Source organism: Balaenoptera ricei, chromosome 3 (assembly GCF_028023285.1).
Source record: "Balaenoptera ricei isolate mBalRic1 chromosome 3, mBalRic1.hap2, whole genome shotgun sequence".
Taxonomy (NCBI): Eukaryota; Metazoa; Chordata; class Mammalia; order Artiodactyla; family Balaenopteridae; genus Balaenoptera; species Balaenoptera ricei.
The window spans coordinates 129,559,891-129,631,979 of record NC_082641.1 but is presented as its reverse complement, the minus strand read 5'-3'; the positions used below and the strand labels follow the sequence as shown (position 1 = coordinate 129,631,979).

At 37.9% G+C, this 72,089-nt stretch overlaps 1 pseudogene; it reads left to right on the top strand.

Moving 5' to 3' along the window:
- Nucleotides 1–11,458: 11,458 nt before the first annotated feature.
- On the top strand, nt 11,459–71,497 carry LOC132363411 (large ribosomal subunit protein eL42-like; annotated as a pseudogene).
- The last annotated feature ends 592 nt before the right edge of the window (nt 71,498–72,089 follow it).

Sequence of the window (72,089 nt, the reverse complement as noted above, 5' to 3'; positions counted from 1 at the left end):
AAAGGAATGAAACTGGGTCATTTGTAGAGACGTGGATGAATCTAGGTACTATCATACAGAGTGAAGTAAGTCAGAAAGAGAAAAACAAATATCGTATATTATTGCATATATGTGGAAACTAGAAACATGGTACAGATGAACCAGTTTGCAGGGCAGAAATAGAGACACAGATGTAGAGAACAGATGTATGGACACCTAGGGGGGAAAGTGGTGGGGGTGGAATGAATTGGGAGATTGGGTTTGAGATGTATACACTGATGTGTATAAAATGGATGACTAATAAGAACCTGCTGTATAAAAAAATAAATAAAATAAAATTCAAAAAAACACAAACTAACAAAAAACAAACAAAAAAAGATATGGAAACAGTATCAATGTCTATCGACAGATGAATGGAGAAAGAGGTGAGATATTTAGGTATAATTCAGGCATAAAAAGCAATGAAATCTTGCCATTTGCAACAGTATGGATGGACCTAAAGGGTACTGACATTTAAATAATATATTGTACTGCTGAATGTTAAAATTATAGTCTAATGACGTTTTCAGTGAATGTATAGGTAATATGAAAGGAAACTGCAAAATAATGGGGGTAGGAAAAATAAACCTACATGGTTTGAACTTTTAATTTGAAGTGGTAAAATATTGATCCCACAGGAATCACTTGTAATCCCAAGAGAATTCACTACCAAAATTATAGGATGAGGTAAAGTTTAAAAACACAGTAGATAAAGTAGAGTTTTTAAAAAAAATATTCAAATAACACCAGAGAAAACAGGGAAGAGAGAACACAAAGAAACCAAAAACAGAGAAAACAGAAAACAATAAAATAATAGTCCTAAATCCAAACATGTCAGTAATTACACTAAATTTAAATGGCCTAACCCAAGAAATTGAAAATCAGATTTTCATAATGTATGTAAGTGAACCAACTATATCTCTGAGAAACTTTCTTCTAATGTAATAATACAGGTAGGTTAAAAACCAAATGATTGAAAAGAAATATATCATATACATATTAACCAAAATAGGTTTTAGTAGCTATATTAATGTAAGAGAAATTAGACATTGGAGCAAAGAAAATTAACAAGGAAAATAAAAGAGCAATAATGATAACAAGATCAAAACATCCATAAAGAATAAAAATAATAATCTTAATTGCATGAACGTCTAATAGTAGAGCTTAAAAACTGAAGAAAAAATGACAGCTAGACATACAAATCCACAATTATAGGTGGAGACTTCAACACTCCTTTCTCAGTAATAGACAAAACTAAGAGACAATAAATCATTAAGATGTAGAATAACTGGACTATATCATTAAGCAATTGGATCTAACTGACAATTTTAGAACACTTGACCCAACAACAGAATACACATTCTTTCCAAGTGCACATAGAATACTCAGCAAGATAGACCATATCTCTGTTTATAAAACAAACCTTAGGAAATTTTAAAGTTAAATCATTCAAGGAAATTTCTATGCCCATAATGAAAGTAAACTAGAACTAAATTACAGGACAGTAATAAAATCTCCAAACACTTGAAAATTGTTTACATATTTCTAAATAATCCACAGATCAAACAGAAAATCTCCAAGAAAATTAGAAAATATTGTGAACTAAACAAAAATGAGAATACAACATTGCAAAAGTTGTGGAATTCAGCTAAATTACTGCTAGCAGCTAAATGCTTATATTAGAAAAAGAAAATGATCTCAAGTAAGTAATCCAAACTTTCATCTTAAGAAACTAGAAAAATAACAGCAAGCATAAGGAAGGAAATAACAAAGTAAGATAAGTCAATAAAATATAAAGCATATGTAACAGAGAAAATCAATGACACCAAAAGCTAGTGCTTTGGAAAGATCTTCAAATTTGATAAACCTCTGACAAAACTGAAGACAAAAGAAGAGAGACAGATGTGTGAGACAGTATACAGATACTGTGTTTCTGTATATTCACAATGAACAGAAAACTTTTAAAACAGAATTTTAAAAAAATGTCTAAGAGTTCAAAAATAATGAAATACTTAAATATAAACCTAACAAAACATGCATAGTATCTGTATACTGACCAGTACAAAATGTTGATGACATAAATCAAAAAAGACTTAGATAAATGGCAAGAGATAGGATACTCATGGATTGGAAGACTGATCCTATAAAAATGTTAATCCTCTCCAAACTGATCTATAGATTTAACACAATTCCAAACAAAATCCCAGCAGGATTTTTTTGTAGATATAGACAGATTTATTCTAAAATTTATGTGGAAAGGTATAGTAACAAGACTAGCCAAAAGAAACTTGAATCAGAAAAATAAAGTTGAGAAACAACACTGCTAGATGTCAAGCTTACTATAGAGCTGCAGTAATCAAGCCAGTGTGGTACTGGTAAAAGTACAGACCAGTGGAGCAGAAGAGAGTCCTGAAATACACCAGCACAAATATGGCTAAATGATTCTTGACAAAGGTACGAAGGCAAATCAAAAGAGGAAGGATAGTCCTTTCAACAAATTGTGTTGGAACAACTAGGCAGCCAACTAACAATAACAGCAAAAATAATTACCTCAACTTCAAGTTTACACCTTATACAGAAATTATACAGAAATTAACCCAAAATGGTAAATTATAGATATTAACCCAAAATGGACTATTGCTATAGATATATATTACAAAACTATATATATTTTAGAAGAAAACATAGGAGATTTTTTATGACCTCAGGTTAGACAAAGAGTTATTTTTAAGACAGTGTTAATTTAATCAATTTAATGAATTGATTTATTTTAATTTAATCAAGTACAGCATATTATTGATACAATAATTATTTATTATAAATTAATTCAATTAATTTAAATAGCATTTTTGAGATGCAATGAGATACAAGATACAAATTTATGACATAATTTACATAACATAAAATACACCCAAGGTGTACAGTTCAATGGTTCTTAATACATTCACCGAGTTGTGAGAATATCACTATAAATTAATTTTAGGACATTTTCATCACCCTAAAACGAAATTTTGTACCTACTCACAGACCCCATCCTTCTCCAATTTCCAGTCCTAGGCATTCACTAATGTACTTTCTTAGACAAAAAATTCTTACATGACTCTAAAAGCATAATCCATAAGAGAAAATATAGACAAATTGGACTTCATCAAAATTAAAAACTACCATTCTGCATAAGATACTATGAGAAAAATGAAAAGATTAGGAAAAAATAGTTGCAAATTACATCTCTAACAAAGAACTTCAATACAGGATATACAGAGAGCCCCCAAACTCAACAGTAAGAAAACAACACAGTTTTTAAAATGGGCAAAAGACTTGAATAGATACTTCACCAAAAAGGATGTATGGATCGAAAATATTCACATAAAAAGATAATTAGTCATTAGAGAAATGCAAATTAAAGCTACAATAGATACCACTTCCTACATATTAGAATGGATAAAATAAAAAATACTGACAACACCAAGTACTGGTGAGGATGCATAACAACTGCAACTCTCCAATATCACTGGTGTGATGCAAAATGATATGGCTACTCTGGAAATCAATTTTGCAGTTTCTTATTAAGTTAAGCTTATACTTACTATCTGCCCCAGACATCCAAGTTCTGAGTACTTACCCTAGAGAAATGAAAACTAACATTCACAGGGACTTCCCTGGTGGTCCAGTGGTAAAGAATCCATCTTCTAATGCAGGAAACACGGGTTCGATCCTTGGCTAGGGAACTAGGACCCCACGTGCCGCGGGGCAACTAAGCCCACGCGCCGCACTATTGAGCTTGCACACCTCAACTAGAGAGCCTGTTTGCTGCAAACTACAGAGCCCACACACCCTGGAGCCTGAGTGCCACAACTAGAGAAGAGAAAAAACCTGCATGCCACAACGAGAGAGAAGCCTGCGCCCCGCAACAAAAGATCCCGCACGCCTCAACAAAGATCCCGCATGCCGCAGCTAAGACCCGATGCAACCAATAAATAAATAAATAAATAAATAAATAAATAAATAAATAATCTTTAAAAAAATAAAATTAAATTTAAAAAAAGAAAACTAACATTCACACAAGAATCTGTATACAAATGTTTATAGCAGCTCTGTTCATAATCATGTAAGAACAGAAGCAACCTCAATATCCTTCAGTAACTGAATGGATAAATTGTGGTTTATGCATAAAAAGGACAACTACTCAACCAAAAATAAAACAAAACAAAATGCCAATATAAAACAAACAACAAAACTGTTGATATACTGAACAACTTGGAAAAATCTCAAAATGCATTATGCTGAGGGCAAGAGGCCTGTCTCAAAAATGTACATTCTGTTTAATTCCATTTGTACTATGGCATTCTCCTAAAGACAAACTATAGTGACAGAGAACAGATCAATGGTTGCCAGGGATTAGGGGTGTAGGAAGGGTACAAATACAAAGGGGTAATATGAGGGAGTTTTATGGGGCAAAAGAATTGTTCTATATCCTGACTTTGGCAGCAGTTATATGAATATATAGATTCACAGAACTATACACATACAAAAAGTCAATTTTACTGTAAGTTAAAGATTAAAATAAAACACAAAGATAGAAAATAAAGTTAAGCAAATATAGAAACCTACCACTAGCTTTTTCCACTTATCTGTGAACCTCCCCCTCACCAGAAAAACAAAAACAAAAACAAAACCCACACATTATTCCCTCCACAATGCAAGACTTATATTTGTTCATTTAATGAATACCTATGTAGCACTTACTATGTGAAGATGAAGCAGTTAGGGGAAAGGTTAGAAGGAAAAATTCTATGGAAAAAGTGACATATTACTGAACACTGAGAAACATAATTTTAGTGAGAAGAGATGGAGGGAATAACTTAAACATCTCCCTGTTTGAAGGCAGAAAACAACCTGTCTTATTTGAGGAAGTTCCAGTTTGTTTGGAACCTTGGATAGAGATAATTTGGAGATGGGGCAAAAATTTAGATTGGGGACTGATCATGAAAACCTTGAATCTCAGGCAAAGGAGTTTGTCCATAGTTTATATCTTACGTACCTAACAATAAAGATAATCTCATATCCTAACCCTTGGCCTTATCAACTGGATCTTATTTAAAGGAGAGTTTGTATCACTAAAGCCAACACTAAGAGTTAGAAGATGGATTCCAGTACTTACTTCATCCCTGATTTACCATATGAATAACACTGGCAAATTAACTTCAGCATCTGCTTCTTCTATGCATAACGTAAAAGGACTTATGCCAGCCTTTCCTATTTTGTGAAGCTTAATGACAAATAAACCTCATGATAATGTGAAACAAATTTTTTTAAGAATAATGTACAGCATTTTCTCTAAGTGTGGTCCTTGGGTAAGCAACATTAGGACAACCTGGGAACTTATTAGAAATGCAAGTTCTTACACCCCACCCCAGACTTGCTGAATCAGAAATACTGGAGAGGATGGCCAGCAATACTCATTTAACAAGGCTTCTTGTTTATTCTGGTGCGTGCTCAAGCTTGAGAACCACTGACATAAAACATTATACAAATATACTCAAGTGCTATAAAACTCAAACTACGCATGCCTCAGTCCACTCTGAACATCACAATCTCATGAAGGGACAGTGTCTTATTTGAAGCCAGAAAATCAGATATTTTTCACCGACATTTTGCTTTTCACAACTCATGAAGCTATCAAAGGCTGATTTTCCTAGAGGAATAATTACTTTCAGAAATATTCAACACTCTGTATCAGAAAGTCCAGGAATGATTTCTTCGATAGAAAGAAAATAGATAAGGATTTTTTCTTCACTGATTTGTATTTTGATAAAGCAATTTTGCTTGAGAGAATTGATGTCAGCACACTGACCTGCAATCACAATAAATTTGTGTCAATTTAGTCAATGAATCATCTCTCTAATGCCAACATTTTCCCCCATACCCAAGTGCTCTTAAGCATTATAAATCCCTGCTGCAAAAAGGATAAACAATGAAGACATTACTAGTCAGAGGACAGAGCATAAATGACAAGGAGATAGTAAGGACACTTTTCTCTCTCAGTTAGTACAAAATAATAAAAAAATATATATTTCTGTGTAATATATTTCAATGAGATATCATCAGAATAAATAATTGAAATAAATTGCCTAGTGCCTCACTCAACTGAACAATTAGGAAAGAGTGAAATTTTAATGTCTTTTCATCTGTATCCTCTCTTTCACTGATTCAGATCCTATTTTCCCGTGGTGTGCTTGGTCCAAGTTATCACCATCATCATCACCATGAATATCAATTCTGTCCCTGAATCTGAGATGTCCCTGTAGGCCAATACTGTCAGGATTAGTTGTACAAAATATTTAAAATTAGAAAGCACTGGTCTTTGAACTCAGGTACTATGAGGGTATAAGAAAAACAACAGGTAGAGAGTCTATTGACCAAGGTCCAAATTTATCCATGGGCTGACTATGTACCTCTAATTACATCCCTGAGCTTCAGCTTTCTATCTATGTAATAAAAAAGTGCTAACAACTTTTTTAGAAAGAGCTCCCATAATTTCCTTTCTATAACTTTTGCTTTCTTTTAATGCCCCTTCACTATTTTCCCCAAAATGTTCAATTCCCCATTCTGCCCACATTAACCCTGTCTCCAGAAGAAATAAATCTGATACACTTACTGCTATTTAAGCCAAAGGTCACAAATCCAAATGCTTGCAGGTTAATAAAGTTATCATAATGCTTGCTGGGTATATAAAAACGTGTACTAAGCAATTCATCCTGTAACCAGAGCAAAACACTATCTAGTTACGTTGCCTTTGAAAACCTGTATAAGGATATATGTAACAAAATGCTCTGACAAAATACCTGCACTTGTAAAACTTTGAAGCGACCAGTTGAAATTCCTTGGTTTCGTCCTTGGGTACTTCATACTCTAGCCCCTATCAAATTAAGCCCCTCTCTTCTCTTTTACAATTGAAATAGAAGATTATTAGTTAGGTAAAATGATGTGTGGCCATGACTCATTACTAATTATTTAAACATGATCTTCTTGTCAAAGACCCTCTCAAATGCCATCTTCTACAGCTAGTCTTTTTTTTTTTCCTACCATAATATATGATCTCTTTGGTTTATTTTTCTATTATACTTTCTGTACCTCTGGGTAAAGGGTTTAGCTTCTTCCACCTCGTAGTGAAGGTGTATTAAGTAATAGGGCACTTGTTACACCTTATATCATTTTATATTCTGACATCAGGGATTGTGCATTTTTGCACTTTAGCTCCAACATAATTTAGAATTGTTCCTGGAATATTTCTAAATCTGCCCCAAATAAGAGACTGCTAAAATTGTACTTTTATTCATTGAATTAAAATAAACATGCATACATGACTGTCTATTCTTGCCCTAGCATAAACACTAACCATAGTCACCTCCACTGCAATAGACTCCTACTCACACGTCTATGAAGTAAACATCCTTGTGCCCTACAGATTCTAGTATTCTTTATCCTTTGAATTTTACTATGAAAAAGGCAGACATTGGATAGTAAAAAGGCTGCCTAGGTTGGGAGACTAAAGAGGAAGTAAAGCACAAAACTTTTTCAACACCATAGCACACTGATTCATTTCTAAAATATTTTTCCTTTCTTAAAACCTTATTTACTAGAAGTTGTCGTCAGGCTATGATTAAATACACTGATCACTAACTCCTCCCTGTTAATAAGACTAGCAGTCAGTCCTCGTAGAGGAAGTCTGCCTCCATTGTGAAGGCCTAAATGTTCCAGATGGCTTTGTACAGATTCTTGGGTTTTGTCCAGTGCCATGGACAGCTCCACTTATTCATCCACAATAGCTTGTTTACAAGTCCTCTCCAGAAGTGTTATTATGCATCCTTTGTCTAGCAGTTGTCACAATCCTAAGTATATATTTCTCTCTTCCACTGAGAGATACAGTGGCATTTTAAGATGCAGCATCCAACATTTCATGTGCATTAGTCTTCTCTCTGAGCCATCACCAAGGTTTACAGCAAGTTCTTTGATGAAGCACATAAACTGATAACAAAAAAATAATTTCTGCCAAATCTCAAGAGAAACTTAAACCTGCCATCTTTATTTTGTTTAGTGACTGAGAGTTTTTATGAGTCATTATTACTGTTTTTTTTTTTTTTTTTCTTTAAGTATCATCACCATTATTAGGGTGTCATTGCAGAGGAAAAGAAAAGAAAGAATAAAACAAAAATCTTAAAACTATCATTGGTGAGGCATAAGATTTTAGATGAGGAAAAACTGTTAGAGTTTTAGTGAAAATAAGTGTTCTGCTGATGACTGATTTATTTCAATAGGGGGAAAAGAAATCCCAGAAACCATAGTTACAGATAGAATGTTGGCATCCCATTGTCAGATCCCAAAGGTTTAGCACTCCAGTCACTCCCAAGAAACTCAGACTCAGTAAGGTCAATGAGACTCTATCCCCCTCTAGTGTCTCTAGTTTCAGGAGGGAATCCGTGTCCCTTCTGGCCTCTACAAATCAATTTTTTCAAGTATCCTTGCAAAAGAATCCATTTGCATTGTACTTCTCATTCAAAGTGTTAATAAAGAATCCTGATAAATACTCAAATATCTTCCTATAATACAATCTAAAGTTGCTCACAGTGAAAATAATATTAAAGATTTCCTTCAGTAACCAATCAACTGCCATATTTGCATACAATCAAGGAGTTAAGATGAATTAGAAGATCTGTTAGTCATTCTAAAACTGTGTGCATCAATTAATATCACATGATGTGTAACTATAAATAATGCCCCTTACCTAGTCAATTTGTTCATAAATGTGATTAAAAGATAGTATATTTTATCCCTGATGCTATTACTAGTGCAATATATAACAATGAATAAATGATGCCTTCTCCCTGCAAAAATCTCCTCTTGAAAATGACAGTTTAAACAGGATGAGCTCAAGAATTCTAGAACTCTGTGAAATAGCACAGTTCCTTGTCAAATAATTTTAAACCTCTAATCCTCAGTTTCTTCACTTATGAAGATAATAAAATATATCTTCTCTACCTCACAGATCAAAGGCAGATTACTAACAAAATTTTAGAATTATTTCAGCTAGACAACTCTGTTATATTTTCTTTTGACAGAGTTCCGTGTCATCAATAGCCAATACCTCATGTGTTTGTTGGCAATCTGTATATCTTCTTTGGAGAAATGTCTATTTAGGTCTTTGGCCCATTTTTGGATTGGGTTGTTTGTTTTTTTGATATTGAGCTGCATGAGCTGCTTGTAAATTTTGGAGATTAATCCTTTGTCAGTTGCTTCATTTGCAAATATTTTCTCCCATTCTGAGGGTTGTCTTTTCATCTTGTTTATGGTTTCTTTTGCTGTGCAAAAGCTTTTAAGTTTCATTAGGTCCCATTTGTTTATTTTTGTTTTTATTTTCATTTCTCTAGGAGGTGGGTCAAAAAGGATCTTGCTGTGATTTATGTCATAGAGGGTTCTGCCTATGTTTTCCTCTAAGAGTTTGATAGTGTCTGGCCTTACATTTAGGTCTTTAATCCATTCTGAGTTTAATTTTGTGTATGGTGTTAGAGAGTGTTCTAATTTCATTCTTTTACATGTAGCTGTCCAGTTTTCCCAGCACCACTTACTGAAGAGGCTGTCTTTTCTCCATTGTATATTCTCACCTCCTTTATCAAAAATAATGTGACCATAGGTGTGTGGGTTTATCTCTGGGCTTTCTATCCTGTTCCATTGATCTATATTTCTGTTTTTGTGCCAGTACCATACTGTTGCTTTGGGTAGTAGAGTCATTTTCACAATGTTGATTCTTCCAATCCAAGAACATGGTATATCTCTCCATCTGTTTGTATCATCTTTAATTTCTTTCATCAGTGTCTTATATTTTTCTGCATACAGGTCTTTTGTCTCCTTAGGTAGGTTTATTCCTAGGTATTTTATTCTTTTTGTTGCAATGGTAAATGGGAGTGTTTCCTTAATGTCACTTTCAGATTTTTCATCATTAGTGTATAGGAATGCAAGAGATTTCTGTGCATTAATTTTGTATCCTGCTACTTTACCAAATTCATTGATTAGCTCTAGTTGCTTTCTGGTAGCATCTTTAGGATTCTTTACGTAGAGTATCATGTCATCTGAGTACACGGACAGCTCAGTGTCTTCTGAGTCCTTCCCCTGCCAAAGTATATCCTGGCCAAGGAGTTATTTTATTCATCAAATGCCAGAGGGTTGAATTTTATGTAAGCTTAGGATTGGGATGGCTGGCCAGAAGAAGGCAACTAAAAATTGCATGAAATTTGGAGTAGGCTGGGGGTGGGTGGCAGGAGTCTTCCTGCTGACTTGGCCTTTGCTGCATGAAAGAGAAAGCTGAACCTCAGCAAGCCTTATGTGCATCTTGGAAAAACTCATTTGACAAATATCTAAACCTTCAATATGAAGGGAAATTCATGAGGCTGCAAAGGCTGGAGAAGCTGACCATCCATATGTTTAGAAGGAAATGTGAAAAATGGCAACTCTCTTTTTTGTTTTCGTTCATTTAAGATATATTTAATGTCCACTTTGTATCTAGACTTATGCTAGGCACTGGAAAGCCAATATAAGATACATCATATCCTTATGCTCAAATAATTAAATATATTAAAGACCAATGTTGGCTATGAGGAATAGAAAGAGAAGGACCCAGCCTCAAGGAGCTCACATCTAATAAGAAAGCAGATGCTAATAACAAACTACAGTACTACCAGTACTACAGTGCTAGTACTAACACAGAAATGGTTATACACCATGAGAGGAAAAAGGTAGGAGAGAGAAACTCTGATGAAGTAGTCATGGAAGGCTTCACAAAGGAGATGATATTTTAGGTAGATTAGTGATAATATTTGAGTATCAGTATTTCAAGAAAAAATAAGACTCAGAGAAATGCTGAGGCATTCCAGGAAGGCTGAAGAGTGGAGGCATTCCTCCCACTGTAGAAACATACACTTTTCTTCAAGATAACATCTTAATGGAAGCTAACAGAAGCAGTAGAGTGGGAAGAAAGTGATTATTGCTGATGTGATACAGCAAAAGCAGAACACCAAAGCATTTAAGAGCTGGAACTAGCAGTCAAGTACTCCCAACTTCAAATATCAGCACTACCATTTTTGAAATTTGGGACCTTGATTAATTCAATGAAAGTCTCTGAACCTCTGTTTCCTCAACTGTAAGAGGATGTAACATGACTAACTTAGGGTTGATGTGAACATATTAGTAAGCTTGTTAATAATATTTAAAGTGTGAAAACACATAGTATTTAGAGGAAGAGAAGGTAGAGTTCTGACTGATATCCAGGAATTGTGCCAGGATATAGTGGATGATTAGGTTTATGGGAATAAAAAGTGGGCAAGAAAAAGAGAAATAATTCAATCACAGTTGAATTATTTTACTTGATATTCAACCTTTTTGGGAAATGTCCCTTCCTTGTGGGCACAGGTTGTACATCATTACAGCTAAAGACGAAGTAGAGAAGAACAATGGTCAAAGGTAAGCATTATCCCCTGCTTATTTTTAATGGATGATTTTGCCATTGGAACAAAAGCGATCAGTCACTGTCCAAAAACATTTGCATAAGGAGACATGAATTTTAACTGACCTTTGCCACTTGGAGAAGTATATTATATGAGGGTGCTCTACGGAAGAAGCCCTGCATATAGGGAAAGTATGAAAGACTTAACAACGATGAAAATTTCAGTAAATTGAAGCTTTATTATCCCTCATGCTCTTCCCATTCCTGAAAAGCTTGGAATTATCCTTGACTCTTTACTTTCTCTCTTAACACCATCTGCTGTACTTTTACAATCTGACCTCTAAAGCTATCCCTTTAGTCCAAGCCACTATCATCTCTCAGTGGACCATGACAGTGGTCTCTCAACTAGTCTCCCTTTTCTACTCTTTTCCCCCCTTCAATCTCTTTTCCATATAAAAGCTAGACAGATGGTTCAAAATCAAATAAGATCATGTCACTCCTTTGCTCAGATTCCCCCAAAGTCTTCCCATTCACTCAGAGTTTTTTTTAAAAGCCTGTATGACCTGACCCCATACCTAAGTTCTCTCCTTCTTGCTCAGCCTTTTGCAGCTATTCTGGCTTCTTTGCTCTTCCACAAACATACCAAGCACCCATCTCAAGACTTTTGCACCTTTCTGTCTTGCTGGGTTGCTTTTCTCCTAAGTAACATCATGGCTTGCTAGTTCACCTTATTCAGGTTCTAATAAAATAGCAATGTACTAAGATTAACACGTCCCAGATTAATACCTCTGAAAGAGTAACCAGTCCCTACTATCACTCTCTTCCCATCTTGCTTTTTATTTCATTGCATTTATCACCATTTGATAGAGTAAATAAATTATTTTCAATTACCTGTTTCTCCCTACCAGCCTGAAGCTTCATAAACACTAACACTGTGCTTTGTTCTCCGCTGTATCTTCAATTCCCATTATATATACTCAGTACAGTTTTGTTGAATAAATACCACCAGAGTCAGCATTAGGAAATGAAATGTAATACACCCACCAACCATGTAATATAAAAATCCATTTTAAGATATTGCTGTTCATTGACTTAACACTAAAATGAGATGCTAAAAACTGAAATGTTTATTAATGCACACATCAATATGGAACGAAAGCCAAGATATTACACACATCCTAAGTTGTTGGATCTTACAGACTCTATGTTGCTTTTTATTAAAGATAGAAGAAGAATTACAAACCCCAAGTTAAAAGGAAAAAAATGAAACCAAGCTCTCCTAGTTTAAACAGCTACTTCATAAATACGAAATTTATTTTTTCCTCATTAAAAGTAATGGTCAAAATTTACTGTAGAGTTATGTTGGAGCTATTAAACCCACTAATCTATTTTATTTAATTGTATTTTATAACAAATGTATTAGTCTTATGAAAGCCCCGACGATTGTAAAAATATAAAGTGGCACAAAGCCAAACTCTTTTAAAATTGTTTCATATTTAATTTATCATATGATTGGGGGAGAACCTGTGACTTAAACTCATGTTTCTACAGATATTATTGCTTTAACTAAGAGCAATGTAGATACCTTAGATTTTTAAAAAATGAGCCAAAAGAAAAATTTTTAGTAAATAATAGTAGAGGTGTTACTTGGATGTGGCAAAAATTGTGAAAGTTGTTCGTGAATTACTCAAGTTTGGAAAATGCTGACACACAGTATTTCACTTTTGACTTACAGAAATTCTGTGAAGAAGTTACCATTAATCTCATCTCTCCTTTCAGATAAAATATTGATACTCAGAGAGATGAGGCAAACAACTCAAGGTCTCATAGCTAATGAACTGCAGAACTGAAACTAAAACCATGTCTCCCTGACCATGAAGTTGGTATCATTTCCCTTAATCTACCAGAATCAAAGTCCTCTTCCATCTCAAAACCAACAATACCTGTCAAGGACTAGACCAGGATTGCAGACTGGAAACCCATTATCTGGATCTGGCCCACAGAGGGGTTTTGTTCATCCCACATCATATTTCTGATAAATCTGAACTCAAAGGAAGTATTTTTAACAAACCAAGATATTCCACAGTAAAAAAATGTGTACCTTTCTGGCTTCATTTGAAAACTCCAGACAGACAACAGACAACGAATGTTTGTACAAGCCAAAAGTCAGCTGGAATTTAGTCCCATGGATGTGCACATATTCTCTAGAGAGAGGTAATATCCCCAGATAGCCAGTACAGTTTTGGTACCTGGCTGGCTGTTATTGCAGGCATTTTTGAGCTTTGAGACCACTGGATTATAGAAGAGTTATTTCATAATCAGTGGGGTTCTAGTTCTTCTCCTGAAAGTTGAACAGAGAGACACTGGATGAAATTCAATCAAGTTCAATAACAAGACCACACACACTTAGCTCAGTACCTGAGGCAGAACCAGTACTAAATAATTACTGGTGTACTTCTGCCCAGTCTACTATTTTTATTCCCCTGCCTTATTGAAAGGGATGTTCTAGGAAAGACAATATTTCCCAAAGAGTGGTCCATTGATCACTTGCTTCAAAATGATCTGGAATACTTGTTAAAATGAGTATTTTCTGGGACCCAGTTTTAGATACATTTGGTTAGATCTTGCAAGATAATAAGGCCTCATCTCTGGACCATCACTGGAATCGAGTTACTTCTAGCTGGAACAGTGCTTCAAGGGATGGCACTTACACAGGAGGCAATATGAATGAAATTAAACGATATGCCAGCCCTAATTCCCAAAATGATTGGGTTTCCAGGCTACCGGAAAAAGACTGGAACAAAAGTAAAAACATTTTCAGAACAGTAAGAAAAATTAGGAAACACAGAGAGATTTCTACAGAGACAGGGCAGATAAGTCAAACTAAGTAGGCTCCAGCAGCCAGAGATAGCAATTCATCATATACACTAGCAACCGTAAGCAAAGTCTTGCTCCATCAGGTCTAATGATCTCATCCGGAGGCTAATATTTAGCATCACTTCAAAATCCCACCTATGAAAGTCAATTCCCCAAACACTTTTGTCTCATAAGTGGAATTATTCTCTTTTTGGAAAGAACGGAAATAATTCCAAGGTGACTAAATGTCAACTTCAAAATGGATAGCCAATCCTTCACCAGCAAGGGAGGAGGCTTCTCCTCCACCATACCTCAAAAGCCCACGAAATGGGCAATGGCAGAGCCCAGGAACGACAGTGAAGCATTTTGAGTTCAGTTGCTAGAAGAGCTGTTGCAGGACCATGAAATTAGACAGACACCAAAGTTCTTTCATAGCCCTGAGATTCTAGCCTTCTATTTTCTATTTAAAAAATAATAGAAGTCATAACTCCTAGAATTGGGTGCTGCTGATGTGCTAGCCATGGAATAAGGCCTGAGTCAGCTCTTCATATACAGATGGAATTCACCCCAGTAAGACTAGAGGAGTTGTAAAATGGGTTAAGGCAAGTCACTCACTGGCTTTCTACCACATGGTGTTGTATCAGAGTCAGCCCTACAAAAGCGCTGAACCTGCTTCTTACCCTTGCTATTTAAATATTAAACAATAACAACCACACAATTTGTTTGCAGTGCACGGAGTTAGAAAGCAATCTTGTTCCACACTTGTAAGCACCATGAAGTCATCTCAGAGGAATAAGACCCCACAAAGACAGTCAGATGGTATTATTCATAACAAATTCAGCTTCCAGCTTGAGTGAACATGCACTGCCCCCTTGTGATCACAAGAGGACACAAGCGAGTGTCCACAACAGACTCAACACCCAGGGAGCCTTGGAAATGGGGTTCAATGTAGCACATTCGGCATGATTGGTGATGCTGATTTATGAAGCCATGTTTTCCCTGCTCATGTGGCAATTGCAGTAACTTGCAGCAGTGAATTTGTATGACAACGTAAAAATCCCCAAAACATACATTGCTCCATTTAGACATGGAACAATCTTCTATGTTACTAAATCTTTCATTGGCTTATCAGCATTTTTTCAATAAATATTTATTGCCTACTAAGAGTAAAGAATTTTTTCTGGTTATTGGGGATATCTATGGGAAAAAATAATCTCTGCTGTCAATATGCTCGCTGTTTTGTGAGTACTGGGAGTAAATACATTAATAACGATCATGACCTGAGTTTTCCAAATACAAAGAAGAGTGCCAGGTTCATACTGAATTCTCCCTCCGGACGTGGAAAAGAACACAAGAAGGCATGGCCTTGCCACTATGCCATTCTAAATCATAGACTATCTATGTTGGAAGGGGTTCAAAAGACCATTCAGTAAACCATTTTACGTGTAGTGGTGGCAAAATAGGGTTGTGATCAAGAGTATGGACTTTGGGTTCCAATGTCAAGGATCCACGTTCTGGATCTATGACCTGTGTGAGTCACAGGAATCTGAATCTCCCTTCTGAATCTCCATACCTTCCTCTGTTTAATGGAGATCATAAAATTGATTTGTAGGTTTGTAGAGAAATTAAAAAGATCAAGAAGTAAAGTGCCCAGCCAAGCAACTGGCAGGGGTATTTTAGGGAGGTGAAGGGGGTAATCATTCAGAGGTGGCGACAGAGAGTTGTTCCATAAATGACTGTTCCTGGTACCTCTGCTTTTCATTTTTATCTGGAGGAAAAAAAAATGTGATTTTCACACTGTTGCAGAGCAAACAGAACTGTGACTTTCATTTTGCATTGTACATTTGTGTTCTTTTGAAATGTTTGGCACACTCCAAATGATCATATCTTTCCCTCCTTTCACATATCATGGGAATATATTTAGATGTTATGCCAGGTCATTAGGAAAGAGCACATGAGGATGCCAGCCATGTGACACTGATGTTGTCCTTAAGGTGACTTACTCATAATTGGATTCAATAAGTGTTAAAAAAAAATCATTCATGCTTTAATAATATTATAGACAATAATTATTTTGTTATTATTAATAATGTTTTAATTACTATTATTACTGCTCCTACTTTGAGTAGATCTGTCTAAAATGGCCCTCAGGTAAAAAACAGTAGCCCAAAAATCTATGAGCTTACTTCAAAGCATATTATGTTTGTATCATTTTGGACACTGTCCCTGAGAAATTGATGCCTTATGGAATCAGGACACAAAACAGAAGTAAAACTGCCAGGTTACAATGAATAGTAGAATCGGGGCCACCACAGATGTGCAGTCTCATATTCCTTCTTAGTTTTTAAGGGGGGTGTTTCCATGGTTATAGAGAGACAAGTCATCAAATCATGGAATCAGAGTTGAAAGTAGCCTGAGGATCCCCTGTTCCAGGGGTCCCTCATTAGGACACATGAGTGAACTGTCATGGTGAGGGCTGGGGGACTTGATCAACCAGGGAGCAATGAATGCCCTGTCTTGAGAGAACAGCCGCAACTCAGAAAAGGCCAATTGTTTTTATGAAAGAGTGTGGACCCATTCTTTCCAGATCTGCACATTTTCTAAGAGAAGCCAGAACTCCAGAATTTACATAATATGTCACATTTTTTCAAAACACTTTGTAGGCCAAAAAAAGCAGTTTAAAGAGGAGGATTCAGCCTGAAGACTTCCCATTTGCCACTCTGACCTAGTTGGGTTCCCACATTTTAAAGGGAGAAACTTGAAGACCAGAATGGAGAAGAGACTCTTCAAAGACCGTGTGGTTTGTCAACAGTAAAGACAGGAGGAGTGAACAGTGTAATCTGCACCTCAAATTACAAGGGTACTAGTGATATATTTCTCATATGCTATCTTTTCTCTCACACACATCTTGCTACATCTGGCATTTGGGAAAAGTCTCAACCTGATGATACAAGCAGAGAACTTCTCATCTATGGTTGGCCCTTATGGTTTTCCAGAAATCAAATGATAAGTTCGGTGGGGGCAGGGGGGAAGAAAAAAAATAAAACAGCATGCTGGTTTGGGTAAGAAATGCCACCCAGATGGATAGAAAGCATTTGGAGAAAAGGAGGATGTATTTAAGCTGAATTATTCTTATTTTTTGTGCCTCTACAAGTTGTTTACATCTGGAAAGAGTTATCCAGTTAATGTAATGAGATTTGGGGCCATAAGCCCCAAATTCCTTTAGGAGAAAGGAATTATGGAGGAACTTCATTACCAATCTAAAAATTCCTACTGGTATTGAGTAAGTTTTGGTTATAGCCCCATTTTGAGATCTAACTAGCCAGTGACTTGGAAAAGTCACTTTCCTTCTACAGTTCCCCTGGGGTGATTAATCTCCCCCACCCTCAATTCCAAAGTTGTTCAACTTTTTCTTTTTTTAATGATTAAAACAAATATCTAGGAATCAGGAACTTAGGACGAATCACAGACGCTCAATCCCACATTGGAGGGATCCATGAAGGAGGTAGCACTGGGCTCTTGGCCCTTGACCTTGGGTATTGGAATCTCTCTTCACTTCTGTCAAGAATCTGGCCCCAGGGCTAAAGCAGAGCCCGCCATTACTGCTAGACAGATGTGGAAGGAAGGGGACAATTTGACAAGAGAGAACCGTGTATAAAAACTTACCCTCACATTTTTAAATACATTGCTTAAGAAGTCAGCATCCTCTATATTTCTGGGTCCTAGTTCATGGCTTTATTTAAAGAAAGCCTTTTTTCAGGTGTTATGAACCAACTTGTGTTCCTCCAAAATTCATATATTAAAGCTTCAGTATGACTGTATTTGGAGATAGGGTTTTTAGGAGGTAATTAAAGTTAATGAAGTCATAAGGGTGAGGTTCTAATCCAATAAAAGAACTTGTGTAGCTTTCTAAGAAGAGAAAGAGAGAAATCTCCCTCTATACCAACATGCACACACAGAGAAAGGGCCTGTAAGGACATATGGAGAAGGCAGCCAAGACCTTGATCTTGGACTTCCAGCCTCCAGAACTGTGAAAAATAAATGCCTGTTGTTTAAGCCACCCAGCCTGTGGTATTTTGCTATGGCAGCCAAGCTGATAAAGATATCAGGTCTCCATCTCATACACTGGGATGATGCTTTTACTACTCCAAGTACATTCACTTTTATTTTATGCTCTCATAGACACTGGAACAGTTGTCTCATAGACAACTTTTCTATTAAAAGTTGGGAGTCCTTGACTCCAAGATGTGGAGACATACACAGAGATGTCAAGAACTTGCTCAAGCTGTGGAGCAGGTGGGTGCAGGGAAGCATCAGACTTTGGGGTCAGCTCCACATCCAGCTCTTCTTCCCAGAAACAGATGTTCCTGTGTTGGGGATCAGCCTCCTTTAACTGTGAGCTCTCTCTCCTAACAAAGGGGCTTTGGTGACACTGTGCTAGCTTCACACTGGTTACCTTTCACCCTACAGCATGTTTCTAATTAGTACCAGAGGGAGGAGGGAAAAGATATGACACTCTTTGAAGTTGGGCAGAGGAAGGGGGAGTGAGAGAAGGATTGCTTCCTAACTGTCAGGATGGTAATTAAATTCAGGTTGTTGACTCTAACCTTGCTTTGATTATGTGAAATGAATCTACGAACACATCCACATTTCCTTTGCCTTTTGCTTCTGTACGGAAGGAAGGGTTGCCTGAACAACCTGCAAAGAGAGAGAGTGACTCTTCCTTGGCCAGCATCCAGCCCAAGCAGCCTCCTGGCGCTGAGCAGGGTTAGGGCTAACTTTCAGCACTCTTTATGAAAGAAAACCACTCAACTTGTGTGTGATACAGGACCACCTTTGGAGGGAATGATACCTAAGCATTAGGAAGTAGTTTCAGAAAAAGACACCAGCATGCTATTCACAGGCTCAGGAAATTTAAACCATTCTAAAGGGAAGTTGGGGTTTTTGATCAGTGACGTTGACCTGCAGGTCTGGAATCCCAGGTTCTTAGACTAGGAATCCTGGATCCTAGAGCAGGTTCTGACATTCAGTCTCTCTGAATTTGAGCACAATGTATTTTACCTCTGGGCCTCTGGACCTCAGGTTAAATCCCTACCCTATCCTATCCCTTCTGGAAGAATGAGAAGATTAGAATGATTCCCTCCCAGTGCTAATAGTCCTTGATTCTAAGATATGAACTTTCCACTTTCCATGAAAATCTGTTTATGTCTAAATATCCTAGGCTTCTTCCCTAGTAAAATTGTAGCTGCTGAGGAACCAGAATTTTCCCCTGGCCTCCAGATACCTAGGAAAAGGGGATATCAGCCAATGTCTGTAAAATATATTAGCTGCCCACATATTGTAAGCTTTAGCGGCCCTAGATTCTACTTGTACCTGCTCCCTGATGCCTGGAATTCATTTTGGTGAGAAAAGTCTTAGTGCCCTCAGAGTCAAAGTATTAAAAACCTTAGGACAGGGGACTCAAAGGCCATCTTCCCAAGGTGCAATGTCTGATGGCAGAGTCTTTCCTTTAGCAGGTGAAGATGTTGAAAATGTCTTGCAAATACTTGACATCTAAGGATGGAGGTGCCATAAATAGGAGCAAGGGGACAAGAAACAGGTGATGTATGCACTATTTTGTCCAAGACCAGCTTTGTCTAGTAAGGCTTGCTACCAAGATAAAATTTCATTTCTTGTCTATAAGAGAAAGAGAAAGCACACAGAGACAGTGACTTCTCATTGGAAGACTAACAACCATGATGATTCCTACCAGAACTTTTGCAAATATCTAAGGAGATAAGGATGTAAAATACTTTCAACCATGCTATTTCAATGGAAAGATAATGTTGACCATCTGTAGGATTGAACTGAAAAATTAATAATTTTTACTGAGGACTAAAATATGGGCCAGGGACTCTGATGAATGTTTTCCTTGCCTTACCACATCTAATCCCCCTATCAGCTTTATGATGTAGATACTATCTCCTCCCAACCCTCAGTGTTTTTCAGACTGAGGTTTAGAGACATTAAGTCACTTACTCAAGGAAAGCACTACTGATAAATTATGAATCCAGGATTCAAGTAAGCTTTTCTGATTTCAGAAACTTCATTCTTAATTAACTAAACCGAAATATGAGAGTGTTCCCTATCATTGGACATGTTCAAGAAGATGGAGAAACAAGTGTCATGAACAGTGAGTGTGACATTTCTCTTTAAGGTTGGAGCCAACCTATGGAGACTTCTAAGGGTATTCTTAGAGAAAACAGATTCTACAGACATAGTCAGTGGTTTAAATGGCAGCTGAACTTTACTACCAGGGTATTCCTTAACATCTGAGGTGTTAAGCAGTCAAAGATGAGTGGGGTTCTCCAACAAGAAGACTGTCTCTCTTCCAGCATGAATTTACCTTCTGTCTACTTGGTGGGAAATTGCGTAACGATCCCTTGGTTTTTCAGAATGTGCATTTGCTTTTCCTCATCCTATTACTCACTGTCTAATCTTCTTTATTTGGTGAGCTCCACCATGGCTTACGGTGCTCAATCCCCATGTCCTCTCATTAACCCAATTTTCTCCCCCATGATCTGCAATGAAACCGTGACTAATATCACTTTCTTGGCTCTGTGCTATGGGCCCTGTATATCTGCCACTAGGTAATGAGAACAAAAAAATAATTAATCCACCCAGGTACCATTACTTCTGTGAAAAAAGCTATTGTTTATAATTTTAGAAGCTGTAAGATTAACGTTTATGGAATAGGAAATTTGCGTTTCGATAGAATGAGAACATCCACATGCCCCTAGCTTCTGCTCATGGCCTGATTTTAATAAGCAGTCATTTACCCAGCACCTACTATATGTGCAGGCCTGTGCTTAAAAGAATAAACTTTAAAAATTACAGAGAAGACTCATTTTTTTCCCTGATATGGTTGGGAAATAAACTATTACTCATAAGTGAATTTCCCGTAATTGAAACTTATCCCTTTAACTCCCAAAAGTTAAAAAAAAAAAAGTAGCCCCTTTTTTTCCTACAAAATTTCTATAATGAATTAAACACTTCTTCATCTACTGGAACAGAGTATACATTTAATTAGATAATCCCACTACTTGATAACTTAGAGTCAGGCACATCAATTACTAAACAATGCTATGACACGTGAATGCTCTTAGGGATCCAAAAGGATTTTGCCTTCATCTTAAATGTCCCACAAAATGCTATGATTTTGGAAACCTTGAGCCTTTTATGTATTTACATGTTTTCCACCACTACCACCACCCACCTCCACATACACACTCACACCAACACATATACTATTTAATTGGCCAAAGTCTCTGCAACTGTTTGAGTCTCTGCCTTTAGCTGCACATTCTAAATTGCACTCCTTATCTTTTAAGTTCTGAGAACAAGGTGTGGTAGTTCATCTGCAACTGTGGCTGCCTACAACTCCTCCCATCAATAGGCAGATCTATTGGAACCTGGGTTAGCCCTATTCGGCTCTGATGAACAGGAATTCTCCAGAGGTGATACTATGCTGGTTCGGACCCCAGGCCTGACAGTTTCACTTTCACTCTAGGAAGCTAGCCTCCATGCTGTACAGAAACTCAGAACAGACTACCCAATAATGAGAGGCCAAGAGCAGAGCGAGGCCCTGGAAGGTGGGAGGTCCTCCAGGACACTGCAGCCACATTATGTGACCTAAGCTGACATGAAGTGGATCCACCCAGTTGAGCTCAGGAAACCTCAGATTCCTGAAAACTAATTCTTGTTGACTTAAGTCACTAAGTTTTGGGCAGTAAGAAATATTTTGAAATCATATATAATGAGAATGAAGAAGCTCTAAGTATATATTTGGCTCACCCTATAAATTAAATGTATCATATTTAGTAATAGAATCTGATATCTATTTAGAATGATCAGAAAACGAATTTTCTGATCTTTCTAGTTATGACCATACTCTCTAAAGGTGATGTTCCTAGGTAAATGAGGAACTATTAAAAAGTGGAGGGAAGTCTTTTCTCAAAAGGTATCTAAGGAAAAGATTCAAAGGTAGGGCTGAACATAGTATGAGGCAAGATGGGAAGATGAGACTAGTTAATGACATCACAAAGTTCACGTTAGGAACGAACATAAAGGGATAAAGGGGGTGAGTAGGAAGATGGTAAATATCAAAGGAGTGTAGGAGGATTTACAAGGTAGCTGAGAACTTTCTCTGTGAGATGTGTTTTTGAAATAATTCTAACCATATTGTGAATAATACAAGAATAACTGTTACCTCCTTACCTCCTGGGACTAACTGGAAGTTTACAATTTGGCTTAAAGGGTTTTATAAACTCTCAAAAAGCTGATAGATAAGTTGGTGAAAGTGTAAAGTAGGCAATGTTCCATTAATTTATTCAAGCAATATTTACTGAGTACCTGTTCTAGATGATAGAGATACATCAGCGAAAAACACAGCCAAACAACCCTGTGTTTTTGAAAACTGCATTCTATCTGGGGGAGAGAGATAATAAGTCTAATAAGTAGGTGAATTTTAGATAAGAGCTATGAAAAAAACAGAACAGCGATAGATCGAAAGAGCTGTGGGGAAGTGATCATTTTAAATAGGGTGATCAAGGCAGACCTGATTGAGAAAAGGGGCATGTGAGCACAGATTTGAAGGAAACGAAGGAGGGAACCATGTGGAAATTGTGTAGGAGAGTGCAGTGTGTCTAGCCAAGAAAATAGCTCTTGAAAAAGTCATGAAGCGGGAGCAGGCCTGGCCTGTGTGAGGAACACAGAGAACAGCATGGCCAGAGTGGAATGGATGAGAGGGCAACAGCAGGAAGACAAATCAGCATGGTAACAGGGGACAGATCCTGGAGGCCTTTAGACCTAAGCACTTTGGCTTCTACCCGGTAAAATAAGCAGCCTTTGGAAGCTTGAACAGAGGACTGATAGGACTACTTTTTCCGAAATATCATTCCAGATACTATGTTGAGAACCAATTATAGAAGAACAAGGGTTAAGGTAATGAACTTGTTTAAGAGGTTATTCACTTGATCCAGTAGAGAATTAACAGTCACTTAGGTCAGGGTGTGTACACACACACACGAATGACTGGAGTATAAAAAGACATCTGAGGAAGAACTAGTCATGGGGTCATAAATATGAACTTTCTTTCTAACCCTGAGGCTCCAGGACCTTGCACAGATACCTGCAAGGTGAGATTCTAGGGGACTCAAGAGCCTGGCTTACCCCAACAGCTTAGGCAATCTTAGGATGCTTCCTGAAACTTTAGCACCAGATGTAAATACATTTTCTTAAGAATTCAATTCCAGTTTAGATGTGAATTACCCCGAGGACCTGAAATCTACAGATAATTGTCACTTACATATACATTTGAATGAAGAAACTGAGAAAACTGCTGCTATAGATAAAGGGGACAGGACTTGCTCTACATGTGTCCTAAGAGAAACACTTCCTTTTATGTGGAAGCTAAAGAAAAAGTGATTACTCAATATTATGTAACAACCTAAATGGGAAAATAATTTGAAAAAGAATAGATATATGTATATGTATACCTGAATCACTTTGCTGTACACCTGAAACTAACACAACATTGTTAATCAACTGTGCTCCAATATAAAATAAAAAGTTAAAAAAAAAAAAAAGCAGCACAGCTGACATTCACTGAGCACTCACTCAGTGAGTGAGTGAGAAAAAAAGTGTGATTGATCATTACAATTGCCTTTGGCAGATTTTGGGTTTGTTACGGAGAAGGCTCTTCATTTTGGTAAACCATGATATCAAGGAGAAATGAAAAGCAGGGCCTGTGAGAGGTAAAGCACCCTGTTCTGCCTTCCCCATGGCTTCTAAGTCTTCAGTTAATGCACCAAACTCACAAAACACTTACAGTGAAGGGTGTGTATGTGGTGTGTGCATATGTGTATATGTGTACATAAAGGGATGGGGGGGGTGCAAAGAGACTAATGTGACAGAAAGCACATGAGTAGGTCTAAAACACTATAGGATGTTGTGGAGGCAAGTATTAGAGGCAGTTAAGCCAGACTGAGAGATGAGGAAGACTGTCAGAATGAGAGACTTCTAAACTGAGACCTAAAGAATGAGCAGACATTTAATAGGAGGGAGTGGAGATGGGAAGAAATATATCACTCCAAGTAAGGGCAATGCCCTTGAGGTGAAAAAGAGGAGAGTTGGCTGTTTCAAAGAAATAAAGAAGGTAACTGCCACGGTGGGGAATGGGTCTGAAGACTGGGCAAGAGAAGCAGTGAGGGAAACCTCACCAAAGAGTTAAAGTTGAGGCAAAGGCAGTGGGAGCCATTGAAAAGTTTTCTATAGGGGACTGCCAGGACAAGATTTTTATTTTATATGACTTTGTCTGTTGCCATGAGCAGAGAATCCACTACAGATATTGACCAGTAGCCCAAGAGAAAGATGACGGTGGCCTAGAGAGCGAAGATCCGAAAAAGTCAAGATAGTTAGAAGTACTTAAAAGATAAAATAAGTAGAATGTACTCACTGACTACATATGGCAGAGAAGTGGGAGAGGGAACTAGAGATGGTGGCCAAATGTCTTTTTGTAACAAACACACAACCTTTATCAAACTTCACTCAATTCCTATTTTAAAAATGACACTTCAGATTTTAAAGATTCAGCAGTGTACAGTGGGAAGAGCACAGCACAGAGTCAGGCCACATGGATTCTATTCTCAATTCTGCCATTGGCTGTGTAACCTTCCCCTGCTACACGAGGTAGGAAATACACTGATCTCTGAAAAATAGGAGGTTTCTGCCTGGTGACAGGAGCCAGGCTGGTGCTGCAGACAGAGGAGCAATCTCTCTCTCTGACATTCTGGCAGGGGGCCATATAATACACTGATTCCATTTGGCAGCAGCAAAGTAGTTAATGAAAACTCCTCTTTCAAGATGTGACATGTTCCGCGTGAGCTGTCAGAAGGAAAGTTTACATAATGAAGAGCACTGGCATGGATCGAAGCCATCTGGATCTGGAATAGCCCAGTTTCCCTCGGAGCATCTTGTGACTGGGGAGTCCTTCTGAGAGGAAAACAGAGAGATGAATTCTGGTTCTGTGAACAGCTAGCCAAGGGGATTAGCTCACTGGACTAAAAAGGTTGAGATCAGAGGTTTGATTTTTAGGGGATCAGTGAATGTAATGCTGCATGGTGTGTATTTTTTTGGCTACAGGACCACCCAGAATGCATTCACCGTACTTCCAGCACCAAACACTCCTCTCTTTCAAGCTGCCATCTCCTCTACCTGTTCCACGGTTCAGGTAACACAGGCACACAGGTGGCACTTCATTGCTCAAGCCCCGGTAAGTGGTTCTGAGTGGGCACGAGGAACATGAGAGTCCAAACAGAGAAAATCTCTTTTCTGGAAATTCTGTGGCCAAGGTGCTCTCCCCTCCAACCGTCCTCCCTACCTCCCCCACACATGCCTCACTCTAGATCTCCATCTGGAAAGATGTAGTTCTAGGAGCCTACTTGCACTTCTCCAACTACCCTGACAGGTGAAGTTCATGGAGCCAGTAGCAGAATTAAGACTAGAATCCAGATTTCCTGACTGCCACCCCTGTGCCCTTTCCACTGTGTGTTACTTCATCTTTAAAATATGGAATGCTCTTTTGTAAATATGAATTGAGTAACTAAATGAGGAGAGGGCTTATCCGACGATGGAACCAATCAAGAAAACAAGGAGAGGAGCGACAGGTCATCACTTCATTATTTGAGCCCCGAAGCCAGCCCTCTCTGGACTTCTTAGCTATAAGAGTCAATAAACTCCATTGACCTTTATAGTTCGGTTGCTTGTAATACAAAGATTCCTAACTGATACATAGACTTTTCTTTCTCTAAATCCAAAGGCTTTTCTCAAACCTAGTCCATGGTTTTACTAGCACATGACACCAAATGTTAAAACAGAGGTAGAGAAGAATCTGTACTACTCTTCCCTCCATCAAGAAGAGGGGCAAATGGTAAAAAAGCTTGTATCCTGACTTCAAATTCTGTCCACACTTGATTCAATCTCTCAAGGCACAAAAGAATTGACCTCTGTGTTCCTGTAAGTAAAGGACAGATAATGTCCCATGCTGTACCTTCTCATGGGGCTGTTGAGAGTATGAAATTATCCCATGCTTGTGAAAGAATTCTGGCAAGTCTAAAGCCTGATAGAACTATCTGGTATGATTATTAGGTCAAAAGATGTGCTCTTATTTATAGGCTTTCAGTATCACAATGAGTTATGAAAAACAACATGCCAATATAGAGTACATGTATAAGTTTGGTGCTGGACTAGGCAAGTTGAAAAAGTTAAAGTCATTTAAGTCAATGTTAGTCATGAGATTAAAATTTAGCACATCTATAACGCATACTGTTATTTTAATGGAAAGTTCTATTTTTGCAGAACAAAGCATATGATGACATTTTACATTTTTTCTTCATCAGAGGTGATTCCCTGGGCTCTAGAACCCTGCCAATGTACCATGATTGTACAGAGAAAAAATATATATAAACATTGCCCCCAGAGGAATCTACATTCTAAAATGCAACTTCCTGACAATTTTTAAAATCAATGAAGCTGACAGAAGTGACAGCTGAAAAACACAGCTATTTGCCAGCACCCCTCCCACGGGCATTTCATCTGCATAATGACTGTATCTCCTGCATAAATCACTTATCTCTAAAGCCTGAATATCTATACATTGAGAGAAGGAAATCCAAATCAAGGATTGACAGCTTTAAAAATAAGTTATTTTTAAGTCAATTTCCTGTCCTCTTCTTTACCTCCCCCATGTTTCCTCCCAAAAGCTTTCAGGAAGTAAGTGTCCTCAGACCTCATCAGCTAGCTTCCTTCTAGCAATATTAAAAGAAAAAAAAATAGCTTGATCCTATTTCTAATCATTCATAATTAATTACTCTTATTAAAACAGCATTTCTTAATTAGTATTTAGTTTCTTATACTTCTTGCAAGTATGGGCCTTGTCTAACTTAACTTTTTGTTCCATGGTAGGCAATGATATTTTCCTAGTGAATCACATAGCAGAAGAGGCAGATGATCAAATGTAATGGGTTGATACTGTGAGGTGCTCCAGCAATTTGGTTCTATTAAAAAGTATTCATTAGGAAGTGACCACTGGGCTGGAAAACAGGGACCAGGCAGGCCTCAGGAGACAGCATGGTACCCTTTATGGAACTGGCATACACACTGCCTGACTTCTGTATGATATGGCTCTTGCCTCCCCTTAACCTCCAGTTTCCACTTGTCCACACTGCTTCTCACTTAGCAAACTCCAGCTATTCTTCTTCAGTCCCTCCCACATGCCAAGGAATTCCCCTCTTTGTGGACTTTTTCTCCTCTCTGTTCCCCAAGAATCTTTCTCTAAGTGGCTCTTTCCCATCCTTCAGGTCTCACCTTGAATGTGGTGACAAGTTTTATCACATCACCTTTTGAAATACATCCTTTGCCATTTTTTCTTTAACTTAGGATCGCATGTATTTCTTTCACAGCACCCCAAATAATTCATAATTATTTAAAATGTATTATTGATTTACTTATTTAAATGTATTTATTTATAGATTATCATACCTCCTAGAACTATGCTGTGCAATTCAGTAGCCACATTAATTTAAATGAATTAAAATGACATAAAATTAAAAATTCAGCTTCTTAGTCATGCTAGTCACGCTACAACGTTCAGTAGCCATAAGTAGCTGGTGGTACCACAGTGGGCAGTGGATATAGGAAAACAGAAAATTCTGTTAGATGATATTGTTCAAGAATATAAGCTCCTTTAAGGCAGAGTTCACCATCCATCTTGTTTGCTGTTGCACTCTGGTGCCCATCACGATGCCTGGAATATGGTAGGCGCTCAAATATTTGTTGAATAAATGCATGAACTAAATAAATAAAAGGATTACTAAATGACTACTAGTAAGAAAAATCTTAAATTAAGAGTAAGAACCAGATTAGATAGTTGGGGTAGATTATTTGGAAATGATTCAACCCCAGCCTGATACAGAGTTTGCCATAAAACACACATCGTATGTAATTGTTGTTGACTTATCCCCTCCCCACACTAGAATATAAGCTCCCTCGGGGCAGGGACTTTTCCTTCTTTGCTGCTGTATTCTCAACACCCAGAACAGAGCCTATGTGTGGTGAGAAAATACAGACCATCTAGTCCCTTTTCATATACTTATTTTCACATAGAGAAATGAAATGACAATTTCATTTTTGGAGAAATTGCATCCATTCCCCAAATATCCCACTTATATCACTGCTCTTCATAATGCCTGCCCAATTTTGTCAACTCTTTTTGTTTTTTAAATCCACAGCCCGCCCCCTGCTTTTGGTAGCTGTTCGATACCTCCCTGGAAGCAGATGCAGGATTCCCTCCCTGACTCCCAGCTGTCTTTCTCCACTCCTCAGTGTGACCTGCATCTTCAGACAGTGGCTTGTGCTCAGGCTTTCCTCTTTCCAACTGCATCCATACTGGGGTGTCTACTTTCAATTCTGACAAATAGCTGTCACCCTCCAGCTAAGCATCTAATGGCTGTAAATAGTTCCACATGTTCCTTCTCCAAGGTGATAGGAGTCCTGAGCAGGATTTCTTGGAGTTGAATTAATTCTAAATCTTGTCTTTCAAGGGCTGAGCTTAGAACTCTTCTCCTTCATGAAAACTTCCCTTCCTTCCAGAATCAGATGTGAACATGCTTTTGCCTTTAGCCTGAGCACATTTGAAGGAAGTCATTTACTTGTAGCCAAAAAATGCCAAAGTACAGCACTCCATAGCTCCTCTCCAACAAAATAATTTCTTTATCCTCTCACCTCTCATAGCAATTTATCTATTCCTCTCTGATGACATATATTACTATCTATCTTGTTTTGTAATGATTTATGTCCAGGTCTTATCTCTATAAGGCAGCCATTCATCTTTACATATCACCCAGCCTTACACAGAATGAGCATTCAATAAGTGATTTTCACATGAATGAGATGGAGTGTCTTGTGCTGGGCCCGTGGCTTGGATTTCATGTTCTTACCTAATAATTTCTGTTTGAAACTTTTGCAAGATGTGGAGAAGAGAAAGAGACTTTCAGCCCTATGAACAGACAATAACAACAGCAACAAAGGAACTTCACATGGAATACACAAGGTCTAAAACGCTATGATTTTAAAATGAACAAACACTCCACTCTCATCTAAATTTTCATGCATACTGACATGTCATTGTAAGGGCAGTAGCCAGGGAGGGAGGAGATGCCATGTTCTAGAAAAGTGGCTCATTTTTATTGTTTGATAATAGGTTAGAATGAAGATATTGTGAAGAATGTGATGAAGAGGGCATTCATGAAAACAAGAGTATGGCAAGGCAGATAGAAAAGCAGTCAAAGGCACATAGATGTTTTTTCAACTAATTACTCTTTCCCCAAATGATGGCACAGACCCTGTCATTGCTCCAATGTTCCTTCTCCTCAATGTTATGACCTACTTCTGATTATAGTACCTAAAATTCCAGCATTTGAGACACATAGTTCTTAGTTTTTACTCTTTATTTCTAAGAGACTCTCACAAATTGTAAAATCCTCTTAAATGGTTAACACACCAAGATTAATTATGAATATTAATTAATTATGAACATAGTCAAATAAAAAAAAAAGCTGTCCAGTAAGAAATATAGTTATAGAACTGGCTGTGTCACATTTGTTGGGGGAACCCTGGTGGCTTCTTCTCAGTTGCCTTGTATGCAAAATGAGTACTATATGTACACACACACATGGATATATGGAGGTGCAGACACATCTATTTTATATAGGTACATTCAATATAAAATGGGTAATAGGTACTAGTAAAGGCTACAAAAGACCGTTCTTTTCATAGAAAATTAAAATGATTAGGCAACATATAAGAACAACTGATTTAAATTTTCTATTTTACATATGGGGAAGTTGTGACCCAAAGCACTGACATCTTTTCCTAGAAAATGGTTATTCATTTCCTTTTCTTCTAGTGTAATTTTCCTATGAGGAACATATCACTTTCACAATTCCAGATTTTTGAGACTCAAGAGAAATCACATCTCTTCTCAACACTAAGAACAGGACTGTAATCCAAGAACGGGGGAATATACAAAATATTTAACATCTGGAACAGCATAGATATCAGCCACAGACAACCGTAACTGCCCAGATAAGTACTGGGCAGTATCTTCTATGCCTAGGAATAAACAAATCAGGCTGTTCCATTCCCACTGGCTATAGTGACAGGTGACTGGTTCAGGAATGGTCACAAGAGAAAAGTCAAGCCAAAGAGTGGAGCTGAGACCTTATGGGACTTACTGGGGAAAGAAATTTTCTCCCTCTCTGGGGTTTTGCTGAATGATCAGAGTGAAGTAATAGTAAAGTGATTGAGGGCCACCACACAAACTCTGAGAGAAGCAAAAATGCAGAGGGAAGAGGAACTAAAGAGATGGAGAAATATAGGTCCTTATGATACTGCTTGGATTCTAGCCAGAATCAACCTGGCACATTTTAAGCATGTGAGCCAAAAAAGCTCCCCCAACCTGTTTTTTTTTTTTTTTTTTTTTTGCTAAAACCAGTTTGACTTGGTCTTGCAGCCAAATAAGACCTGAATAATAACCCAGATTACCTAGGAAAAGTAACAGGACCAAGACTCAAATCCAACAAAGTCTCTTAACTTAAATTTTAAGTTTTCTTTCTATTATATCAGAGGTTCTCATTTGGTGGTAGAATGGGGGAGAATGTTAGGTGGAGGAACTTTTCAAAAATAGACATTTGCCCTCAACACTTCTGCCCCCAAGAAAACCAGAATAAAGAAAAAAATGGGTGTGTGCGGGATGTAGAAGGAAAACGGAGGTGAAAATATAGGCAAATGTATTTTGAGAAAGGCCCTCCAGTGATCGACACATCCTTAGTTCTAAAACAACTCTACAATCTTCGGTTGCTTTGTTACACTGAGTGCCAAGGGCTCAATTATGGTGTAGAAGTGAAACTGATTTAAAGCACTGTCTTATGTCTTATGAATCAAATAACTGGTTTCTGAGCTAGTAACAATGGACAATGTACTAGAAAAATCCCTTCCTAAAAGGAAACGATTGACTTCTCTGGGTCCCTGAAATAAAATTAATTTTTAGAATTGCAGGAAATAAGTGCATAACAATCATGTTTTTGAAGAAGGAAATTCACCAGTGACTACTGGAGGGCCCCTTTTTCTTCTCACAAGCAGAAATGACAATATCCTCAAAGATGTAGAACAAACACAGTACCGAATCTGTCAGCTCCTGTACAAATCGCATGTTGTTTGGGATGTCTACATAATTTTGCATGAATTGTAATAATGCAGGCTATCTTGTTAGTAGGTTTCAGGCATAATAAAGGGAGTGACAAATTCTTTTTGAGTATTACCTAGAAAAGAAAATGGAGTTTCAAATATGGCTTTGGACTGAAAGGTTAAGGCAGAATTTTAGGCCAGTTCTGAATATTTAGCAGTGCCTTTTGGGATGCCAAATTGAGAAGAACGATGAAGTCCCATCTGGATACAGTGGGAAAGGGTGTCATGATCGAAGATTGATGTCCATCATGGTCATGGAAAGGGAAAGTGTAGTTTGAGTGCAATTTACGTATCCACTCTAATTTAAATCATTCATGACTAATAAAAGCCTGCAGCTGTATTTTTCAACTTGCACAACCTCCTGTAAATACCCTCTAAGAAATTATCACACTGGCATTTGGACATTATTTTTGAGCTAAATAACTAATTGGCTTATTTTGAGAAATAACCCTTAAGCTGTTTTGGCTGTTTCTATCAACTGTACCTCCACTGTCCTTTCCAGGGAACCTTCTCTTTCACTATTTCCATCTAGTACAAGTGAAAAGGATGGATGTCAACAGATAACCTTCACACTTAGGGAGAGACACTGTTTCATTCTGGGAAAAGCTGTTATATCAGTTAAAAATTTTGGGCACCAATCCCTCTTCTTCTAAGTATTGGCTGTGCATCCTTGTGTTAATCAGTTGACCTTTCTGAGCTTCAGGTTCTTCACCTGTGTCACGGAGAGACCTGTTAGCTGTGCTGATGCCCTATTGGAATAATGTACGTAAAAGTGGTTTGGATATTGAGAAGTGCTATATAATATACAAGTGCTATGAACTGGAGTTATTACTAAGAGAAAAACTTCTGCAGAGCTCACTCTGTAACATCGAGAGATCTTTTGCAATTACAGGCCCCTTAAAGTCTATCAACTTCAATTATGGTTAAGTAAACTCAATTCTACCACACAGGGTGATAACCCTCGTGAGAACTATTATGCTGACTCACCTGATGTATTCAGCCTTGTCACCCTGTTGAGCATTATTCAAGCCTCCCTCCAGGCCAGTTAGAGCTCTCTTTATGAGCTCCGCTTTGGTATGTCTTGATCCTCTACTAGATTAGAACCTATTCATGTTATAACTTTCTATCCCATTAATCTGGTATTCTCCTCACTCCTGCCCAGGTTTCCACTGTTGCCTCTATCCTTGGCCTGTAAACACAGGCTCCAAACTCCTCAAACCTCTAACTATGCTCCTCTTCCACTGATTTATCTGAGCAATTTCAGTGGGCTCCATCTTTGCATCTAAACCAATATTTCTGTAACCATCACTTTATGATCTTCACATTGCTATTCCTGAATAATTATGTCCTAATTTTGTGTTCTTTTTTCTCACTCATATTTTTTTCTAATTTTTTAAAAATTACAAAATTAAGAGGTACATCAGAAGCATTATCTCATTTAATCCTCCTAACAAACCTATGAGGTCTGTAGATGAGAAAATGAATACACATAAAGGCTAATAAAACTGTCCAAGATCACAGAGATAGGACGTAATGGAGACGGAATTTAAATCCAGGTCTACATGACTCAGAAGCCCATACTCCTTCCACAGTACCATGCTGTGTTTCAAATCCTCATCCATCTTGCAATGATCTTCATTCTGTACTTCAGATGATGAGTGTGCCGTAAAGGTCTATAGTGCAATCTGTTCATCATCCGAGAAAGATACACCATTATTGCAGGCACCATCCAAATGCTAGTCAACATTACTAACACTGACCATCAGCCTCTGTATCTCTCCATAGTATCTATGGACTTTGAAAAACAATAAGAGAAAAACTACGGGGTCAGTTATTACTGGTCATACAATTAGGACAAAGTAAGAGAATATTAAATACTTCTAGTATTTTACAAGTTGGAGATGAAGGTCAAATCCTTATGTTTCTCGTGGGTTATGTCAGAGGTTTACAACAGACACTCAACTTGTTCCAAAACCCTGGGCTCCTGGAAAACTACCAGGTTTAAAATTATAGAAATCAGTTTATTTTCCAACCTGATAATTTGAGAGAAAGTGAAATTGAGATCAGAAAGGTCAAGTGGTTTACTTATAATCACTGCAGCTAACACTATTCAGTGTCAGACTTGTAATAGAATATAAATCAGCATATATGGCTTCCTTCATCAAGAAAGTTTTGCTACCAAAAAATAAAAGTCAGCTGAGGGGCTTCCCTGGTGGCGCAGTGGTTGAGAGTCTGCCTGCTAATGCAGGGGACACAGGTTCGAGCCCTGGTCTGGGAAGATCCCACACGCCGCAGAGCAGCTAGGCCCGTGCGCCACAATTACTGAGCCTGCGCGTCTGGAGCCTGTGCTCCGCAACAAGAGAGGCCGCGATAGTGAGAGGCCTGCGCACCGCGATGAAGAGTGGCTCCCGCTTGCCACAACTAGAGAAAGCCCTAGTACAGAAACGAAGACCCAACATAGCAATCAATCAATCAATCAATCAATTAATCAATAAAATAAATCTTAAAAAAAAAAATCAGCTGAACCAAACAGTATGCTTAGTAACGTAATTGACCCATACTCTATACATATTCCTTATGTAGTGCGGTCTAGCAGTAAGAAGTTTGTGAACTTGCAGTCCCTTATTTTGAGTAGTGTTGACTGCAGCTAAGTAGTTTACAAAGTCAGGATTGGCAACTAGTTCCCAGATACCAAACTTACGCTCTTTCAATTCAACTAGCATTTCCTACACAGAGCTCCATGAAGCAGTACTCCTGTAAGGCATCTAGTAATAGGTGCTCCATACTGTCAAAAAGTTTGGAAAACATCCTTCCAGCATGTTTAAGTTTTTTTTCCTTTTTTATACTACTGAATCTTGGTGGTTTTACTATGTGCTCAATTGTGCTCCATGACATTCAGAATGGAAGAGACTGTATTTTACTCCCCAAACCTATTGCCCAAACACGTATTAGAATAACTGAACCAAGTGACCCAAGGAATACAGTTTGGGAAAACCATGTCCACTCACATTTTGGATTAAATGCTACACTCCCCAGCCAGGTTTCCACTCTATCCCTTAGCTCCTGTTCATGAATAAAAGCCTGAACAGCAGAGACCTCTGTAACACAACGAGAGTTCACACGATCCCAGGCTCTTTTATCCCAGATAAAAATGCTAGCAACAAACAAACAAAGCAGGCACAAACAGCTCTTTTCTCCTTCATGTAGGGAAGGATTGCTTCTTGTTGAGTGAGTTGAGAGTCTGTCTACTCTATAACAGGCACTTCGGTAGAGGACAAAAACCAAATCACCTTGTCAAAGGACTTGAAGGGTTGTCAGTGGCAGCTACTGAATTTCTATACACAGGACAATTAGGGGAACAATCAGAATGAATGGGGACCTGGGAGGAGTTAAGTGACTTACCTTGAATTTGACTTTGCATAGCAAAATCACTGTTAGATGGTATCATTTGTTGAAGGCTAAATTTGGTGGAGTTGAAAGAAATTTAAAGATGACATCCCCTGACCCCGCCCCCTCTTGGTTCTGCCATGAGAAACAGGCCTTTTGACTGGGGAGACAGATGGCAGAACAGATTATAATACGAAGAGGAGCTCTCTAAACAAGGAACAGCGTATTGCACTCAGGGAGACCAGAAAAGGGAGTAACTCATAGCCCCAGAAAACTCCTTATGACTCGAAACATTAGGATGCATGGCACACGCTGGGTCTCAGTTTTTCCCTCTGAGCATATCTGAGAACGATAGAGACAGTAGTCTCATTTGACAAAACATAGCCTACAGTGACATCTGGTGGTTATTTCTCAAAAGGTCACAAATATTCAATGTTCCTTATAGGCAAGGTTTGTTCCTTAAGAGAAAGGTACATCATCTATCAAAATATATGTCACTACTGGGCTACCCATCAGGACAGCAGGAAGAATAAGGTGAGATTAGGTGAACAGAAATCCCTCTATACTCAGTCATAAAAGCATGCAGCACCTCCCCTCAAGAGGAGATACCTTGGGTCCTAAGGCCCAAATTAAAAGACAGAAGGTAAACTCCCATATTCCAGTCCTGGCTGTTTGCCCCTACAGAACAGGCAGGATTCATTCCCTCTCTGGGCCTCAGTTGCCTATTTTTTTTCCAGTATCGGGATTAAACTCTAAGTATTTTTCTGTCTACAAAATAGAGTATCATCTATAAATAAATACATACATAAAATCCTCCTAAATTCCCAGGGCCAAGGAAAGCTGGTCGTTATGATCTCCTATTTAAATACCACTTCTCTTAACATTAGTCCTTAAAAAATGAACCAAAATAAAGATGCTAAAAGTACACTCATAAAAGTAGTAAGAATAGTACCACTCAGACTCTTTAAGAGTAGTAGAAGCTAACACAAGCCGTGCTAAGTATTTTTCTATGTGTTACCTCATACCATTGGCTGTAGACAGTTAGAAGGCATCACCAATACACAGTCAGTCACAGAATGCCTATTCTGGTCCAGGAGCCACTGGGAAAGATGAGAGGACCACACAAAAGCCCCCCGACTGGGACATGCACCATAGCCGAGGGCATCAACATTGGGTTACAAACCCTGCCTGCCTTCGCTTGACTGTGCTTCCTATTCTCTGCAGCCCTTCTGTAGTCACACAGGAGCGAGAAGCAGCCTTGTAAGTGAAAGACCAGGAATGGAAAGACAGAGGAGTAGGTGGCAGAGCTGACTCGCCATTTCCCAGCTTTTCCACTGGAGGCACCCAAGACTGAATCAGGCTTACTGGAAGAGGGGTAAAATCTAAAACTGGAAGGAATATTGATGCTCTGATATTAGAATGAATGGATTTTTTGTGCCTGGAAAATTAGACTATTTATTATTGTTGTTGAAAGTGACAGCAAAAGCTATAAAATATGCCCAAGGTATTGTCAGGGACAACAAAAAGAGGTTTGACATAGTACAGAGAGACAGCGATGGTGAAAAAGAATAAAGCAGTTTTCTGTTTGAGGGAGGTTTACCCAATCCAGTTCATTCACTAAACCATATTTACTCTTTGGATTCAATAGAATTGTAGATTTTGAAAGATAACTAAGCAAAAGAAACAACCCAGCACAAAACCTCTGAAAGAATGGAAGAGACACGAAATACAAGAAAACGGTACACTCTAGCTGCTTGCTTCTGTCAAAGAAATTAAACATAAATGCTCTGAAACAGGAAATAAATCTATAACACACAGTGAAAGGAAAACTAGCAGAGTAAAGGAATGCAGGTATTACATGAACCCTATAAAAGGATGAGGAGTTACCCACAGCAGAACTGGCATTCATGAAAAATAATGAGTTGGTGACATGAGGGCAGGCTTGAGAAAAATCACATAATGCTGAAGTGAAAAAAAAAAGACTAAGGTGCTTAGAGAAAATCTAATATATATTTTGGGGGATATCATAGAGGACCATTATATTAAAAATTGCTCTCCCTGAAGAAGGGAAAAAAATAATTGCAACAGAAAAAAATCATTCAAATATACTGAAGAAATGTAATTGAGGAGAGAAGGCAGTTTATCTGAAGGTCCAATGAGTTTCCTGTTTTCCAGGAAATTTTAATAAATACTGTCACAAACATATTCTGATTGAGTTGTTATACTTCCAAATGAAAAGTATCTTCCAAGAATAGGGTACAGAAGGAGTGGCTATTGAAACAGGGGGAAAAAAAAATGGGTTGGCCAAAAAGTTCATTTGGGTTTTCCTGCAACATCTTTCAAAAACCTGAATGAACTTTTTGGCCAAGCCAATATATTAGGCCCTGACTTCACAGTTTACATGCAAGCAGTTAACAGAGCTATGCCAACATAGTTTGGACAGGGAACTATATATTTATAGAATATTCCACCCAGCAAATTTTTTAATATATATCTTTATATATTTATATATTTTATATATATGTGTATATGTATATATATACACACACATTTATGTATTTACCCTGCACTTCTTTCCTGAATTCCAAACTCATTCAACTTCTACCCTGTATCTCTCCATGATTATCTAATAGACAATTCAAAAGCACAATTTTTAAAACCAAACTCCCAATCTTCTCCTGAAAACTAGGTTCCAGTTTTTCCATTTAGGTTAATGAAGAATGCATTTTCTAGTTACTCAGACAAAAATAGTGGAGTTACCTTAGATTTCACACATGCACGCGTGTGCACACACACACACACACACACACAAACTCACTCACATCTCTCTCTCTCTCTCTCTCTCTCTGAGTGTTTGGAAAACACACAGGCTCTACTTTGAAAACACAGCCCAAATTAAACACTTCTTACTACCTCCACTGCTGTCACCATTTCCATGGCACTATCATTTCTTACCAGAATTATTAGAACAGCTTCCCACCGTCTCTCTGCTTTTATCCTTGCCCCCTTATTGTCTGTGCTTAGGGTGATCCCATGTTTCATTGTCTAACATAGGACATTGTGAAAGTGAAAGGGGCCAGAACAACAGGCATAAACTAAGACTGTCCTGCACAAGCCAGGGCATGTGGCCACCCTATTTCATTTCAACACAGCAGCCAAGAAGTCTTTTTAAAACAAAAGTCAGACCCTGTCACTCCCCTGCTCAGAGACAGCTTAGCTCCCTTGTTGAAGAAGCCACAGTCCTTCCAACGGCCCCCAGAGCTTTCCATGATCCAGCTGCCTGAGGCCTCTGACTGCATCTCCTCCTTTTCTCCTTACTCCTTTTCTTCAGCCCCAAGTTCCTGCTTTTTCTAGAAAGTGCCAGGCACATTTCTGCATCAGAGCCTTTGCCTTGAGGTTCCTGCTGCCTGGAAGGCTTTGTCCCGCTGCATTACATCTGTATGATTTACTCCCTCAATCCTTTCCACTCTTTGCCCTCCCATGTCCCTTCCTTTGCTCGTTTTTATAGCACTTTATCATGTTTTTCTGTCTCCTGCCATCACTGTCCCATTAGAATGTAAGTTCCATGAAGGCAGCATTTTTGTTTGTTTTTGCTCTTTCTCTGATCTGGTACTCATGATACAGCAGGAAATGGAAATAAATACCAACTAAATGAGAAGAAGAAAAGGCTATTTACTCTGAGCTTGCTAGAGCAAATGTCTTAGCCACCATCATTGTCTTTTCACAGAGACTTAACGGCAGGCAGAGGAGTGGGGAAGCTTTATAGTGGAAAAGAAAGAAGGTTTGAGACATACCCTGATTGGAGGCTGTCAGCCTGGGGAAGCTAAAAGTAGGCTAACTAGAAGTGGGCATCTATGTGATTGGTTAGGAATACATATTCGGCTTTCTCTGTTGATCCCAAGCTGGAAGAGGGGACAAATACTAGGGAAACTATCAGTGATTAATTGAGTCCTGGGCATTTGGGGCCAATTGTTAGAGAAATTTTTATTGGCTTCCTGGAGATAGCAGTCTGACTTCCTGTAAGTCTGACTTACAGCAGGCTGGCTTTTTGGCTGTTAATGTAGACAAGGGGATTGAGTTCCTGGACAGATTGCTGTAGACAGTGGGTCAGAGTTCTGGTTTCGTATATGGTCAGGCCATTGTCCATTTGTGTATTCAATCTTTCAAGAGCCTAGCGCAGGATAGGTGCTCAGTTCATATTTGCTGAGTGAATGAATATCACTTCATTTCTATACATTTCAAAATTTGTAAAACTAAACAATATATTGCTTAAAGATAGAAACATACATGATGGAAATATGGCTAAAACAGAGCGATAATTATAAACTATAACATTTAAATGAAATATATATTAAGCAAGTCTGAAATAAAAAGGATAAACCAAAATATAACAAACTTTTGTTATTAAAGTGGTCAACATGCAATTTATATCATAAATGTGTTGATGAAAGAGTATCTCTTTATAACGATAAAGGTTATAATCTACTAAAAAGATACACTGCCATCGATCAATCGTTTAGCACTCAAAGATATAGTATTCACACATATAAAGTAACATCTGGAGACAGTGAAGGAGAAATCTACCAAAAGCAGTGGGAAACTACTTATCTCATAAAACTTGACATTTCAAGGGAGTAAAAGTAAATTATTATTAAGGAGATCTTAACAATATAGTAAATAAGACAAAATATACTCCTTAAAGCACCAATATAACTTTAAAAAAAAAATTGACTGCCTAATATGGCACAAGGAAAAACTTTTTTAAAAAGCTATAAAGCAGGAAAAATACCAACTTTATTTTTTAATCTCTGCAATAAAACCAGATATAAATAATAAAAAGCAAAAGCCAAAGAGGAAAAACAGTAACACTGGCAGCTTACAAAATATAACTGAACAACTTAGAGATGCAAATCTCGCTCTCCTAACAGCTCTTTATTTCCTTCACAAAGGAAATAAAACTTCAAGTATAGACTTTGCATCTAGCAATGTGGTGCACAAAATTCTTTAACAAGACCTGGATAAATTATAACCAACATATTTTTTAGTTCATTGCTAAGCATTCAAGAAATTAAGGGCACATAAACAGCAACAGTGAGCTGAAATCAGAGTCCTAAGCTAATGTAAGAGCCAGGGCAGCCCTCAAGGCAAATGCTGACAAAGGGTAATGGGAAACTCTAGACCCCTGTAAAGCTTTGGAGCTGAATAGGACTCCCACATTAAGCCAGGAACCTCTAAGTGGGACTACATGCTGGAAGAGTCTGCCTACCAGCAAAAGGAACCTTTCAGGAATCCTGGCTGCAAAAGCCTTCACATCCAGCATCCTCTGAGATGGTTCACTCTTAGCCTGCTCTCATCTGTGTCTGGAGTCAAAATGGATAACATCTGTCTGGTCAGGGAAAGCCCAAGCCAAGAAAATAAAGGAGTCCCTACTTGGCAGCACTCCCTGGGGTCTAGCAGAAGCAAATACAAGTATGACATGAACCAAAACCTCCCTAACTTAGGGCCTGTGGTATCCCATGACCAAGTTCAACCCTAAATGTGCTCATTAAAAACAAACAAAAAAAACTGAGAGAGAGAGAGAGAGAAAGAAAGAAAGAAAGAAAAAAAGAAAGAAAGAAAGAAAGAAGAAAAGAAGGAAGGAAGGGAGAAAGAAAGAAAGAAAAGAAAAGAAAAGAAAAGAAACCATAAATGAGTGTCAGATTTTGACCCCAGAGGATTTAATTATTGGAATTACCAATCAACACACCAGATAAATCTTAATATAGTAATTTTTCAGAACTATGAGATGAAGTAAAAATGAACAAGAAAATGCAAATTTAGGAGGAAGAGTCTTAGAATAGAGTGGGAAGAGGATGCCATAGGAGTCCACACAGGCATCTTGACAAAATGGATACTGTTCCCTTTGTTAGGTTGTGGAGTGGGGTCACAGGTGTTTATTATTATGCACCATAACTCAGTTCAATATTACAAATAATCTTTATTTCAAATATTGCATGAAATACAACTTAAATACTTAAAAAATATTTAAGAATCTTTGTGCACATACACATTTCATTTCTTCCTAAAGCCTCATAAAATCTTTTAAATATTTTTAAAGGTGTGACTCAAGCCACAAGAACAAAGAGAACAGGAGAGGTGACAACACATACACAGAGGAGGGCATGTACTTCCTGGAGTTCTCCAGTCTCCCACACTGGCCCCTTCATCCCAGCTCCTCTCCAGTAGCATCAGGGCTTCTCCATTTGGCTGCTCCCAACCCCACTTTCATCTTCTACTCCCAGAAATACACCCCACAGGCTTTTAATGCTGGGCTTCCTGTATCATGCCAGGTTATCCTCTTGGGCAGCATCTTTTTTAAAAAATGACTCCATGCTTCCATGTCTATCATGGGTTTTGTGTTTAGACCCAAGGATTCGTGCCTTTGTATCCTCAGAAGGGACTTCAATTAGACCTAGACCACTTTCTCTTTCCTAGGCACGACTCAAGGCCCAGGGCCTGTTGCCTCCAGCAATTAAACCAATCCCCTTTCTTATTCCACAAATTCAGGCAAGTGTTCCTCCCCTCCTTCTATTCTGCCAGAGTATTAGAGGTTTATCCCCTGGGAGGGTAAAAAGAAGGTTGCTAAACACCAGGCACAGTCAGAAGCAGCACTACCACAACCCAAACAGGAAGATTAAGCATGATGTATGTCAAAGTAGGAAAAATCACAAGAAATGGCACACCTAGGCACCGTGTAGTGTAACTGCAAAGCATTAATTCAAAGAAAAGGATTTAAAAAATCAGTCAGACGTACAGATGGCCAAAAAGCACATGAAAAGATGCTCAAAATTGCTAATTATTAGAGAAATACAAATCAAAACTACAATGAGGTATCACCTCACACCGGTCAGAATGGCCATCTTCAAAACGTCTACAAATAATAAATGCTGGAGAGGGTGTGGAGAAAAGGGAACCCTCTTGCACTGTTGGTGGGGATGTAAATTGATACAGCCACTCTGGAGAACAGTATGGAGGTTCCTTAAAAAACTAAAAATAGAACTATGATATGACCCAGCAATCCCACTTCTAGGCATATACCCTGAGAAAACCATCATTCAAAAAGAGTCACGTACCACAATGTTCACTGCAGCTCTATTTACAACAGCCAGGACACTGAAGCAACCTAAGTGTCCATCAACAGATATATGGATAAAGAAGATGTGGTACATATATACAACGGAATACTACTCAGCCACAAAAAAGAACGAAATAATGCCATTTGCAGCAACATGGATGGATCCAGAGATTATCATACTAAATAAAGTCAGAGAAAGACAAATATCATATGATATCACTTATATGTGGAATCTTAAAAATGATACAAATGGACTTAATTACAAAACAGAAACAGACCCATAGACTTCGAAAACAAGCTTATAGTTACCAAAGGGGAAAGGTTGGGGGGAGAGATAAATTAGGAGTTTGGGAATAACATATACACAGTACTATATATAAAAGAGATAATCAACAAGAACCTACTGTACAGCACAGGGAACTCTACTCAGTATTCTGTAATAACCTATATGGGAAAATAATCTGAAAAAGAATGGATATATGTATATGTATAACTGAATCACTTTGTTGTACACCTGAAACTACTATAACATTGTAAATCAACTATACTCCAATATAAAATAATAAATAAATAAATAAATATCAGTCAGGGGGAAGAGATGGATTTCCTGCAAGAAAGAACAATTTGATTGACAGTAGGCTTCCTAACAGCAAAAATGGAAGCCAGAGTAAATGCCAATCTAGAAACAGGAACCCAATAAAGCTATCTAAAAATAATGTTTTCAGCAAATAAATTCTGAGAGTTTGCCACCAGCAGAACCTACAGAAATTCCTAAAGGATGTATTTCATGATTATGAAAAATTAAAAGATGACCTAGATAGAAGTTCTGAAATTTTTAAAAAGCGAGCAAAGAAATTGATAAATGTGAAAATATAAACATTGTATGAAAAAAGTATCAATTGTGGGCTTCAAAAAGTGATAAACACTATAGAAAAATTGCATGTAAATTGGGAGTGGTCAGAGATAAAATACTCTAAATCCCTTGTAATTTTAGTAGAAAAGGTTAATATGCTAGTTAACCTTAGATTTTAAATTATGCATTACTGAGGCATTGAAATAAATAGGAACCATGAGGATTTATCATAAAAGTTGCAATTTCCTCTTTTATCCTGCTCAGTGATGACCTTTCTCTATCCCTGAATTAAAATTCTTGTAGTTTCCAAGACTTTTCTTGTCACTTTTAGATAACAAAACATCAGGCAATCTTTAAGATATGAAACTTTGTCTCAATTCAGTAACAAGCAGTTTCCAGTCAAATGTATTGATTAACACTTTAATCTCTATGTCAAAGTGAGCTTCCTTTCCCCTTCCCAATTCAACTGTAGGCTGACTGCCTTTTGGTTATGAATGATGGGGTACTAGGTTCTTTTTCTCTTTCCTTTTTGGATGTTTCTTCTTTTCCAGACTGCCAGTAGTTGCTATTGAATGTTGAGTCCTGGCATCCTCTGCTCCTTCTTGGTCTCAGAAAACTAGCAGCCTGGCCTATTCCTTCAGGCAGGACATTAGGAGAATCTCCTCTGGAAATCTGATGAGTGTAAGAGGAAAAACGTAAAGATATTCACATTGTGAGGATACCCTGCCAAGAAAATGGTCCCTCCAGATTACCCTCAGTAAAACCCATTGCTGAGGAGCACCAATCTCACACCCAAAATTCCACTTGATTTCAAGTATCCTGGTCTTAAATAAGAAAAAAACATCAAGGAACACAAATATCTTGCAAAATCATTTTTAGAAAAGATCAAGGCCCCAATATAAAATGCAGCTGATAGAAAGCCAAGAAATGAGAAGAAGCTTAAATAAAATCATGATGATATCCCCCAAAACTTTCAGAGCATTAACAGCAGATTTCTCATCAATAAAACATGAATAGGATGCGAAAATTGGTATGTTTCTGAAAATCAACAGAGTTCTTACATATTAAAAAGATCAGCAGAAATTTCAGTCTCACAAAAGGACTAGAAAATAAAGTTTAGGGAAACTAGAAAGTAGAGCAAAGAGACAGAGAGAGAACATAGAAAGTAGTGACAAGTACACACTGCTATATTTAAAATAGATAACCAACAAGGACCTACTGTAGAGCACAGGGAACTCTGCTCAATATTCTGTAATAACCTAAATGGGAAAAGAATCTGAAAAAGAATAGATACATGTATATGTATAACTGAATCACTTTGCTGTACACCTGAAAGTAACACAACATTGTTAATCAACTATATGCTGATATAAAATTAAAATTTTTTTAAATAAATAAATAAATAAAACCACTTTGGCAAAATTCACTTCTCTAGGTCAAAAAAAAAAATTTTTTTTGTTTTTAAAATTACGGAACCAGCCTAGGCATTCCAATCCAAATAAAAAGAATTCTAGAAAGGAAAAAAAAAAAAGTAAATTTAGAGAAGTAAACTGATAAAATTATTCCAAAAAAAATGTTTTAGACTCAAAGGGCATGTAGTGACAGATCAAATTCTCAGGACGACAGATGAAACAAACTCATTCCAAGGTATCCACACACAGTGACATTGTAGGACGCTGCTGAGAGTAGATTCTACAAGTTTCCAGAGACAGAAAGGGGGTGGGGGTGTCACTATTATTTTTTTAAGCTTAATACATCAAAGACTGGCTTTTTAATTTACTTCCCCTTCAATCCACAGATCTGTTTCTCCTCATCTTGTTCACCTTTTAAACGGGCATGACATCCATCTAGTTGCTCAAATATTTATCCTTGATTCTTTATTTTCCCTCTTCTAATCCATCAGGAAGTCCTACTGACTCCATCTCTGAAATTTATCTTGTCTTCATCTCCTTCTCTCCATCTCCATTAGTGCTGTCCTAATCCTAGCCCCATCTCCACTAGTGCTGTCCTAATCCTAGCCCCATCTCCACTCACCCAGATTACAACAGCAGCCTTTTTTTTTTTTTCCCACAACTCACACACACACACTGTATTTTATTTTTACAAGAGATAAATCAACTGACACCAAGCATTGTAAATGGATGACCACAACAAAAGCAACAATGATTGCAATTACCAAACATGAAACACACACATACTATGTCATAATATTGACCTTCAGTCCAGTAATCCTCCACTGTAACAGCTCCTTTACTTTGCAACAGCAGCCTCTTAACTGGTCTTGTTCCCCTCTTGGTCCTCTCCAACTGAGACATCTTTTAGAATGTAAGATCATGTCACCCCTATGATTACAACCCTTCAATTACTTCCCGTTACTCTTAAGATAAGACTCAACCTCATTTAAAGACTGTAAGGAGTTCAAGGCATTTTGCCACCAATGATGGGAACAAAGTGACCACAAGGTGGCAGTAGCACCACCAGCTTTATTTGGGTGATGCTCTGAGAGTTTAAATGAGGGGAAGGGATTGGAGGCAAGTCCCTCAAAGCATGAGACCTTCCAGTGGGCACCACAAGAGGGGGCCACCAACCACAGGGGAAGAAGGCAAGATATTCCTGGCGGAGGGAATCAGAAGGGGCTCACAGGTCTAGGTGATGCTCAGCAGCTCAGTGGGGAGTCTCTGGGTCAGAACATTCCAAAAAGCAGCAGAGGCTGAAGGTTTCTGTAGCTCTGGGGTTTATCTAGTTTATGACTAGCTGATGCTGGGTGCTTTGTACAGTGTGTGCAAAGCAGGCAGTTTCTATATGGGAGTTCAGCTATATGATCTGAAGTCCCTACGTAACCCTGGCCTTCCATAAACCTTTGAGGTATTTAAATGTTGATTTTTCATTTGATTGGTTCCTTCCCACGCTCATTCATTCACTCATTAGGCATCTGCTTTGTAGTAAGCAGTGTTCTCAAATGGGAAACACTGGTGTGAACAAGGCATGTTCATTTCTTGCCTCTGCGGTTCTTATAGTCCAGTAGGCAATGAGGGTAACAGCATATGGTCCTTCAGGCGACAGCCTCTTCATATGGTAGGTGCTAGGACCAGTGCACTGCAGGATGTCATGGCCACATACAGAAGGGTCAGCTACGGCAAGGATGGAAGTTAGGGGAGCTTTTCAATGATGGTGAATCTCAGCTGAAACCTAGTGCCAGACGCAGTGCCTCGGGGTGGTGTTGGGGTGAGGGCTGTGGAGGGGGCCTATTCCACAACAGCCTGTTGTAGGAGCCTGGAGGTCAAAGAATACGTGGAAAGAAATGGATAAAAGGTAAAATTCAACAGGGAGTGGTGTAGCCTGGGCTGGAATGCAAGCAGTGTTCCCAACAGGAAATGCCTCCTAAACCACATGAAAGAAATGAGAATTCTACGTACTCATCCCAAGTGCACTGTGAAAAGCCACTGGAGGGGTTTCAGCAGAAGAATCATCCGGTTGGCTAACTCGGCCCATAGAGTGAAAAAAACGGATGGAAAGGAGCCATACTGGAGGCCAGAAGACCCATTAGGAGACAATGATGATGTCCTGAGTCAGGATAAAGAGAGGGAGTGCTCTGAGCAGACTCAAGAGAAGTTTGTAGAGATTCGATAGAGCTTCAGATGGATTCAAGAGAGCTGTGTGAGTTCTGTCAATAGGACCCCATAGATTCGAGTGGTGAAGGAGAAGTGAGCCAAGGATGGATAGCCTTCCATGGCTGCCCTTCTCATTGAGCCGACTCTCCGACACTATTCCAATCCACAGCACCGCCCTCGCCCCAAAAATAACAATAGAGTTGTCCACGTAGGGCAGTCTAAACCCCTACCTCACAAGAAAGTCAGGAAAGAGGTGTGATCAATTAGGAGTACATTATATTATCCCTATATTTGAACATAAATTCTCAAGGGTTGGGATTTTTTCAGCTATCAGAACAAAACACTGAACATCCCAGTTAAATATAATCAACATATTTTAGAACTCAGCGACACGTCAGAGGCAACATGGTTTGATATGCTTACTAAGTAGATGAGGAAAGTGATGCCCAGGGACAGGATGGGCTTTTCCCAAGGTACGTAAATCATAGAACAAGACCCACAGTTCAGGTTCCTAAATCTGTCCACCCCAATTGCTTCACTCTATCTAGCAGAATTCAAGTGATCGTAAGTCTTAGAAAGCCAACTTTGGGGTCTGAATCCAGACTCCTCTACTTATTAACTTTGTGGTTTAGTGAAAGTTATTAAAAAAATTGCTGTCTCAGTTTCCTCAAATTAAAATGAGAAATATTATAATACCTACCTCACAGGATTGTTACAAAGTTTAAATGAGATAATATATGTAAAAGTAATTAGAACAATGACTACATATATGGGTAACTGTAATACATCAGGGTTAGCTCTTACTATCACCATCGTTGTTAATACTAGTATCATCTTTTATTACTATTACAATTATTCTTCGTTAAACTCTCCTATAGAAATTGTTGAATTAATTCACTTACCATTTCTACCTCTTCTTTAAGTCCAAATGGATTAAAACAAATAGATACTGGTATTTTGGATGGATCTCTAGAATTCAAACTTTGCTTTCTACTGCTCTGAATTTATCCTCTCCTCATGATGTTCTCCCTGTTACCTATTCATATCTTCTTCAATATTTTAAGACCCATGGCAGTTCACAGTGTTTTAATGACACCTTCCCTGAGTCCTCTGCCCTCTGGGTTTCCCTCTCCTTCCATTTATAATTTACAATTTAAATACTGAATCATCGCATCTTGCATTTTTTCTTGAAGACAATCGCCATGTTTTATTCTTTAATATTCTCTCTTCTCCCTCTTCCTCTCCCTCTCTCTCTCTCTCTCACACACACACACACACACACACACACACGAAAAATCTCTGTGTATGTATGCAGACCCCAAATCATTTTGGTGAACAAATTCAGATATTCAGGATATTAACTTGCTGACTAATCTTTGCTTATATCTTTTCTCTACCGTGCCTTGCCAAGTTTTGGCCCCATTGTAATACAAACATGGGTTCAATGTCCAAAGCATTGAAACGTTTTTCTTATTTAGCACAACTGAATATGATTTCGATTTAGTTATTTTTAATCAATCTTTGTGGTTGTTCTTGTTCTATCAAAACACATTTTATGTCCACTAGATGGCACCCACATCATTACATTAATCTTGGAGAACCAAAAAAAATTTGTAAGGCAATGAAAAAAAGGTTTGTTATAGAAGTGGCAGTAGCCTACAACCAATTAGATGTGGTAGCATATATATGACATAGAAGAGGTAATAAGAGGATGTGTGTGTGGAATTTAATACAATAAAAAATGCTCCAAGTTTTTTACAAGACTAAACATAGTTTTACCATAAAATCCAGTGATCGTGCTCCTTGGTTTTTACCCAAATGAGCTGGAAATTTATGTCTACACAAAAACCAGCACATGGATGTTTACAGCAGCTTTATTCACAATTGCCAAAACTTGGAAGCCACCAAGATGCCTTTCAGTAGGTGATGGATAAACAAACTATGGGACATTCAGACAATTGAATACTACTAAGCATTAAAAGGAAGATATCAAGCCACGAAAAGACATGGAAGAACTTTAAGCACATATTACTAAAAGAAAAAAAATTATTAAGAGGCTACATATTGTATGATTCCAATTATATGACATTCTGGAAAAAAAAAAAACAACTATGGAGACAGTAAAGGTCAGTGGTTACCAAGGGTTGCAGGGAGGAAGGATGAATAGGGTGGAGCACAGAGAATTTTAGGGCAGTGAAACTATTCTGTATGATACTGTGAAGCTGGATACATGTCATTTTTATTTGTCAAAACCCACAGATTATGTAACACCATGAGTGAACCCTAATGTAAACTATGGACTTTGGGTGATAATCACGTGCCATAGATCGTAACAATCTACCACTGCAGTGAAATGTTGATAGCAGGGGAATCTGTGCATATGTTTAGGGAGGTGTATATGGGTACTCTTTGTATTTTCTTCTCAATTTTGCTATGAACCTAAAATTTCCTCTAAAAAATAGTCTATTAAAAAGAAAATGCTCTAAGACATTGATTCTTTGTATCCATCCTCCCTCCAGTACTATCAACCCAAATGCTCAGCCCAGTCGATTGATTACATCACGACTTCTCTCAGTCACTTATTTCACCCATTAGGAAATCCCACAGCCCCTGCCTTCAACCATATACTCTGAATCTGACCACCTCTCATTCAATCCATTACCCTCATCCTGGTCTAAATCATCATCATCTCTCAACTGGATTGTTACAACAGCCTCTAAACTAGTCCCCCTTACTTCCACTCTCCCTCTTTGGTCCATTCAAAAAATCAGGAGTCAGAATGAATCCCATAAGAGCAGAAAATAGACCGTCTCACTCTCTAGTGTAGAGCTGCTCCACTGGCTTCAAATTATAATTAAATAAAATCCGAACTCTTTACTCTTATGTCCAACAAGTCCCATACGGTCTTGTAACTGCCTATCTCCCTAAACCAATTTGTGTAGTTCCCCTAGGCTTCCTGGTCTCCTTCTATGACCAATTTATTTCTACTACAGGGTCTTTGCACTTATTCACTCTTTTGCCCATTGCACATCTTCACACGACTTAACCTTTCTCATGATTTAGGTCTTAGCCAATTTTACCTTACCACAGAGGTCTCATCTTTACACTAGGTAAGGTGCCCCATCCAACGATTCTCCATCTTATTGCTCTGTTCACTTTGTAGATTTATAACCATCTGATATTGTACTTCATGTGTGTATCATCTCATTCCCCATAGTAGAATGTCATATCCATCAGTGTGATGGACAGATTCTAAGGGGGCTGTCATAATTCCCACTTTCTGGTACTCTCTTTGGTTTCTTTTCTTTTTTTTTTTTTTTTTGTTGAGCATTTTTAAAATTAGTTATCTATTTTATACATATTAGTGTATATATGTCAACCCCAATCTCCCAGTTCATCCCACCACCCCGCTACCCTGCTTTCCCCAACTTGGTGTCCATACGTTTGTTCTCTACATCTGTGTCTCTATTTCTGCCTTGCAGACTGGTTCGTCTGTACCATTTTTCTAGATTCCACATATATGCGTTAATATACAATATTTATTTTTCTCTTTCTGACTTACTTCACTCTGTATGACAGTCTCTAGATCCATCCATGTCTCTACAAATGACCCAATTTTGTTCCTTTTTATGGCAGAGTAATATTCCATTGTATATATGAACCACATCTTCTTTATCCGTTCCTCTGTCAATGGGCATTTAGGTTGCTTCCATGACCTGGCTATTGTAAATAGTGCTGCAATGAACATTGGGGTGCATGTGTCTTTTTGAATTACGGTTTTCTCTGGGTATATGCCCAGTAGGGGGATGGCTGGGTCATATGGTAATTCTATTTTTAGTTTTTTAAGGAACCTCCATACTGTTCTCAAGAGTGGCTGTATCAATTTACATTCCCACCTACAGTGCAAGAGGGTTCCCTTTTCTCCACACCCTCTCCATCATTTGTTGCTTGTAGATTTTCTGATTATGCCCATTCTAACTGGTGTGAGGTGATACCTCATTGTATTGATTTGCATTTCTTTAACTATTAGTGATGTTGAGCAGCTTTTCATTTGCCTCTTTGCCATCTGTATGTCTTCTTTGGAGAAATGTCTATTTAGGTCTTCTGCCCATTTTTTAATTGGGTTGTTTGTTGTTTTGATATTGAGCTGCATGAGCTGCTTGTAAATTTTGGAGATTAATCCTTTGTTAGTTGCTTCATTTGCAAATATTTTCTCCCATTCTGAGGGTTGTCTTTTCGTCTTGTTTATGGTTTCGCTTGCTGTGCAAAAGTTTTAACTTTCATTAGGTCTCATTTGTTTATTTTTGTTTTTATTTCCATTACTCTAGGAGGTGCATCAAAAAAGATCTTGCTGTGATTTATGTCAAAGAGTGTTCTTCCTATATTTTCCTCTAAGAGTTTTACAGTGTCCAGTCTTACATTTAGGTCTTTAATCCATTTTGAGTTTATTTTTGTGTGTGATGTTAGGAAGTGTTCTAATATCATTTTTTTACATGTAGCTGTCCAGTTTTCCTAGCACCACTTCTTGAAGAGACTGTCTTTTCTCCATTGTATATTCTTGCCTCCTTTGTCATAGGTTAGTTGACCTTAGGTGTGTGGGTTTATCTCTGGGCTTTCTATCCTGTTCCATTGATCTATATTTCTGTTTTTGTGCCAGTACCATATTGCCTTAATTACTGTAGTTTGTAGTACAGTCTGAAGTCGGGAGTCTGATTCCTCCAGCTTCATTTTCTTCCCTCAAGATTGCTTCGGCTATTCGGGGTCTTTTGTGTCTTCATACAAATTTTAAGATTTTTTGTTCTAGTTCCATAAAAACTGTCATTGGTAATTTGATAGGGACTGCATTTATCTGTAGATTGCTTTGGGTAATACAGTCATTTTCACAATATTTATTCTTCTAATACAAGAACATGGTATAACTCTCCATCTGTTTGTGTCATCTTTGATTTCTTTCATCAGTGTCTTATAGTTTTCTGAGTACAGGTCTTTTACCTCCTTAGGTAGGTTTATTCCTAGGTATTTTATTCTTTTTGTTGCAATGGTAAATGGGAGTGTTTCCTTAATTTCTCTTTCTGATCTTTTGTCATTAGTGTATAGGAATGCAAGAGATTTCTGTGCATTAATTTTGTATCCTGCAACTTTACCAAATTCATTGATTAGCTCTAGTAGTTTTCTGGTGGCATCTTTAGGAATCTCTATGTATAGTATGATGTCATCTGCAAACAGTGATAGTTTTACTTCTTCTTTTCCAATTTGTATTCCTTTTATTTCTTTTTCTTCTCTGATTGCCATGGCTAGGACTTCCAAAACTGTGTTGAATAAGAGTGGTGAGCGTGGACATCTTCGTCCTGCTCCTGATGTTAGAGGAAATGCTTTCAGTTTTTCACCATTGAGAATGTTTGCTGTGGGTTTGTCGTATATGACCTTTATTATGTTGAGGTAGGTGGAGACTTTTTTATCAAAAATTGGTGTTGAATATTGTCAAAAGATTTTTCTGCATCTATTGAGATGATCATATGGTTATTCTTCAGTTTGTTAATATGGTGTATCACATTGACTGATTTGCACATACTGAAGAATCCTTGCATCCCTGGGATAAATCCCACTTGATCATGGTGTATGATCCTTTTAATGTGTTGTTGGATTCTGTTTGCTAGTATTTTGTTGAGGATTTTTGCATCTATGTTCATCAATGATATTGGTCTGTAATTTTCTTTTTTTGTAGTATCTTTGTCTGGTTTTGGTATCATGGTGATGGTGGCCTCATAGAATGAGTTTGGGAGTATTCCTTCCTCTGCAATTTTCGGGAAGAGTTTGAGAAGGATGGGTGTTAGCTCTTCTCTAAATGGTTGATAGAATTCACCTGTGAAGCCATCTGGTCCTGGACTTTTATTTGTTGGAAGATTTTTAATCACAGTTTCAATTTCATTACTTGTGATCAGTCTGTTTATGTTTTCTATTTCTTCCTGGTTCAGTCTTGGAAGGTTATACCTTTCTAAGAATTTGTCCATTTCTTCCAGGTTGTCCATTTTGTTGGCATAGAGTTGCTTGTAGTAGTCTCTTAGGATGCTTTGTATTTCTGCGGTGTCTGTTATAACTTCTCCTTTTTCATTTCTAATTATATTGATTTGAATCTTCTCCTTTTTATTCTTTTTTTTTTAAAAATATTTGTTTATTTATTTATTTATGGCTGTGTTGGGTCTTCATTTCTGTACGAGGGCTTTCTCCAGTTGCAGCAAGTGGGGGCCACTCTTCATCGCGGTGCGCGGGCCCCTCACCATCACGGCCTCTCTTGTTGCGGAGAACAGGCTCCAGACGTGCAGGCTCAGCAATTGTGGCCCACAGGCCCAGCCGCTCCGCGGCATGTGGGATCTTCCCAGACCAGGGCTCGAACCCGTGTCCCCTGCATTGGCAGGCAGATTCTCAAGCACTGCGCCACCAGGGAAGCCCCCCTCCCTTTTATTCTTGATGAGTCTGGCTAAAGGTTTATCAATTTTGTTTATCTTCTCAAAGAACCAGCTTTTAGTTTTATTGATCTTTGCTATTGTTTTCTTTGTTTCTATTTCATTTATTTCTGCTCTGATCTTTATGATTTCTTTCCTTCTACTAACTTTGGGTTTTGTTTGTTCTTCTTTCTCTAGTTCCTTCAGGTGTAAGGTTAGATTGTTTGAGATTTTTCTTGTTTCTTGAGGTAGGATTGTATGGCTATAAACTTCCCGCTTAGAACTACTTTTGCTGCATCCCATAGGTTTTGGATTGTCAGTAAAACTTTAATCCACTTCTCTGCTAATGGTTGGGGCTGAGTTCCCTCCCTGTTGGTTGTTTGGCTTGAGGCGACCCAACACTGGAGCCTACCCGGGCTCTTTGGTGGGGCTAATGGCAGACTCTTGAAGGGCTTACGCCAAGGAGTACTTCCCAGAACTTCTGCTGCCAGTGTCCTTGTCGCCACAGTGCGCCACAGTCGCCCCCTGCCTCTGCAGGAGACCCTCCAACACTAGCAGGTAGGTGTGGTTCAGTCTCCTATGGGGTCACTGTTCCTTTCCCCTGGGTCCTGATGTGCACACTACTTTGTGTGTACCCTCCAAGAGTGGAGTCTCTGTTTCCCCCAGTCCTGTCGAAGTCCTGCAATCAAATCCTGCTAGTCTTCAAAGTCTGATTCTCTGGGAGTTCCTCCTTCCGTTGCCAGACCCCCAGGTTGGGAAGCCTGACGTGGGGCTCAGAACCTTCACTCCAGTTGGTGCACTTCTGTGGTATAACTGTTTTCTGGTTTGTGAGTCACCCACCCAGCAGTTATGGGATTTGACTTTATTGTGATTGCGCCCCTCCTACCATCTCATTGTGGCTTCTCCTTTGTCTTTGGATGTGTGGTAACTTTTTCGGTGAGTTCCAGGGTCTTCCTGTCGATGATTGTTCAGCAGTTAGTTGTGATTCCAGTGCTCTCGCAAGAGGGAGAACTCTTTGGTTTCTTATAATCTAGCATGGTACCCCTCAAACTAAATGTTTTGTTTTCCATGATGTTGACTTTTTGAAGATTTCAGGAGGCAGATTATAACTATTGGTGATATTAAGTTTGATCACTTGATTAAGTTGGTAACCACTAGGTATTTCTGTTGTAAATGTATGTTTTCTGGTACCATTAAATATTTGTGGGTTGATACTTTGAGCCTGTGTGAACATTCTGTTTTCAGATATATTTTGACATCAAAATTTTATGCACCCATTGATGAACTGTAGCTAAATCATTATTACAGTGGAGATGGAAAAATGGTGATTTTCTTCCTTTTTTCTACATTGATTATCTGGTAGTCTTTTAAAAAGAAGAATATTCTTTTTAAATCCCCTCCCCTTGAATGTGAGTTGCACATGTCCCTATTAGAATACAGCAAAGATAGTTAGATGTCAATTTGTTGATGACATAACATATTCTAATGTACCCCTTGCATATTATAATGTATACCCTCTCTTCCCTGCAGACTTTGAAGAAGCAAGCTGCCATGTGTTAAGATGCTCTTTGGAGAGTGCCACATGTCAAGGAACTGAGGGTGGACTCTGGCCAACAGCCAGCAAGAAACTGAGGCCCTCGGTCTGGCAGCCTGTGAGGAATTGGACGTGGTCAATAACCACAGAAGCTTAGAAGAAGATTCCTCCCTAGTTGAGTTTTCAGATAAGATAGACTTTGAATATTTTGAGGTGTGATGAATATTGAGAAGTTTAGGGCTCCAAAGGCTTGTTTGTTACAGGGAAATGATCCTAATCCAGATGGACCTCAGACTTTTCTGGTATTTTCTGAGGAAATAATAATTAAAATAAGTTGAGGGATGATTCAACCAGGCAGAGGGGTCATCTGACAAAGTTCACAAAGTTGGCTGCATTTTTCTCTACATCTTATATTAATACCAGTGTTTTAAAAACATTTTCATAGTGCTTCATCTAGTATTCAGACCTCAGTTTCTAAATATATTCTCCATTCTTTTCAGTGCTAATTCCAGGTTGGGTTAGGGAAAGTACAAGATGAGTCTGGAACAGTTTGTGCCAGAAGTAAGGAGGTAATCAAGTACCTGAAAGAACAGAGGAGCCAGCTTCAAGAAGCTCTCATTGACCAAATTTGCAACATTGTGAGCCTTAATAAAAGGAAAATAGTGGCAATGTATTAAACCACTTTGGATTTAAAAAAATGAGTCCATAGTTGTATCCGAGGGAGAGAAGGGGGAAAAAAGTTCGTCTTTTTAAAAGAATGCCAGATAATCAATGTAGAAAAAAAGAAGAAAATTACCATTTTCCATTTTCCACCTCCTTTGTAATAATGATTCAGCTACAGTTCATCAATGTGTGCATAAAACTTTGATGTCAAAATGTATGTGAAAACAGAATGTTCACACAGGCCCAAAGTATCACCCCATATATATTTAATATAACCAGAAGAATATACCTTTACAACAGACGTAACTTGCAGTTTCCAGCTGAATCAAGTGATCAAATTTAGTATCACCAGGAGTTATAATCTGCCTCCTGAATATTCAAAAAGTCAACATCATGGAAAACAAAACATTTAGTTTGAGGGGTACCATACTAGATTATAAGAAACCAAAGAGACATAAGAACCAAATGTAATACAGTAACCTTGGTTGGATCCTGGATTGAAAAATAATGATGTAAAAACATTCATGGGACAATTAAAGGAATTTGAATATAAATATTATTAGACAATATTACATAATTATTAGCAACTTTTTAGTTATGTTAATGGTATTATGGTTATATTGAAAAATGTCCTTATTTTTAGGTGATGCATGCAGAAGAACTTATGAGTGGAAGGTGTAATATATACAACTTTCAAATATTAACAACTGGTGAACCTAGGAGAAGGGTATTTGGGTATAAGCTATTCTTTCAACTGTTCTACAGGTTTGGAATTTAAGGAGAAACGGCAAGAAATACAATTTTAAAAATGAAAACTTTCTTTTCACAGGGAGGGGTGAGAGGGATAGAGAGAGAGACACAGAGAGACAAACAGAGAGAAACAGAGAGATCAACTGATTGGGAATTATGACAGAGTATTGTGCTTCATCTCTTAAATCTCAAGAGGACCCTGAGCTGAAGTATACATTATCACCATCTCCATTCTGGAGATGGAGAAACAAAGAAACCAACTCCATATAATACAGCCTGGAAGGAACACAGCCATGATTCAAAATAGGGGTTACATTCCTCCTCTGTATCTTAAATATGACATTTACATGTGGTAACACTCTTTTTGTCATTTCTATCCCCTCCAGCTTCTCTCTATGAAAAACATAGGCACAAGAGTCAAAAGTTAATGGCTGTATGGGGATAGAATGAAAGTCAACAAAATCACTACAGTCCCATAATATACTCTTCAGATGTGTGTACTTAGCAAATCCCTAAACAGCAGATACAGACAAACACTTCTGACCCCTCAGTAAGATACTGGTATGTTTCAATACTATGCCATAGTAGTGCTTTCATGGTATGCACAGAGATGTTTCCAAAAGAGTTGGGAGAATTTACCACTTATCCCATCTATCTTCTTTTGTAACTGAATCTATAGTGGCTAACTGGGAGAACTTATAAATTTGGGATGGATATAAAAGTCTAAGCACTGGACATGAAATTAAGAAGCCTGCTGACTAGTTATCACGCTCGGGTGAACCTAAATGAGTTGCTGTCCTTCCCCGGGCGGTAAAAGGAGGAGATTAAAGATGTTAATCTCAGATTCTCTTTTGCGCTAACGTCCTATGAATCTGAACCGCTAAAATGCTCCTTAGTCCTCTGATTTTGCCAACTCACAATTCAGCGTGAGTATTGGTCTGACCCAGGTAATAGTTCTCTGTTGTATATCTAAATAAATTACCCATTAGTGTTACTTACCACTTTAGATAAATTTCACTCAAACACTAGTATTTTTTGAGCTGAAGTTGACTCAGAGTCCACTAGATGGTAATCTTGCCCATTTTTCTTCCAAGACCTACAAAGCTTCAAACCCTCTTTCCAACATTTCCAAAACACGTACTACGCGTCAAAGAGGTCTCAGCTCCTGCCTTCACGGACTTCACAGTGCAATAACCTCTCTGAGAACTCAGCGCTATCCACTTTATTTTTTTAAAAAAGATCAGTAATCAGTACTTAAATTCTCTCTTCACATTCAAGTTATGGCACTATCTTCTCAATTACAGTTAGACATTTAAATAAATATTGCCATTGAGAAAGAAACAAAAAAATCAGTAGGGAAATCTAAGTACTTCTAGCACTTCTTATCCTGTCCACACGTCTTTAATTTTCATTTGTAATGATTTGCTAACGAACTCTAAAGAGAACTGAATGTTTGCTCCCTTCAGAGCCCTTACCTAGGTGGAGGGCAGAGAGGCTAAGAGCACCAAGGGGCAGGTTAAAAGGACATTGAACCTGGGGAGAGGTTAGGTTTAAAGCCTCTGGCACTGGACAGAACAGCTGCATATCTCCCTCTGCTGCTTACTGACTGAGACCCTGAGCAACTTCAACTTTTATGAACCACAGCATCCTTCTCCATAAAATGCGGATAATTAGATACCTACCTTATAGGATTTTCTGAGAATTAAATAAGATAATGAAGTAAAGCTCTTAGAATAGTCCCTGGAAAAAAAGTGCTCAATAAACCATAGCTACTCTGTTGTTACTGCTACTATTACCAGTGTTTTTTCTTTAAATAATAAATTTAATAATTATAATCATTCTTGCTGCTAATTATAGTATTGCTATTAATTATGACTGTTCTAATAAGTATTTAAGTAGTACTATGATGATAATTAATTCTTTTATATCTAAGTCTAACAACCCTATGAGATAAAATATATTATTCACACCTAAGGATTAACTAAAGCTCAGGTAAATTTAGTAACTTGACCTAGTCACATAGCTTTAGGAAGTAGAGCCGGAATACCAATAAAGGCCCTCTGACCATAGAGCCAGGACTTTAACCTAGAAACTATAATCAAATGGTAGGCTACAACCCTCTCTCACAGGGAAGACAAATAATGTGACCTCCATTTTACAGTCCTACAGAGAGGCAGTGGCTTGCCAAGGACATACAGAGGGCTAAGTGCATGACTAGTACTAGAAATCAAGTCCCTTCATGCTTAACCCAATGTTTTTTATCTTATACCAGCATTGCTTCAAGTATGTATCAAATAGATGTGACTACGGGATCTTTTTACCAAACAGTATTTTGCAGGCTCGGTGTCCTATGGAACACATGTGTGAAACAATTCCCTATACCGATACTTTTCTTCAAACAGTACTGAACTTTCACCAGAGTTCTGGGGTAATTATTGCTGGCAGTGCAAAGCCCTGGCGGACATTGATGTAAACAGAAATAAGGTAATGATTTCATTATGTCCAGCCTCTTTGGATGCAGCCTAGGAAGTAAGACAGCAAGCAATGTGAAAAACATTGACGGAAAGTAAATGTCAGGAGGGCAAAGCCAGTGACAACAGTGTGTTGGGATAAGGGTGGATAATTGGTATCAACTACTTTAAAATTTGTTTCAAAGGTACTGAATCATTAAATCACAAATGCCAAGACCAGGAAATCTGCTCCATTTATTCTTCTCCCTCAGGAGATGTGTTCTTACAGTAAGCCAGAAAGGTTCCACGGTCAACATGTTCTTAAAAATGAGGAATTGGATTTGTCAGGTTATGTGAATGTCAAAATATTTTCATAGTACACTTCTACAATCCAGAACTGCATGTAGATCTAAATTTTCTTGCTTAGAATTTTAAGGCTTTGGTGAAAATTGTAAACATTTCACAGTTCCTTTACTATGCACTTACTTCTATATATATATACTCTTCCCATTTTCCCCATTCAGCTTTTCCACTGCTTGCCATCTTTTATGTAACCTTCATGTAAACTGTGACTGCAGGTCACCTAGTCTTTGCTCTGTGTCACGATAAATAGACAGCAATCAGAAGCAATTATAAGCAATGACAATCTTTACTTATGTTCCTCAATAACAGCCAAGGAGCTCCAATTCACAGTCCATAGAAATATTCTTTCAAATCATCTTTCCCCTGTAGTCACCCCACACCTGCTCCAAAGACTTTTTCTGTCCCAATTCACTCTCAACCTCACTAAAATTCTTGCCATCACTAACTTCCCTCATGACTCTCTATTCTTTTTGCCCCGCCCTTGCATCTCCAACCTATTAGTTTCTCCTATCCCGGGTGAGGTTCTCCCTCTCCAATTCACTCTACCCTCTCCTGCTTCTCATGCTATATCCACCTCCCTCCCCAAAATGTATTACCAGGATCTGAGGAAAAGCTCACACCATGAGCTACCAAAGACAAAGTTCTCTCGTATGGAGATAGATTGTTTAATACATTTTCTTCTATTACTACCATATCCGGTAACAAGGAAAGGGATAGAGACCCCAATGGACTTGGCTTAGCAGCCGTTATATCTCTTCGAACTGAAAGCATTAACACCAGTTTGAAACTGCTTCTTCTTCCCAACTTACCTTCTACAAATTAAGGACTTCTCCATCAGTTTTTCTCTTAACCTTTCTCTCATTCTCTCTTCTACCTCTACACTTTCATGGCTTTTTAACCCCATTTCCTCTACCAGCCTCCTGATAGTCTTCCTTTGTTCTGCCTATTTCTCAGGCTTGCTGGTGGTTCCCAAAGGCACAGCTAAGGAATGTTCAAGGCCCTGAGAAATAGAGAATGATTACCCATTTCTCAAAATGAGAAAGGAAAAAGAAAAGCAAGGAAGGAAGAGAGGGAGAGAGGGAGGGAGGGAGGAAGGGAGGAAGGGAGGGAAGAAGGGAGGATAGATCTTTTGGTCAATAGAGTTAACAGAGCCTTCAACATGCAGAAACATGGCTTGTATTTTCATTGTTTCCAGAAAATGTTCTGAACAACAAGAGAATGTTTTCTCAACACTCAACCTTTTTTGCTAAGAAACGTAACCCTTGAGATGTGAAACAAATAGCTTACAAGACACAGTCTGGTTATCAACATTCATTCCATCCCACCCTGTGCAGTTGCCTAGTAACCACTAAGTGAGTATACCAGCTCTGCTCTAAATCCGATTGGTCTCTGTCCCACCTTCCCAGTATTATAACTCTTCTCCTAGGAGATTCAGACCTTGGGCCAGCAGCAATTCTAATCCAGCTACTAATTGTCTTATTTCCAAGTGAAGATGGTAAAAATGCTCAGATAGTATAAAGAGAGAAAGTCATCAGCTGAGAGAGACAGAGAAGGGGTTGAAGCAGTACCACCAAACTATCATTTCAGTTGAGTTGGCAGCTTCACGTAAAGCAACTGGCCTTTGAGGATTTATATAAAAACAGGTTTACACAAAACAACTGGATAAAAGAAAGAGAAGTTAGTGACCAGTTATTGTGACCTTGTATTTGACTGATGAGGAAACTAAGGTTCCAACAAGAAAAGTGTTATGTCCAATAGCACACAAAACAAAGGCACTGATGGCAGTAGAGCATAATGATCTCTTATTCTGGTTCTCTTTCCACTGTATCAGATTTTTCAAAAACCATGTCCCCTCAGCTTACAAGTGAGCGTTCTGTAAGAAAGCAAAAAAGGCAGGGTTTCTTGATCAGTGGATCTAAGGAAGTGTGGGAAGGACAAAGTTAAGTGTTTTTCTTTACTGCTAGACTCCTCAGAATTTTTAATATGCTACTGTGCACTGTAAATCTCTAAATAGGAGTATATTGGGTTTGTTCTCTACACTTCTTTGACCACAGAACAATCCTCCCTGCATCTTTTTTTTTAAAATAACATCTTCTTAAACCAGTAATCCATGAAGTGAACTAGATTTGCAACACATGTATTCTCTTTTGATGGAATCCTCACAATCTATCAGCCATTTTAACCTTGTCATACCAGGAAGAGTTTGCATGTACCCAAACACTTCATACCATCTGGTTGCTTAAGCAATGGTTGGTATGGTACCTATAGATATATGATGTGATCTCTCCATCTCCATGGTAACCTCCTTTCTCCAAGCCACCTTCATCTCTTGACTGATTTTTTTTCTGTAATTTTACTGGCTTTCCTTCTTCTACTTTTGTTCCTCTGAGACATGTTCTCTACTAATTAACCATTGTGGAATTCTAAAAATCTTACCCTCCTTTAAACCACTTCTCACTACGGCTTCCCAAGATCTTCACCAGGACTATGAGATTCGATGATCAAACTCCTGCTTCTTTTCTGACCTCATATTCTACCAACCTTCCTTTTGTTTGCAATGCCACAATCAACTTGTCCTTTTTTTTCCTCCTTGAACATGAGAAACCTATTCTAGCATAAGGACCTCTGCCCTTGCTGGTGTCTGTCTACACCCCTCTGTCCCCACATCATCAATGGCTGATTGGTTCTTTCCCTTCAGTCTCTTCAAGATGTCAGTTTCTTAGAAAATTTTCCTTGTCCAATCTCTACTTCATACCCCTATTTTATTTTCTTCAAAGTACATGATATTATCTGAAATTATTTTTGTTAATTGTTTACCATCAGTCTCCTCTACAAGGGCTTCATATGTGTTATTAATTCCTCAAGTTTCAATACCTAGGATAATTTCTGGCACACAGTAGGTATTCAATAGAGACTTGTTAAATAAATGAATGAATACAATAACAACTCTTTGCCTTTCAGGGTTCTTAGAACATGAGCACAGTGCCAAAACTGAACATAGTTTATTATGTTTATATGTAGTAAAAATATGTATATTAATATATACAAATATTTTAACAGTCATTTACTGGGTATAAACAATTATGTATTAAAAGCTAAGCAAGGTTTTGCTAACATCTGAAATATTTTTCTTCTCAAAAATAACAATTATTATTTTAAGAACATCTCAGTTCAAAAGTTATTAGAATATGTTAGTTTGTAAACAATAGACCAAGAAAGGCGTGATTGACAGAGCACTGCACTGCAGCTGAGGAGACTGAGTTCTCCATCAACACACACCACTTGCTTTGTGTGATCCGAGGCAAGTTGCTTCTTAGCTCTGAAGCTCAATTTCCTCATTGGTAAAATACAAGAGTGACCAAGTTACATTCAAGACCCATTGAAGCCTTTGCATCCTGATTGCTGAAGTCTGAGGTTTGATTATAATTTCAATCTTCTTTAACTTTCAGTGATGCACTCTCTTTTTGGGGGCTCTTAGGAAGAAAATTCCCAATTCATCACATTCACAACACAAACCAAGAAATTCCTAGGTTAAAGTGGAGAAGTAACCAACAATTATGGAATAGATTTCTTTTCATTAATTCTAATAATTACTGAGCACGTAGAACCAGACACTGTTTTGTCCTGATAGAGCTTTTGTTATTCTAGTTTATGAGACAGATAGAAAGAAAGATACAGAAGTAAAATGTGCAATAAATAGATAATGTTGGGTGCTAAGGACACAAAATAGAGCATAGAGAGCAAATGAAGAGTGCTCTAAAGAGGATTAAAATTTTACATAGAAGGCCAAGGAAGGCATTACTGAGATGGTGATGGTTGAGGAAAGACCTGAAAGGACAGAGAGTGAGCCATGCAGACATCTAGGGGAAGAACACTCTAGACAGAGGAAACGGCAAGTATAAATGCCTTGGGACAGGAACTGGCCTGGTGCGTCCAATGAACAGAAAGCCAAGTAGAGATGACACCCTGAGGATGGGGTGTCTTCCTTGAGGAGGCATTCTACTCTTAAACCAATAGTCATTTTACATAGGCTCATTCCAAACAGATCACTTGAGGAATAACAACGTCGACTACATTAACATTAAAATACCATTCTGTTCAACAGGTTAAAAAGCACTTTTATAGCTATAGCAGAATTCAGAATCACAGTTTTTCTGTGAAAGAGGGAAAAAAGAAAGCAGTAAATATTCTAGCAACCAAGGAATGAAATTAGAAGTGAGCCTTCTCACTGTCACTCTCAGGGACCAGTAGGAGAATATGTGCTTCCTATATCCACAACTTTAGGCTCTGTGGTTCTAGAGGTGCTGATTCTCAGAGGGGGACACTTCCAGCAGTAGACATAGTAAGAAAGCCATTAAATTTAAAGCAAAGGTGCCACTTGATTACTTTAAGTTTCTGTGTCAATTGACCAACAGTCACAGAAAAAAAGTTTTCATACCGTCAGGAAGAATTAATCCTGATGGTCATGAGGTGATAGGATGGCCATCACTTAAGGGAGGCAGGAAGGAATCTGACACCCAGATAATCTACTGGGGCATCTCTTGATAGTCTCATGTTCAATTTTAACTCTAAATGGGAAAGTAGAGTAATCACTGCCTGATAAGGGCTTATTAACCAGGGGGCTCAGACCTCTTAGGGATGAGGGTCTGGATCATCAAACACCTGAGAAGTACTGGCTGAAAGAGAATTGTCTAGAATGGGCTACAGAGAAGGGAGATGATGAGAATCAGTCACAGCCTCAGGACTGAAAGCAGCAGCTCTGGAGTTCATCCCACTAACCCTCCTCTTGAAAATTTCCCCAGGAAATTTGAACCTAGAATCCTGGAGAAGATGTGGTTGGATGGAATGAACATGAGAGAAGCAAGTGGTTATGAGCAACGCAAGAAGTAGACTATACAAGACATTGCAATGCTCTGCCTGGACCGCTTTCCTGGGCTGTCAAGGACCCAGACCCCAGACTCTCTGAGGCATCAGCTGATGGTTCACTCTGTCCCTCTTCCCTGGAGAACTGTTCTCCATTGACAAACGTGACCTTGTCCAGGAAATTATGCACACACCCCCTTCTGGGGGTAGCTCACAGCCAGTGACTACCTTACATGTGGTACAAAAGGCTGTCCCCTTTGCGGGACAACTCTACAGGGCAGTTTATGTTCCAGAGATTCCCCACATCCCCATAGAGCAGAGATTAGACTTTATCTGAGAGCACATTGTCGCTCTCCTGCTTCACCTTTCCTTATCCTGCTTCACTCCCTCCCTCATAAGTTTGCCCCTGAATCCCTGTCTGAATTTCTGTTTCCATAAAACTCATCCTGAGACACAGTAGTAGTATAAACAATTTTGGGGGGTGGGGTCTTATATAGATGAAATCAGGGAACAGGCAGTCCCAGGCTGGTACGGCAGCTCCCAAGTCATCAGAGACTCAGGCTCCTTCTGTCTTCTCCCCTTTCATCGTCAGCTCATGGCTACTGCCATCACATCCACATTGCAGGGAGAAGAGAAAAAGAAGGGATACCAGCATAATAGTACACCTCACCGTGCTTAGTCCTGACTCAATGCTCTCATGGAGGGACTATCCAGTGACTTTTGTCCATGCCAGTGGCCGCCCCGACCCCTGTCTGTAAGAGACACTGGGAAATGCTGAAGTTTGGCTGGGCACGATGGCACACCCAGGATCAAAGTCTGTTAGAAAGGAAGAAGGAAGGGCAGAGATTCTAGCAGTCTCTGCTACAGGTCCTGACTATGACAGCTGGGCTTGAAAAGGGGATCCAAACCTTCTAAAACAGGAATCTCTCATAGACCACCTCACCAGAGGCAAAACTGAGCAAGAAGTATGTGAAGAAGCATAGATATATCTATGCTTCTTAGAAGTAAAGTAGTAACAATACACAAGTTATTCAGGGGCAGTCTGGGGCCTATTCACATGTTCACATATCCAAATCTTTAGAGAACCCTGGGGGATACAGAGTGGGTGGACATTTTTTGATCCTGAATCCTTCCTTTAGAAGACACATTGTCTCCCTCTCTGGTTATATGCTCTAGTCTATGAGTAGAAGTTGCAGTACCAAGGCTTAACAAAAATGCCCAGAGCTCCATAGAGCTTATAGTTCATTTATGGTGCAACTTCTAAATGTTTAGATTCATCTGTGTAACAACCAATTATCATATCAGTGAAATCTCTGAAAGAATTATCAGAACCAGTTTACATCTTCCAAAATCACTCAATGGGGGAAATAATCACATTAAAGTTCTGCTGAACCATACAAAACAAAAATGTTAATTCCAAACTTTTTTTTCCCCCCAAAGGTATATTAAACCTTAAGGAAAATAATTGCTGAAGAGCCTTAACATATAAAAACTTTTTCTAAAAAACTTCCTTGACATTTCTCAAATTTGGGAATCTTCTGTCTCCTATAATTCCACCTTGTTGGGTCCTAATAATGTGTTCATTCCAAAGAGATCACTTAAAGAATAGTCACATTGGCTATAATTCCGTTATAAAATCATTTAATTCAGCAAGCAAAATCACTTTTATAACTAAATCACAATATTTTTGTGAAATAGAAAAAATGGAATATAATTAATTTTTTTTAGAACTAAAGGTAAAGTTAACAATTAAGTGACTTGGTAGAGGTCAGATAAATCAGAAAACTAAAACTTCTTGGTTCCTATTTCCATGCTCTGGCCAACAAGATACATTGTCTTTTCCTTTCCTTTTTATTTTCACCTTACTCTAGGTGGAAGAATCTGCAATGGTCCTCCAGGGTCCATTTTTCCTTTCCTCCTTCTAGTAATAGAACATCCTGAATTTCCACCAGAAATATGGCTGCCCAGACTGAGGTGATATTTCCCATCTCCCTGATAGCTAGGTGTAGCCACTCAATAATTTTGGAAGTGATATGCAAAACCTCCAATCATGTTCTTAGAGATAAAGCTGCTTTCCCTGCATGTTCTTCATCCCCCACACTGCTGGCTGGGATATGAGGATTGTAGAAATCCTGGAAGCCTGTGCTCAAGACCATAGAGCAATGCTACTAGCCTCAGACCACTCACCTCTGAACTTTTACGTGCTATAGAAGGAAACTTCCGTTTTATCTAAGCCACTGTATTGGATGATCCCCTTTTCCAGCTCCAGATTTCGGTCAATTAGGAGCCTCACTTTAAGGCTGATTTAAAATGAAATGAGTTCAGAAGAGAGGAACGGGACAGCAAGGTAACTGGAAATCATGTCCCAAGAGAGACTATTTGAAAGACATGGGAATACATAACTTGAGGAAGAAAAGAAAAGGAGATACCAGTGGGATTTCTCTTTATATTCTTTAAGGATCATCATGTAAGAAAATTATCACACTTGTTCCCACATATTTACATATAAATATCAATAAATAAAGTTACTTTGCAGAAGCCCAACAGGAACAAATTTCAGCCTCATTAAAGGATGAGCTTTCTCATAATCACAATAACCAAAAGACAAGCAGAAATACCCTGGGTACTAATGAGTCCCCTGTCACTGGAGGTATGCAAGGAAAACTTGACGTGGGAAAATATAGAATACAAGTTGAGGATTCTGACTGAACTAAGTCCTAATTCTTGCTCTGATAATTATCCATTGTTGTTTCTTAATATTTATGAGCTAAGTCTTCATTTGCAAAATGGGGTTACTCAATATTTATCTAACAGGGTTGTAAATAACAAAAGAGAAAATACATGTGACTGTCCAGTGAAGATGCTAGATAACCCTATTTGGTGGGCATATTAAAGTAGGGTTTAATCATTAGAAGGAGTGAAGAATGGTCATGATAAACAGTCCTGCAATTCTGTGATTCTGAAATATTTATTTCCCTTTCAGCAGCGTATAAGCATGTTGCTTAATGAAAAAGCTTGGCTAACAAATAAAGTAAGCAAATCATCTCTCCCTCTGTGAGTACCAGATGTTTCATGAATAATTAAATTGAGTGGCCCTCACTCACTCCCACCTCCCATTCCACACCCACAGGAAGCTCAGAACACTGAAGCATCCTTGTTGGATGGGAGCATTGTAACTCCTGGACAACCCAGAAGTTCTGCCAGAAAAGTTTTCCTATTTAGACTATTATCTGGTCCAAAACTTTGAGAGAGTAAGGGGTATCTGTGAGGCAAGAAGTATCTGTGACACAGAGGAAATAACTAATACTTGCAAGTCAAGATAGGTGAGTTCTGGTCTAATGACTGACACTCTCTGACTTTCAGATCTTGAACACATTGGTACCTCTTTAGAATTTGTATCCATGTCTAAAAGACAAGGGGGCTGGGAAAGATAAGCTAAGGATCCTTCCAGGTTCAGAATCCTATTATTTTAATTCAAAGAAGTAAAACAACCCTCTCATTAGAAGCCTGGATCACTCCTACAAGTTCGAAAGCTACTGAAGCCCAGGGTATAGGATCTAGAATAATATCCTGAGGAATTCAGAATGTATAACACTGTCATTTGACATGGATAGTAAAGTTTTGTGTGCAGATAGAAATAATCTCTTTTCACAAAAGCAATGCAGTCATGAGTAAGGTATCAGGGCCTTTAAATCTCAGAAGAGTTATATTCTAGGGTGGGGACAAGGCTGTGTTCATACAGAACCAAGAGATGCCAGATGATCTCTACTGGGTACTATGGAGAGTGGTTAAGACTATGGCATCTAGAGTGACTCAAACCTGAGTTTAAATCCAAGCCATGCTACACACATTTTTGGTTACTTTGAAGGAGTCATTTCCAGGCCTCACATTCTTTCCTTGAAAAAAACCCCATCCCATTGTTTCCATTTTTTTATCATTGACTATTAAATGAGTAATAATTATAAAATTCTTAGCACTTTGCCTGGCAATTTACCCACTGGACTCATACCTATTTGAGGGTAGGGACTACGGTTATCTTATTCAACAATATACTCAGAAGATAGTCCTTATATGGTACATAATAAGTGCTTAAGAAAATTTCATATAAATGATGCCTCATGCCCAAAGGTCTGCTGAGCTGTCCAGCATGAAGAAAACTTCCTGACCCTCTTCTCCAATTACTCGATCTCTCTTTTGACCAGTAGATCAACAAGAAAGACAGTAGCACTGTTCTTATCCTACCTCTTTTCTTCGACATCTCACTTTATGTAATTTAACCGTATTTATTGCATATGCATGGCCACTGGGCCCCAAACGAGTGCAAACTGACATCAATGTTCTTGGTCATATTCAAAGTTTCCTGTCTTATGATCATGGAATTTTAGGATCTTGATTTGTTTTGCGGGGATGGGGGGGTGGTTAAGTAGATTCTTCATTTTATTTGGATACTGATAGAATTTAGCAGGGTCATATCAACCAGATATGTACTAAAAACCTATAAGAAATTTGATAAGTCTTTAGAATTAGGATATAGGCTCTCTAGATACTATCACCTCTGTTCTTAGTACACTCAGTTTGTAGATATATTTTCTACCTGCCAATCACTATGAGATTTTTATGCTGGTTTACAGAACTGGAATTTTACACAAGCCAATTTAGACACATTTCTGCCTTGGGAATCAAGACAGTTATAACCATAATACCAAAAGATTACTTTTTAAATAATCAACATCATCATTATAATTATTTGGCCAACAAAAAGGGACACTTTCAAAGTAGGAGACTTTTATAGCCAGGATATTATTAAATATGAATCCCAAAAAGATAATTTCATAGACGAATGAACAATGTGTTCTACTAAAAAATAGCAATTTGTTGACAAATTCTGCACATAAATAATGGACATTATGCAAACTAATTTGGCTTTGCTGTTTCCAAAATCTTTTTGCTAAACTTCAGAATTTGTTTTATATCATTGAAAATATTGACAAAGTCTATTTCTTTTATTTTTTCCAAAATAGAATTGAAATTGTATATATTATTTTTAGTTCCTATAAAATTGTACTTGTACTGATAGCTAACATTAAGGCCAATTCCTTTAGTGAAAACACAGAAATACTTTCTTATCATCTTGACCTATGTATGCTACTCAATGTAACAGCCATTAGTCACTTGTAACCACTGGGCACTTGACATGTGGCTAGCAAAACCAAGGAACTGAATTTTGAATTTTATTTTATTTTTGTTTGATTGGTTGGGTTTTTTATAGTTGATTTACAATATTATACTAGTTTCAGGTGCACAGCATACTGATTTAGTATTTTTACACATTCTACTCAATTAAAAGTTATTATGAGATAGTGACTATAATTCCCTGTGCTATGCAATATATCCTCATGGTTTATCTATTTTACACATAGTAGTTTATATTTAATTTTCAAACTTTCTAATATAATTTTAAAGGTTACTTTCCATTTAGTTATTACAAAATATTGGCTATATTCCCTGTACTGTATAATACATCCCTGTAGCCTATCTTATACACAATAGTTTGTACCTCTGACTCCCCCATCCCTGTATTGCCCCTCCCCACCCCGACTGGTAACCACTAGTCTGTTCTCTATATTTGTGGGTCTGCTTCTATTTTGTTATATTCATTACTTTGTTGTTTTTTTGATTCAACTTATAAGTGATATCATACAGTATTTGTCTTTCTGTCTGACTTATTTCACTTAGCATAATGCCCTCAAGTCCATCCATGTTGCTGTAAATGGCAAAATCTCATTCTTTTTTATGGCTGAGAGGTATTCCACATCTTTTTTATCCATTCCTCTGTCGATGGACACTTAGACTGCTTCCAGATCTTGGCAGTTGTAAATAATACTGCTATGAACATTGAGGTGCATGTATCTTTTCGAATTGGTGTTTTTGTTTTTTTCAGATATATGCCCAGGAGTGGGATTGCTGGGTCATATGGTAGTTCTATTTTTAGTTTTTTGAGGAACCTCCATACCATTTTCCACAGGGGCTGCACCAATGTACATTCCCACCAACAGTGCACAATTTCATTTTATTGCTGTCAATTTATAAACTAAAGCAATGTAAAATATTTTCCATTTAACCTAACTTTATGATTTCAGTAATACTACATTCCTCTTTAACTCTCATAAATTTAGCATCTGTATGGAGCTGTACTGAAAGTATAAACGCACCAGATTTCAAAGACTTAGTAAAGAAAAATAGAAAATATCTTACTATTAATTTTATGTTGATTATTTGCTGAAATGGTAATGTTTGGATATGTTGGGTTAAATAAAATATAGTATTAAAATTATATTGACCTATTTCTTTTTACTTTTTTTTATGTGACTACTAGAAAAATTTTAATTATGAAGGTAGTTAATATTATATTTCTACAGAACAGTACTGATCTTGCAAGTTGAAAATATCTACCTATTCAAATGCTACTTCCTGTAATGGTAGTGATGCTTATATGTTACTAACTCTGTCACATCTAACATTTGTAAACACTGGACAAAATAGGTCTGGAGGGCAACAAAAAGCAGGGAAAGAAAAAACAAAAAAGGAGGGAAGTTGGTCCTTGACAGAAGGAAACTTCCCTGGATAAGATTCACATTTATTAAACTTCATACCTGTGGGCATTTTCGTACCTAATGTGCAGGGAATTGGATGCAGAAAATATGAGCAAAATTATCATAGTCATAATGAATTAAGAAATCAGATGATGGAGTTTAGGGCTGCCAGAGCAGCTAGAAAGTGAAGGGGAAAATCTAGGAAAGGAGGAAATCCTTAAATCTGCATAAAAATACCAATCAAATCCTTGGCTTACTTGTGAACAACTGCCTGGGAAATACCAAGATTCACAGTATGAAACATTAGCTGTAACAATGTTTCACTCAGAATATGCAGAATAATAAATTAGTAGACTCACAAAGAAACAAGAAAATTTAATCCTGAGTCAAGAGAAAAAGCAGTCAATTGTTACTGAGCCTGAAATATTCAAGATGTTGGAATTAGCAGGCAAGGACTTGAAAACATCTATTAAATCTATGTTTCAGACTATAAAGGATAATATATCATAATGAATGAAAAGAAAGTAAAACTAGGCAGAGAAATGAAAACTGAATGAAAGAATAAAATAAAAATTTTAGAACTGAAAAGTAAAATATTTGAAATAAAAATTTCCTTGAAAAGTCTCTAGAAACAGACTGGAGATAGCAGAAAGGACAGATATGCGAAATTGAAGATAGATTATCTTCTAAATATTATTTTCTGAAGATAGAATATCAATATGTTATCCAATGTGAAGAATGGAGAAAATAAATATTAAAACTAAATGAACAGAACTTCTGAGACTCATGTGAAAATATCAAGTGATATGAAATATATGTAATGGCATCCATACAGATAACACAACTAAAACATTTGTGAACATTCCTAAAACCCGCTGGCTTTTTTGAAAGTCACATGGCAAACACCACCTCTACAAAATGACATAGTAGAAGAAGGGAAAGGATTCCGTACATGCCCAGGGCAAATGACATTATGACAGGAAGCAGAGTGACTGTGGTGGGCTAAGATTTTCTAGAAAAAGTCTAGAACTCCAAAGGAGATTGTGCTGAGACTTGAATGCACTGAGACTGCAGATCCAAGATAATGTGCGCTATTAAGAGATGCAAGCATTGTGAGCTGGGAGGAGATGAGAGAAAGGGACAAGTGATCTACTTCTAGCTTCATCTTTTGTTTCAGTATGAAGACAATAATATAAATATATATTTTAATATTATAAAGCAATATAATATATATGGTAGAGAGAGAAGAGATAAAACAAGACAGAAAAAAAGAAAGAGGGGGAGTGGAAGTAGTCAAATATTCCTTAAACTTGGTGGGGGGGAAACAAATGTGCAGATCCAAGAAGCTCATCAAATCCCAGTTATGATAATTACCAAGAAAAACAAACTTAGGCATATTATAGTCCAATTTCTGAAAACCAAAAATAAGCAGATCATGAAACCAGACAGAGGAAAAAAACTACATATAGGGAACATTATAGTCTCCTGTCAATAAAAATGACAACTGATACTGAAAACAAAAGAGGCTAGAAGACTACGGAATGATGATTAAACAGCTAAAAGAAAAACTCTTTTACCCAGAATCCTATGTCCGGTAAAAATAACCCTAAAATGAGGGCAAAACAAATACATTTTCAGGTAAATAATAAGTGCAAGAATTCATTGGCAGCAGACCAGCACTTTATGAAATGCTAAAGCATGTTATTCAAGCTTAAAGAAAATGATGATAGATTGGGATTCAATAAGCTAAT